The sequence below is a fragment of the Coregonus lavaretus genome, assembly GCF_964263955.1.
Source record: "Coregonus lavaretus genome assembly, contig: HAP1_SCAFFOLD_217, whole genome shotgun sequence".
Classification (NCBI taxonomy): Eukaryota; Metazoa; Chordata; class Actinopteri; order Salmoniformes; family Salmonidae; genus Coregonus; species Coregonus lavaretus.
In genome coordinates this window covers 143,925-216,013 of record NW_028165332.1, presented here as the reverse complement: position 1 = coordinate 216,013, position 72,089 = coordinate 143,925, and the positions used below count along the sequence as shown (strand labels likewise).

The following is a 72,089-nucleotide window of genomic DNA, read 5'->3' as shown; positions in this document are numbered from 1 at the left end:
CAGATAATATCACTGGGGTTATAGATGCATTGAAGAATATAAGGGATGCATTTGGTAGATCTGAAGGAGCGGAAGTCAGCGAAGACTTGGTTGCAAGATCAGGTAGGCCCAGTAGGGGCAGTGATGGTTCAGATTTTAGTTGCAGCTTTGATAGCACTGTGTGTGAGGTTTGTAATTTGTTACTGACCCTTGAGAAAGCTATGATATTGAGATAGGTTGGAGAGTGATGCCTGGAGACAACACTCAGATGCCGGTGTTGACTGTTCCTGATCTGGATGAAGATGGACAAGTGGAACTGAATGGATAAATATCATTTTTGATAATTTGATCATTTTTCAATTATTTTTTTTTCAAAATTAGGGTGATTTTAGTATGATTTTATGAATCAAAGGGGGGAAATGGTTAATGTGATTCATACATCATTTATATATCATTTTTATATTCTTAGTTGATATTGAAGTTTAATTTGAAAGTGTTGTTTTGCAAAAGATACTGTTTGGTCTTTTCTTTTCTTTCAGAAGCATTTGGGGGAACATGTAGAGATTGAAATACTCAAACAAGGACAATATGAAGGGACAATGTGAAAGGACAATGACTGGAGGAGAAGGTGTGGAAAGAGGCCGATTCCATCATCAACAATGCATTAGAAGAGGAGACTACGGAGGAGATGAAGTGTAGTGGACTACATTCCAGTGTCTGCAATGAAATATAGACATATTTGCATGTGTAAATACATAATTTGTGTCATATTCTTAGGTATTACTTTTTGTAGAATGATATTTGATGTTATTGAATACATGTGAGGATCTTAGATGTTTTTGTTTATTTCGTGAATGCTTAGGGACAGGGAGTCTAGGCAGGGAGAGGTCCACTATAGGGTCCAATGGGTTGACCAGCCTTAGAGTGGATATTTTTTGGATAGGATTTTGTTTGCAGGGGCTTACATGGGTATTTAATTGCATCATAGTTTCAAATGCATTTACATTGTTTATGAGTTTATCTGGAGTACCGAGGTGGTTGCCTGGGGCAGAGGGACCGTGAGAGAATTTTACTGTCTTGATTGATGGATGGATTTGGAACGAAGGTTGCCGGACAGTTTTTCGATCTTACACTCCATAAAGATTTGTTCATATTTCATAGTAATGTATTCACACTTCATAAAGATTTGTTCATATTTCATAGAAAGGTATTTACACTCTAGAGAAGAATGTTTTTGGTTTAATGTTAAAGATACTCAATAAGATAAATTGTCACTTGTCATAATCCTATTCTGTTTGTTTTCGAGACTGTTTAGTCTCGAAGGGGGGATATGTCGTGTATGAAGATTATGACTAGTCTTGAGGGACAAAGAAGAACTGTTTATCTTGGTTTGAATGTAGCAGTTGGAGGGTGACGCCCCAGGGGAGACCGGTGATTGGACGAAAAAGGGAGCAACCCATTTACTGACATTGTTTATAAGTATGGGTTAGACAAAGGACAAGTCAGGAGCATTCAGATTATTTTGGGACGGTGCTCCTCCAGACACCGCGGGTCTGTAACTTATGCTGTAACCTTGTGATATTAATAAAAGCCTCTAATCATGGTGCAGCCTAAGCGGACTCTTTGTTGACAGCAATAATTGCCAGCATTCCCCCGATACGACAGGACATTTCTCCAAAAAGTACAATCTTTGTCCCCACGTGCAGTTGCAAACTGTAGCCTGGCTTTTTATGGCAGTTTTGGAGCAGTGGCTTCTTCCTTGCTGAGCGGCCTTTCAGGTTATATCGATATAGGACTAGTTTTACTGTGGATATAGATACTTTTGTACCTGTTTCCTCCAGCATCTTCACAAGGTCCTTTGCTGTTGTTCTGGGATTGATTTTCCCACCAAAGTACGTTAATCTCTAGGAGACAGAATGTGTCTCCTTCCTGAGCGGTATGACGGCTGCGTGGTCCCATGGTGTTTATACTTGCGTACTATTGTTTGTACAGATGAACGTGGTACCTTCAGGCATTTGGAAATTGCTCCCAAGAATGAACCAGACTTGTGGAGGTCTACCATCTTTTTCTGAGGTCTTGGCTTATTTCTTTTGATTTTCCTATGATGTCAAGCGAAGAGGCACTGAGCTTGAAGGTAGGCCTTGAAATACATCCACAGGTACACCTCCAATTGACTGAAATGATGTAAATTAGCCTATCGGAAGCTTCTAAAGCCATGATATCATTTTCTGGAATTTTCCAAGCTGTTTAAAGGCACAGTCAACTTAGTGTATGTAAACTTCTGACCCACTGGAATTGTGATACAGTGAATTACAAGTGAAATAATCTGTCTGTAAACAATTGGAAAAATTACTTGTGTCATGCACAAAGTAGATGTCCTAACCGACTTGCCAAAACTATAGTTTGTTAACAAGAAATGTGTGTAGTGGTTGAAAAACGAGTTTTAATGACTCCAACCTAAGTGTATGTAAACTTCCGACTTCAACTGTATATACATAATATGACATTTGAAATGTCTTTATTCTTTTGGAACTTCTGAATGTAATGTTGACTGTTAATATTTTGCAATGTTAACATACGTTTGCCATGCCAATAAGAGAGAGCGAGAGAGATAGGAGTGGAGATGTGGTGACGAGAGAGAGAGAGAGAGAGAGAGGAGTGGAGATGTGGCGAGGAGAGAGAGAGAGAGGGAGGAGTGGAGATGTGGCGAGGAGAGAGAGAGAGAGAGAGAGAGTAGTGGAGATGTGGCGAGGAGAGGAGAGAGAGCGAGAGAGATAGGAGTGGAGATGTGGTGACGAGAGAGAGAGAGAGAGAGAGAGAGAGAGAGGAGTGGAGACGTGGCGAGGAGAGAGAGAGAGAGAGAGAGAGAGAGAGAGAGAGAGAGAGAGAGAGAGAGAGAGAGGGAGGAGTGGAGATGAGAGAGAGAGAGAGAGAGAGAGAGAGAGAGAGAGAGAGAGAGAGAGAGAGAGAGAGCGAGCGAGAGAGAGAGAGGGAGGAGTGGAGATGTGGTGAGGAGAGAGAGAGAGAGAGAGAGAGAGAGAGAGAGAGAGAGAGAGAGAGAGAGATAGGAGTGGAGATGTGGCGAGGAGAGGAGAGAGAGAGAGAGCGAGGGAGAAGAGAGAGGGTGGCCCAATTTAACCTCTACGGGATCAGTGTCCCGTATACGGGACTGTTGAGCTAACGTGCGCTAATGTGATTAGCATGACTGTTTTGAAGTAACAGCAAACTTTCCAGGACATAGACATATCTTATATGGGCAGAAAGCTTAAATTCTTGTTAATGTAACTGCACTGCCCACTTTACAGTTGCTAGTACAGTGAAAAAATACCATTCCATTGTTTGAGGAGAGTTCTCAACAACAAAAAACGTATCACGGCAACTGATTTGATACATTCACCTCTGAAGGAAATAATGTACTTACATTCAGTAATCTTGCTCTGATTTGTCATCCTAAGGGTCCCAGAGATAAAATGTAGCATAGTTTTGTTTGATAAAATCCATTTTTATATTCAAATGTAGGAACTGGGTTCTACAGTTTGAACCCCTGCTGTCTCTGGCTCCACACCCACCCCGCACGGCCATCTAGATGTGTGAAAGTTAGTGTATAAGCTAATGATCCATCATGTATGACATTCCTGGGAGTGTGTAAATGTACATTTTGTATTACCATATCATTTTTGTATGTTCTCTATAGTTATGTACTTGAAAATGTATCAATTGACCAATTCGGCACATTTGGGCAGACTTGATACAAAATAGTCCAGTATTGCAACGCTTCACTGGATCAATCTGAAACTTTGCACACACACACTACTGCCATCTAAATTGCGCCTAAACTGCAATATTATATTGTGGCCTTTTTCTTGCATTTCAAAGATGATGGAACAAAGAAATAAGTAGAAAACGCATGTTTTTCTGTTTGTATTATCTTTTACCAGATCTAATTTGTTATATTCTCCTACATTAATTTCACATTTCCACAAACTTCAAAGTGTTTCCTTTCAAATGGTATCAAGAATATACATATCCTTGCTTCAGGTCCTGAGCTACAGGCAGTTAGATTTGAGTATGTCATTTTAGGCGAAAATGTAATCATAGTCCCTGAAGATATCCTTCTTTAAGATATCATACACATTATTATGGCTCTAACCATAATGTTGAGACAACCTTTGATGAAACTTTAACTTTTTACAAAAGGTCTTTTTTTTTTTATATTCAAATGATACTGTATCTAGGGAGAAGGACCTACACGTCTCTGTCTGTCTTTCTGTCGGTCTGTCTGACGACTGTCCTACGTGTGTGTGTGTTTGTGTCCATGTGCAAATGTATCCATGTCATTGTGAGTGTACGTGCGTGCATTTGTGTTTGAGTTTGTGCATTAGTTTGTGTATGCGTGTGTGTATGTGTGCGTGTGTGTGTGTGCGTGCATGTGTGTGTTTGTGTGTGTCACCCCTCTGAACATCTCTAGCCCCTAACCCAACATGCCAGTGTGTAATGGCTCTATGAATAATGAATGTATCAAGAGTAAGGGTTTGGCAATTTATGCAGCCCTGAATCCTCTCCCCTTTAAATTATTCATTCATTCAAATAAGTCCAGACTTTGGAGGACACATTTATTTCCTTTCTTCTTTTCCTTATATATTTATTTCTTCCCTTTCTCAAATGAAATGGTCACGGGGCCTACCAGAGGATCTGGGTTCAGATGGTCACGGGGCCTACCAGAGGATCTGGGTTCAGATGGTCACAGGGCCTACCAGAGGATCTGGGTTCAGATGGTCACGGGGCCTACCAGAGGATCTGGGTTCAGATGGTCACGGGGCCTACCAGAGGATCTGGGTTCAGATGGTCACGGGGCCTACCAGAGGATCTGGGTTCAGATTGTCACGGGGCCTACCAGAGGATCTGGGTTCAGATGGTCACAGGGCCTACCAGAGGATCTGGGTTCAGATGGTCACGGGGCCTACCAGAGGATCTGGGTTCAGATGGTCACGGGGCCTACCAGAGGATCTGGGTTCAGATGGTCACGGGTTCAGATGGTCACGGGGCCTACCAGAGGATCTGGGTTCAGATGGTCACGAGGCCTACCAGAGGATCTGGGTTCAGATGGTCACGGGGCCTACCAGAGGATCTGGGTTCAGATGGTCACAGGGCCTACCAGAGGATCTGGGTTCAGATGGTCACAGGGCCTACCAGAGGATCTGGGTTCAGATGGTCACAGGGCCTACCAGAGGATCTGGGTTCAGATGGGATCAGAAATCACTGGGTTTGGAGGAGAGATTGGTGTAGTGTAGTGTGGTGTGGTGTAGTGTAGTTTAGTAGTACTGTAGTAGTGTACTGTAGTGTAGTAGTGTAGTAATGTAGTAATGTAGTGTAGTGTAGTGTAGTAGTTTAGTGTAGTGTAGTAGTGTAGTAGTGTAGTGTAGTGTAATCGTGCAGTGTAGTACTGTAGTGTAGTGTAGTAATTTAGTGTAGTACTGTAGTGTAGTAGTGTAGTGTAGTACTGTAGTGCAGAAGTAGTGTACTGTAGTAGTGTGGTGTAGTACTGTAGTAGTGTAGTGTAGTACTGTAGTGTAGTGGTGTAGTAGTGTAGTGTAGTACTGTAGTACTGTAGTAGTGTACTGTAGTAGTGTGGTGTAGTACTGCAGTAGTGTAGTGTAGTACTGTAGTGTAGTGTAGTACTGTAGTGTAGTGTAGTAATGTAGTGTAGTGTAGTGGTGTAGTGTAGTAGTGTGGTGTAGTACTGTAGTACTGTAGAAGTGTTGTGTAGTACTGTAGTGTAGTGTAGTACTGTAGTGTAGTGTAGTACTGTAGTACTGTAGAAGTGTGGTGTAGTACTGTAGTACTGTAGTAGTGTACTGTAGTAGTGTGGTGTAGTACTGTAGTACTGTAGTAGTGTGGTGTAGTACTGTAGTGTAGTAGTGTGGTGTGGTACTGTAGTGTAGTTGTCAGCTTCCTGCTTCTCCTGTTTGTCTCCTGGCCTCTAGAGGTCAGCGGTGTTCCCCTCTGCCTTTGTTCTTCCTCATGTGTCCTCATTAGTTTGATCCAGGTCACCTGTGCCTTGTTTTCCCTTTAGTATTTTAGCTGTGTGTTTTCCCCTTGTTTCTCACTTGGTTATTGCGTCCTGACTATGTGTCTCCTGCTTTGTCCCACCGTGTCAGTCCTAGTAAGTTGTTCGAAGTTATCTTTAGTTTGTTTTTCTCCCCTCGTGGAGTTGTTTTGTTTTGCCTCCTGTTTTGGAACATTAAATCTACTTGCCTGGAGTATTGCCTTGGGTGTTTCATTTGGGTCCTACAACATCTCCTCTGTGGCTAAGGGGTAGTACCCCCAGCTCTACACATCTGAGACCGGAGTTCTAGCCCGGCTTGTGACAGAATAACCAAGTCAATCATGGACCCAGAAACACTCAGTTCCCAGGACCTGTTGGCGGTGATCACTCGACATGAGGCTTCTTTCCAGCGCCATGAAGCCGTTCTCAGCCGACAAGAGGAGCTGATGGCTAGTCATTCTCAACTCTTGGCCGAAATGATGAGTGCCCTTCGCCAGCTCTTTGAACGCCTCCCTGGTCCTCTCCCTTCCCCCAGGTCACCCCCCAGTGACGACAGGCCTTCTCGGTTGGCGGAGCCCCGACTACCACCTCCCAAGCCCTTTTCTGGGGATCCAAGCTCTTGCCAGGGTTTCCTCACCCAATGCTCCCTCACCTTCGAGCTCCAACCCTCAAGTTTTCCCACAGACCGTTCCAAGATTGCCTACATCATTACCCTTCTTTCAGAAAGGGCGCTCGCCTGGGCTTCTGCGGTGTGGCAGTCCCAGGAGGCCTGTTGTGACTCCCACGCTGCATTTGTAGAAGAGTTCAAGCGGGTGTTCGATCATCCTGTCAGTGGGCGGGAGGCTTCCAAGCGCCTACTGTCTCTCCGTCAGGGCCCCCGAAGCACGGCAGATTTTGCCATTGATTTCCGGACCATAGCAGCAAGGAGCGGATGGAATGATGAAGCGCTGAGGGTCTGCTTTCAGGGAGGGTTATCTGAGCCCCTTCAAGATGAGTTAGCCACCCGAGAACCAGCTGGAGATCTCAAGTCCCTCATAGCCTTGGCCATCCGCCTGGACAATCGTCTAAGAGAGCGGAGAACGGCTCGCCGTCAGGTGTCTCAGTCCCAAGTTCCTCTGAGCAGCTCTGTTTCTCCTGTTTGGACTCCGTCATTCAGAGCTGCCCCGGCTCCTGAACTGCCCCAGGATTCCCCGGAGAGCATGCAGTTAGGCCGTTCCAGGCTTTCTCCCAACGAAAGGGAACGTCGCATGAGGGAGCGTCGGTGCCTCTACTGCGGGGTTGCCGGCCACTTCCGCTCCACTTGCCCCGAGCTTTCGGGAAACGCCTGTCCCCGCCCAGCTACAGGAGGGTTGTGATGGGGAAAATTAGAGCTCCTCCTACTAACGCGGTCCTAGCTATTCCAGCCACTCTGTCCTGGGAGGGCCACCAGCATCGGGTCCAGGCTATGATCGATTCCGGTGCCGCAGGTGATTTTATGGATGTAACCTTGGCTAAGGAACTTAAGATCCCTACCCAACTACTTCCTCAACCCCAGGCAGTTACTGCCTTAGATGGCAGACCTCTGGAACCAGGAAAGGTTACTGAGGCGACTCAGTCCCTGCGACTTACCATCTCTCAACACCAGCAGGAGGAGACCTTCTATCTCATTGACTCTCCCGAGTATCCTATTATCCTGGGTCACCCTTGGCTATGCAGACATAATCCCCAGATCGACTGGCCTACTGGCACCATTCTTAGCTGGGGTCCCACTTGCCAACTCACCTGCATGCTTCAGAGTCCCTCAGCCCCTAGTACCCAGTTTCAAGAGTCGGTTGACATCTCCCGAGTCCCCAGTGTTTACCATCGGTTCAAGGCAGTGTTCAGCAAGGCCCGGGCTACTGCCTTACCGCCTCATCGCACGTATGACTGTGCCATTGATCTACTCCCTGGGTGCTGCCCTCCTAGAGGTCGGATCTTTTCCTTGTCCTCCCCCGAGCACGCAGCTATGGACACCTACATTAAGGAGTCCTTGGCAGCCGGCCTCATCTATGCCTCTACTTCCCCGGCTGGGGCGGGCTTCTTTTTTGTTGAAAAGAAAGACGGGGGTCTTAGGCCTTGTATTGATTACCGGGGACTCAACAAGATCACGGTTCGGAATCGATACCCCCTTCCTCTCATGGCCACGGCTTTTGAGCTGCTTCAAGGGGCTTCCATTTTTACTAAGCTGGATCTCCGCAATGCTTACCATCTCGTGCGGATCCGGCCAGGAGACGAATGGAAGACGGCGTTCAACACGCCCACGGGGCACTATGAATATCGGGTGATGCCGTTCGGGCTCACCAATGCCCCCGCAGTATTCCAAGCCCTGATTAATGATGTTCTCCGGGATATGCTTAATCTGTTCGTCTTCGTGTACCTGGACGATATCCTCATCTTCTCGAGGTCACTGAAGGAGCATGAGGGGCATGTTAGCCGGGTTCTCCAGAGGCTCCTTGACAATCACCTCTACGTTAAGCCTGAGAAGTGTGAATTTCATGTTTCTCAGACTCAGTTTCTCGGGTTTATTGTCACTCCCGGGCACCTAGAGATGGATCCCAAGAAGGTCAAGGCGGTCCACGATTGGCCCACACCTGCCACGGTCAAGGAGGTTCAACGGTTCATTGGCTTTTCTAACTTCTATCGGAAGTTCATCAAGAATTTCAGCTCGGTGGTAGCCCCCTTGACGACGCTTACCAAGGGAGGAGGGACCAAGATTCACTGGGGTCCGGAAGCAGCAGGGGCCTTCGAGGATCTCAAGCGCCGCTTCACTTCTGCTCCGATTCTGGTGACCCCTGACCCAGAAAGACCTTTCGTGGTGGAGGTGGACGCCTCAGAAGTGGGGGTAGGAGCCGTCCTGTCACAGAGGGGTGCGGATGGGAGATTACACCCTTGTGCCTTCATGTCTCGCCGCCTGTCTGAGGCCGAGCGCAACTACCACGTGGGGGATCTAGAGTTGCTTGCGGTAAAACTGGCCTTGGAGGAGTGGCGCCATTGGCTTGAGGGGGCTCAGCACCCTTTCCAGGTTCTCACAGACCACAAGAACCTGGAATATCTCCAACAGGCTAAGCGGATGAACCCTCGGCAAGCACGATGGTCTCTTTTCTTTAATCGATTCCAGTTCCTCCTGACTTACCGACCTGGCACCAAGAACGTCAAGCCGGATGCTCTGTCTCGAGTCTACTCTCCCGAGGTACAAGAGAAGCCCTTGGCATCGATTATTCCGAGGTCTAGGATCGTCGCACCTCTTCAGTGGGAACTAGAAAGAGGGGTACGAGAAGCTCTTGTCCAGGAGCCCGATCCAGGCGGTGGTCCTGCCGGTCGCCTGTACGTTCCTCTCTCTGTTCGGGCCCGCGTCTTGCAGTGGGGTCATGAGTCGCCCTTGACATGCCATCCAGGCAGTGCTCGCACACTGGAGTTCCTCCGACGGCGGTTTTGGTGGCCGTCCATCAAGAAGGACGTGCAGGTCTATGTGGAGGCCTGCCCTGTGTGCAACCAGGGAAAGTCGACACGCCAGCGACCCCAGGGACTGCTCCATCCCTTACCTGTTCCTCGAAGGCCATGGTCACACCTTTCTCTGGACTTTGTTACGGGACTTCCTCTATCCCAGGGCAACACCGTCATCCTAGTGGTGGTAGACCGGTTCTCTAAGGCTGCCCGGTTTATCCCCCTGCCCAAGCTGCCCTCGGCTAAGGAGACTGCTGAGCTCCTCATGAACCATGTCTTCCGGATATTTGGTATTCCCCTGGACGTGGTCTCTGACCGAGGTCCCCAATTCTCGTCCCGGTTTTGGGGGGCCTTCTGCAGGCTTGTTGGGGCCACAGCCAGCCTATCGTCGGGGTTCCATCCAGAGTCTAATGGCCAAACGGAACGGATTAATCGGGATCTGGAGACCACCCTGCGGTGTATGGCGGCCAGTAATCCCACGTCTTGGGCCACCTATATCATTTGGGCTGAATATGCCCACAACACCCTCCAGTCCTCAGCCACCGGATTGTCCCCATTCGAATGCCAGTTCGGTTACAACCCTCCATTATTTCCAGAGGAGGAGGCGCAGGTTGGTGTTCCCTCGGCCCAGCGCTTTGTCCAACGCTGTTGGCGGACCTGGAAGAAGGCCAGGCGTGCCCTCCTTCGGACCTCCCAGAGATACCAAAGTCAGGCTAATCGCCACCGCCGGACGGCCCCTAGTTTCCGAGCTGGTCAGAGAGTTTGGTTGGCCACTAAGAACCTGCCCCTCCGGGTCGAATCCAAGAAGCTTTCCCAGAGATACATCGGCCCTTTCCGCATTGCTAGAAAGGTTAACCCTGTGTCTTATCGTTTGGTTCTCCCTCGCTCCCTTCGTATTAACCCCACTTTCCATGTTTCACTTATTAAACCTGTCTTGTCTTCTCCCTTTGCCCCCCCACGCAGACCCCCGCCACCTCCCAGGATTATTGACGGCCAGCCAGCCTACACAGTCCGCCGGATACTGGACTCCCGGAGGGTCCAGAACTCTCTGCAGTATCTGGTGGACTGGGAGGGCTACGGGCCAGAGGAGCGCTCCTGGGTTCCAGCCAGGGACATCCTGGATCCAGGGTTGGTCCGAGATTTTCGCACCCTGAGGCCAGGGTGTTCTGGAAGGAACGTCAGGAGTCGTTCCTAGAGGAGGGGGTCCTGTCAGCTTCCTGCTTCTCCTGTTTGTCTCCTGGCCTCTAGAGGTCAGCGGTGTTCCCCTCTGCCTTTGTTCTTCCTCATGTGTCCTCATTAGTTTGATCCAGGTCACCTGTGCCTTGTTTTCCCTTTAGTATTTTAGCTGTGTGTTTTCCCCTTGTTTCTCACTTGGTTATTGCGTCCTGACTATGTGTCTCCTGCTTTGTCCCACCGTGTCAGTCCTAGTAAGTTGTTCGAAGTTATCTTTAGTTTGTTTTTCTCCCCTCGTGGAGTTGTTTTGTTTTGCCTCCTGTTTTGGAACATTAAATCTACTTGCCTGGAGTATTGCCTTGGGTGTTTCATTTGGGTCCTACAACATCTCCTCTGTGGCTAAGGGGTAGTACCCCCAGCTCTACACATCTGAGACCGGAGTTCTAGCCCGGCTTGTGACAGTAGTAGTGTGGTGTAGTACTGTAGTGTAGTAATGTAGTGTGGTGAAGTGCGGTGTGGTTTTTAATTTATTCACATTTAGAACTAATAACAGACAATAATAATAATAATAATAATAATAATAGATAATTGAACTGATTGGGTTCAACCAAAGATTGTCCATTATATTGACAAGAGATTAGAGTGACCGCTCCATAGAGATCCTATTAAATTACTAGAGGGGTTGTGTTATAAACCCTCGAAGTTCCAGAATGGGGTGAAAATGGCAGTCATATTGTTCTGGGAGAAATCCAAACCAGTCTAATTGGAATGAATGGCAGTAGATGCAGGAAAATAAATGTGATGTATAAGAAATTGTGTAATAGAATTGTTGCCAACCTAAAATATTACAGTTTATAAATACAGTTTATGGGTTTTATGCTATTTTTCTGTATATATAGCCTCTAAAATATATGTAAACAGACCATAAATGTCTCAACAACAAAAAAAATATTGGAAAGCTGAGAGTGCTGTACAGTATGATACAATATCAGTACTTGTTGCATTTACAACTTCTTTAAGGCCTATCATCAACTGATTTCAGCCTGCATTGTTTGAATGGAATGTTGGCATATTGGCAGTTAATTTGAAAAATGTATGGAATCATTCCTCAAAAACTGTCTGGCTAGCTAGCTAACAAACATACAGTGCAGATAAATTCTTCAAATTCGTTATTTTACACAATATCTTATCGCAGCACTAGCAAACCATGGTTGACCAACTCCTTGACCAAAATGGCTGACCTTTATCCCATCACAAGAAGGTTAATGTCCATTCTATTATTCTAATTCCTAATTCTATGGACCACTCTAACAATGGAAATACATGTCCTCAAAGATGAAAGGCAGGCGGAAGGAGGCGAGATCAAGTGGGACCATTCTAGCCAATGAGAGGGCAGAGTTCTGTGTGAACAACGGGTCATAGAGATAGATAGAGGTGTCATCTTTGTATCTGTACCACTACAGCGTCTGTGACAGCATGGGCAGAGCCATTGAGGCTATCTCCATTTTAAAGTTGTCAATTTTCTTCTTCTTCTTCATTGGCTGATTGCTCCCAACTCATAGGATCCCACCCAGTTGACGCAAGCCCTCAATAGCAATGTCCATGCTAAAACGGGTTTATCTATGATGAATCCTCTATCTATCTCTATGACAACAGGCACAACGCTGATATAACATTAAAGTTGCCGAAATGCCACGTGCGTCCATTTATATCAGTGCATTCGTAACAACATAATCATTACAAAATGTATATTTGATCAAATAAGCCTCACGTAGCAAATGAGCAATTCCATTTTTTGTTGACCAAATTCAACACTCATTGACCTCCACACAAAAATTGCTCACTTCGTGAGCTTATTTTCATGGACAGATTTTGGGTGGAGTAAAACCTCTCGCTTCACCTCTTCCTCACTGGTTCAACGTAGTGGTGGTGTGTGTGTGTACGCTTGAGAGTATCTGTGATTCATATCTCATTGGAATTCTGGAAAGATATATCCTGCTAAACCGCTTCAGTGGCGCAGAGAGGCAGAGAGAGAGAGGCAGAGAGAGAAAGGCAGAGAGAGAGAGAGAGAGGCAGAGAGAGAGAGGCAGAGAGAGAGAGAGAGGCAGAGAGAGAGAGGCAGGCAGAGAGAGAGAGAGAGGCAGAGAGAGAGAGGCAGAGAGAGAGAGGCAGAGAGAGAGAGGCAGAGAGAGAGAGAGGCAGAGAGAGAGAGAGAGAGGCAGAGAGAGAGAGAGAAGGTGGATTAAGCCAGTGAGGGGACAAGGTAGAGGGACGAACTAGAAAAAGAGAAGATAGACGGTAGGTAGAAGCCAAGAGAGCAGACAGAGTAGAGAGAGAGGAGAATATCAAAGTATTAGAGGAGATGAGGTGTTTCTCCCCTGTGTGTGGTTATGTTTTTTATGTTCTTTCAATTAGCACGGCATTGCTCCCATAGTTGGCTTAGCCTTTGTTCTATTATGTATGAAATATGCATTGCCTCCTGTCTCGTATACCATACGTTAATGGATGTCCTACGGCAGCCTTTTTCCAACCTCTCCTTGTGGACCCCCAGCCGTTCCATGTGTTTGAACTATTCCAGAGCTAGCATACCTGATTCAACTTGTCAACTAATCACTAAAGAGCTTGACGTGTAGAATCAGGTGTGCTAGTTCACTAGCCTGACGACTCACACTAAATTCTTCCGCTGCTCTGTCGTTCGCTACACACTTTTGTCTTAGACTTCCATCTTGGAAGTTGTTTGTGGTGACGAGGGACACGAGGGGTGTTGTACAAAACAAAGTCATCAGCGATTGGATCGTCTCTAACCAATCAAGAGTATCGAAGCCAATGACAACATTTTCAAACCGCCGCTTTTCCCCACGTGTGATCTGGCTCTGAGCCAACCCATCGGTTCCTGGACCAGACGGCCCTGAATGTGTTCGCTGACGGGTCGGAGAGGTACTCAGATCCAGACTCATTGCGGAGAAGAAACTAACATCCGTGGGCGTGGCGTAGCATTTGGCAGGAGGAAGGAGTCTGGGTAGCCAGGCAACCAGTTCAGGGGCCACAGCTAAATGGTGAAACGTCCGAGGAGAGGTTTGAAAAAGGCTGTCCAAGGGCTCAGGTGAGCTTACACTGTTTTGCAAGTAACCTCTTTTCGGTCAGTGTACATTTGTCACCAGATGCATGTGTTCTTTCCCCTTCTTAACATGGACAGCATTGACTCATGTCTTCACAAAGGCACGACACACACACACACACACACACACACACACACACACACACACACAGACACACACACACACACACACACACACACACACACACACACACACACACACACACACACACACACACACACACACACACACACAGCCTGGAATTGGAGCAGACTGCGATATCAGGGAGCAACATGGAATCAGCATCTTCAACCACTTCCCTCGTCTTCCGGGATTAGCGACAACAGCCGGCCTGTGTGTGTGTGTGTGTGTGTGTGTGTGTGTGTGTGTGTGTGTGTACGTGCGTGCGTGCGTGCGTAGGGATTAGTGGCAAAAGCCGGCCGAGGCCAACGCTCTTATCTCCATGCTTCAGTCGTTCAGTCCTCGCATAGACGCACACACACACTCATCCAGTGGCCCACAGGACCAGCTTAGCCTCCAAAGGAATCATGGGAATTACCAAGCAGCCCCTAAGGATGGCATGCTCGGCTGTGATTGGTCAAACAGTGTTATGACATGTCCTCTCCCCAGACTCTTGCCTTTGGGTTCTTCCTGAGAGAGACAACCAATGACAGACCTCAACTATTCAACTCAACCTTCCCTGCCTAAGCAAATTGAGTCAGACTCTGGCATCATTACTGAGAAAAATGTGATAAGTGATGCTTTTAAATCAGCATTTTGTCACAGCAGGCTTTTTATTTGAAATAAATGGTGGTTTAATTGACCCTGGTCAGCCAGTCGAATGCTCTTCCCTCTCCCAGCCTCTAGTTGGCTCGATGGAACATCAGTCAATCTTTGTTTTCATTTAAACAATTTTGTACTTGTGATGTGCTAGATGCCTTGCTTAAGGCCTCTTTTCAATCTGTAATGCTGAAGGATTACAGATTCCGCAATAGAAATGTAAAGGTAATTTCCAATTTAGCCAACGTACGAGGTATGTAGCGTTTACTGTGAATGCAATCTCTGCTAAAGCGGGAACATTGCCTTTAAATTTCAATCACGCTATAAAGCTGAACTTCCGCGATACGAATTGAATAGAGCCCTAAGATTGATGTAAAAAATAATAATAATCCACTGGATTTACTTGATCCTTTCTTGCTACAGCTTGCTGTTCCCCTGACAGCAGAAACACATTTTTTTACCTGACGGTGGTTTCTGGTTCCATCCCCAGGGTCTGGAAGGCGGCCCATATACCCCCCCCCCCTTCACAAAGGTGGTGACCCGGGTGACCTAAATAAGTATCGCCCCATTTCCAAACTCTCTTGCTTTGTTAAAATCTTAGAATCCTTGGTAAATACTCAACTAAGATCCTTTTTAACTAGGAAATGTATTCTTAAATGATAATCAGTCAGGTTTCAGACCTGGTCATAGCACCATCTCTGCCACTTCTTTGGTTTTAAATGATGTTCTTAATAGTTTGGATAAGAAGAATCACTGTGCAGCCCTTTTTTTATTGACCTGTCTAAAGCCTTCAACACTGTGGATCATTCATTACTTATTCAGAGGCTTTCATCAATTGGTCTGGACCAGTCTGCTGTAGCTGGTTGGAACATTATTTAAAGGACACATCGTGTATTGACTGCTGGTGTTAAATCAGGTTTTCTGGACATAACAAAAGGTGTCCCACAGGGATCCATTCTTGGTCCGGTACTTTTTACTATTTACCTTAACAATATTGGTTTGTAAAAAATTGCAACTTTCAACTGTATGCAGATGACACTGTTGTGTATGCTCAAACAATCAATAAAATTGTATGTGTCACATGATTTGTAAACAACAGGTGAAGACTAACAGTCAAATGCTTACTTACGGGTCCTTTTCCAACAATGCAGAGTTAGAGATAAAGATTTGTTTTAAATGGAAATAGTGACACGAGGAAAAAATACACAGTGAATAACAATAACGAGTAAAAATAACATGGCTATATACAGGAAGTACCAGGTAATAACATGGCTATATACAGGAAGTACCAGGTAATAACATGGCTATATACAGGAAGTACCAGGTAATAACATGGCTATATACAGGAAGTACCAGGTAATAACATGGCTATATACAGGGAGTACCAGGTAATAACATGGCTATATACAGGAAGTACCAGGTAATAACATGGCTATATACAGGGAGTACCAGGTAATAACATGGCTAGATACAGGGAGTACCAGGTAATAACATGGCTATATACAGGAAGTACCAGGTAATAACATGGCTATATACAGGGAGTACCAAGTAATAACATGGCTATATACAGGAAGTACCAGGTAATAACATGGCTATATACAGGGAGTACCAGGTAATAACATGGCTATATACAGGAAGTACCAGGTAATAACATGGCTATATACAGGAAGTACCAGGTAATAACATGGCTATATACAGGAAGTACCAGGTAATAACATGGCTATATACAGGGAGTACCAAGTAATAACATGGCTATATACAGGAAGTACCAGGTAATAACATGGCTATATACAGGGAGTACCAGGTAATAACATGGCTAGATACAGGGAGTACCAGGTAATAACATGGCTATATACAGGAAGTACCAGGTAATAACATGGCTATATACAGGGAGTACCAGGTAATAACATGGCTATATACAGGGAGTACCAGGTAATAACATGGCTATATACAGGAAGTACCAGGTAATAACATGGCTATATACAGGAAGTACCAGGTAATAACATGGCTATATACAGGAAGTACCAGGTAATAACATGGCTATATACAGGGAGTACCAGGTAATAACATAGCTATATACAGGGAGTACCAGGTAATAACATGGCTATATACAGGAAGTACCAGGTAATAACATGGCTATATACAGGGAGAACCAGGTAATAACATGGCTATATACAGGGAGTACCAGGTAATAATATGGCTCTATATAGGAAGTACCAGGTAATAACATGGCTATATACAGGGAGTACCAGGTAATAACATGGCTATATACAGGGAGTACCAGGTAATAACATGGCTCTATACAGGAAGTGCCAGGTAATAACATGGCTATATACAGGAAGTACAAGGTAATAACATGGCTATATACAGGGAGTACCAGGTAATAACATGGCTCTATACAGGAAGTACCAGGTAATAACATGGCTATATACAGGGAGTACCAGGTATTAACATGGCTATATACAGGAAGTACCAGGTAATAACATGGCTATATACAGGGAGTACCAGGTAATAACATGGCTATATACAGGGAGTACCAGGTAATAACATGGCTATATACAGGGAGTACCAGGTAATAACATGGCTAGATACAGGGAGTACCAGGTAATAACATGGCTATATACAGGGAGTACCAGGTAATAACATGGCTAGATACAGGGAGTACCAGGTAATAACATGGCTAGATACAGGGAGTACCAGGTAATAACATGGCTATATACAGGGAGTACCAGGTAATAACATGGCTATATACAGGGAGTACCAGGTAATAACATGGCTAGATACAGGGAGTACCAGGTAATAACATGGCTATATACAGGGAGTACCAGGTAATAACATGGCTATATACAGGGAGTACCAGGTAATAACATGGCTATATACAGGGAGTACCAGGTAATAACATGGCTATATACAGGGAGTACCAGGTAATAACATGGCTAGATACAGGGAGTACCAGGTAATAACATGGCTATATACAGGAAGTACCAGTTAATAACATGGCTATATACAGGGAGTACCAGGTAATAACATGGCTATATACAGGGAGTACCAGGTAATAACATGGCTAGATACAGGGAGTACCAGGTAATAACATGGCTATATACAGGAAGTACCAGGTAATAACATGGCTATATACAGGAAGTACCAGGTAATAACATGGCTATATACAGGGAGTACCAGGTAATAACATGGCTCTATACAGGGAGTACCAGGTAATAACATGGCTAGATACAGGAAGTACCAGGTAATAACATGGCTATATACAGGAAGTACCAGGTAATAACATGGCTATATACAGGGAGTACCAGGTAATAACATGGCTATATACAGGGAGTACCAGGTAATAACATGGCTAGATACAGGGAGTACCAGGTAATAACATGGCTATATACAGGAAGTACCAGGTAATAACATGGCTATATACAGGAAGTACCAGGTAATAACGAGGTAATTGAGGTAGATACTGTATGTACATGTAGGTAGGGGTAAAGTGACTAGACAACAGGATAGATAATAGACAGTAGCAGCAGTATACTGTAGGTAGGGGTAAAGTGACTAGACAACAGGATAGATAATAGACAGTAGCAGCAGTATACTGTAGGTAGGGGTAAAGTGACTAGACAACAGGATAGATAATAGACATTAGCAGCAGTATACTGTAGGTAGGGGTAAAGTGACTAGTCAACAGGATAGATAATAGACAGTAGCAGCAGTATACTGTAGGTAGGGGTAAAGTGACTAGTCAACAGGATAGATAATAGACAGTAGCAGCAGTATACTGTAGGTAGGGGTAAAGTGACTAGTCAACAGGATAGATAATAGACAGTAGCAGCAGTATACTGTAGGTAGGGGTAAAGTGACTAGTCAACAGGATAGATAATAAACAGTAGCAGCAGTATACTGTAGGTAGGGGTAAAGTGACTAGACAACAGGATAGATAATAGACAGTAGCAGCAGTATACTGTAGGGAGGGGTAAAGTGACTAGTCAACAGGATAGATAATAGACAGTAGCAGCAGTATACTGTAGGTAGGGATAAAGTGACTAGACAACAGGATAGATAATAGACAGTAGCAGCAGTATACTGTAGGTAGGGGTAAAGTGACTAGACAACAGGATAGATAATAGACAGTAGCAGCAGTATACTGTAGGTAGGGGTAAAGTGACTAGTCAACAGGATAGATAATATACAGTAGCAGCAGTATACTGTAGGTAGGGGTAAAGTGACTAGACAACAGGATAGATAATAGACAGTAGCAGCAGTATACTGTAGGTAGGGGTAAAGTGACTAGACAACAGGATAGATAATAGACAGTAGCAGCAGTATACTGTAGGTAGGGGTAAAGTGACTAGTCAACAGGATAGATAATAGACAGTAGCAGCAGTATACTGTAGGTAGGGGTAAAGTGACTAGTCAACAGGATAGATAATAGACAGTAGCAGCAGTATACTGTAGGTAGGGGTAAAGTGACTAGTCAACAGGATAGATAATAGACAGTAGCAGCAGTATACTGTAGGTAGGGGTAAAGTGACTAGACAACAGGATAGATAATAGACAGTAGCAGCAGTATACTGTAGGTAGGGGTAAAGTGACTAGACAACAGGATAGATAATAGACAGTAGCAGCAGTATACTGTAGGTAGGGGTAAAGTGACTAGTCAACAGGATAGATAATAGACAGTAGCAGCAGTATACTGTAGGTAGGGGTAAAGTGACTAGTCAACAGGATAGATACTAGACAGTAGCAGCAGTATACTGTAGGTAGGGGTAAAGTGACTAGACATCAGGATAGATAATAGACAGTAGCAGCAGTATACTGTAGGTAGGGGTAAAGTGACTAGACAACAGGATAGATAATAGACAGTAGCAGCAGTATACTATAGGTAGGGGTAAAGTGACTAGTCAACATGATAGATAATAGACAGTAGCAGCAGTATACTGTAGGTAGGGGTAAAGTAACTAGACAACAGAATAGATAATAGACAGTAGCAGCAGTATACTGTAGGTATACTTATTTAGGGTGACCTAAATAAGTATCGCCCCATTTCCAAACTCTCTTGCTTTGTTAAAATCTTAGAATCCTTGGTAAATACTCAACTAAGATCCTTTTTAACTAGGAAATGTATTCTTAAATGATAATCAGTCAGGTTTCAGACCTGGTCATAGCACCATCTCTGCTACTTCTTTGGTTTTAAATGATGTTCTTAATAGTTTGGATAAGAAGAATCACTGTGCAGCCCTTTTTTTATTGACCTGTCTAAAGCCTTCAACACTGTGGATCATTCATTACTTATTCAGAGGCTTTCATCAATTGGTCTGGACCAGTCTGCTGTAGCTGGTTGGAACATTATTTAAAGGACACATCGTGTATTGACTGCTGGTGTTAAATCAGGTTTTCTGGACATAACAAAAGGTGTCCCACAGGGATCCATTCTTGGTCCGGTACTTTTTACTATTTACCTTAACAATATTGGTTTGTAAAAAATTGCAACTTTCAACTGTATGCAGATGACACTGTTGTGTATGCTCAAACAATCAATAAAATTGTATGTGTCACATGATTTGTAAACAACAGGTGAAGACTAACAGTCAAATGCTTACTTACGGGTCCTTTTCCAACAATGCAGAGTTAGAGATAAAGATTTGTTTTAAATGGAAATAGTGACACGAGGAAAAAATACACAGTGAATAACAATAACGAGTAAAAATAACATGGCTATATACAGGAAGTACCAGGTAATAACGTGGCTATATACAGGGAGTACCAGGTAATAACATGGCTATATCCAGGGAGTACCAGGTAATAACGTCGCTATATACAGGAAGTACCAGGTAATAACATGGCTATATACAGGAAGTACCAGGTAATAACGTCGCTATATACAGGAAGTACCAGGTAATAACATGGCTATATACAGGGAGTAACAGGTAATAACATGGCTATATACAGGGAGTACCAGGTAATAACATGGCTATATACAGGGAGTACCAGGTAATAACGTCGCTATATACAGGAAGTACCAGTTAATAACATGGCTATATACAGGGAGTACCAGGTAATAACATGGCTATATACAGGAAGTACCAGGTAATAACATGGCTATATACAGGAAGTACCAGGTAATAACGTCGCTATATACAGGGAGTACCAGGTAATAACATGGCTATATACAGGGAGTACCAGGTAATAACATGGCTATATACAGGGAGTACCAGGTAATAACATGGCTATTTACAGGAAGTACCAGGTAATAACATGGCTATATACAGGAAGTACCAGGTAATAACGTCGCTATATACAGGAAGTACCAGGTAATAACGTCGCTATATACAGGAAGTACCAGGTAATAACATGGCTATATACAGGAAGTATCAGGTAATAACGTCGCTATATACAGGGAGTACCAGGTAATAACATGGCTATATACAGGGAGTACCAGGTAATAACATGGCTATATACAGGAAGTACCAGGTAATAACATGGCTATATACAGGAAGTACCAGGTAATAACGTCGCTATATACAGGGAGTACCAGGTAATAACATGGCTATATACAGGAAGTACCAGGTAATAACATCGCTATATACAGGGAGTACCAGGTAATAACAAGGCTATATACAGGGAGTACCAGGTAATAACATGGCTATATACAGGAAGTATCAGGTAATAACGTCGCTATATACAGGGAGTACCAGGTAATAACATGGCTATATACAGGGAGTAACAGGTAATAACATGGCTATATACAGGAAGTACCGGGTAATAACATGGCTATATACAGGAAGTACCAGGTAATAATGTCGCTATATACAGGAAGTACCAGGTAATAACGTCGCTATATACAGGAAGTACCAGGTAATAACGTCGCTATATACAGGAAGTACCAGGTAATAACGTCGCTATATACAGGAAGTACCAGGTAATAACATGGCTATATACAGGAAGTACCAGGTAATAACGTCGCTATATACAGGAAGTACCAGGTAATAGCGTGGCTATATACAGGAAGTACCAGGTAATAACGTGGCTATAACGTGGTAATAACGTGACAGTAGCAGCAGTATACTGTAGGTAGGGGTAAAGTGACTAGACAACAGGATAGATAATAGACAGTAGCAGCAGTATACTGTAGATAGGGGTAAAGTGACTAGTCAACAGGATAGATAATAGACAGTAGCAGCAGTATACTGTAGGTAGGGGTAAAGTGACTAGACAACAGGATAGATAATAGACAGTAGCAGCAGTATACTGTAGGTAGGGGTAAAGTGACTAGGCAACAGGATAGATAATAGACAGTAGCAGCAGTATACTGTAGGTAGGGGTAAAGTGACTAGTCAACAGGATAGATAATAGACAGTAGCAGCAGTATACTGTAGGTAGGGGTAAAGTGACTAGACAACAGGATAGATAATAGACAGTAGCAGCAGTATACTGTAGGTAGGGGTAAAGTGACTAGACAACAGGATAGATAATAGACAGTAGCAGCAGTATACTGTAGGTAGGGGTAAAGTGACTAGACAACAGGATAGATAATAGACAGTAGCAGCAGTATACTGTAGGTAGGGGTAAAGCGACTAGACAACAGGATAGATAATAGACAGTAGCAGCAGTATACTGTAGGTAGGGGTAAAGTGACTAGACAACACGATAGATAATAGACAGTAGCAGCAGTATACTGTAGGTAGGGGTAAAGTGACTAGACAACAGGATAGATAATAGACAGTAGCAGCAGTATACTGTAGGTAGGGGTAAAGTGACTTGACAACAGGATAGATAATAGACAGTAGCAGCAGTATACTGTAGGTAGGGGTAAAGTGACTAGTCAACAGGATAGATAATAGACAGTAGCAGCAGTATACTGTAGGTAGGGGTAAAGTGACTAGACAACAGGATAGATAATAGACAGTAGCAGCAGTATACTGTAGGTAGGGGTAAATTAACTAGTCAACAGGATAGATAATAGACAGTAGCAGCAGTATACTGTAGGTAGGGGTAAAGTGACTTGACAACAGGATAGATAATAGACAGTAGCAGCAGTATACTGTAGGTAGGGGTAAAGTGACTAGTCAACAGGATAGATAATAGACAGTAGCAGCAGTATACTGTAGGTAGGGGTAAAGTGACTTGACAACAGGATAGATAATAGACAGTAGCAGCAGTATACTGTAGGTAGGGGTAAAGTGACTAGTCAACAGGATAGATAATAGACAGTAGCAGCAGTATACTGTAGGTAGGGGTAAAGTGACTAGACAACAGGATAGATAATAGACAGTAGCAGCAGTATACTGTAGGTAGGGGTAAAGTAACTAGTCAACAGGATAGATAATAGACAGTAGCAGCAGTATACTGTAGGTAGGGGTAAAGTGACTATTCAACAGGATAGATAATAGACAGTAGCAGCAGTATACTGTAGGTAGGGGTAAAGTGACTAGTCAACAGGATAGATAATAGACAGTAGCAGCAGTATACTGTAGGTAGGGGTAAAGTGACTAGACAACAGGATAGATAATAGACAGTAGCAGCAGTATACTGTAGGTAGGGGTAAAGTGACTAGTCAACAGGATATATAATAGACAGTAGCAGCAGTATACTGTAGGTAGGGGTAAAGTGACTAGTCAACAGTATAGATAATAGACAGTAGCAGCAGTATACTGTAGGTAGGGGTAAAGTGACTAGTCAACAGGATAGATAATAGACAGTAGCAGCAGTATACTGTAGGTAGGGGTAAAGTGACTAGTCAACAGGATAGATAATAGACAGTAGCAGCAGTATACTGTAGGTAGGGGTAAAGTGACTAGGCAACAGGATAGATAATAGACAGTAGCAGCAGTACACTGTAGGTAGGGGTAAAGTGACTAGTCAACAGGATAGATAATAGACAGTAGCAGCAGTATACTGTAGGTAGGGGTAAAGTGACTAGGCAACAGGATAGATAATAGACAGTAGCAGCAGTATACTGTAGGTAGGGGTAAAGTGACTAGTCAACAGTATAGATAATAGACAGTAGTTGCAGTATACTGTAGGTAGGGGTAAAGTGACTAGTCAACAGGATAGATAATAGACAGTAGCAGCAGTATACTGTAGGTAGGGGTAAAGTGACTAGTCAACAGTATAGATAATAGACAGTAGCAGCAGTATACTGTAGGTAGGGGTAAAGTGACTAGTCAACAGGATAGATAATAGACAGTAGCAGCAGTATACTGTAGGTAGGGGTAAAGTGACTAGTCAACAGGATAGATAATAGACAGTAGCAGCAGTATACTGTAGGTAGGGGTAAAGTGACTAGACATCAGGATAGATAATAGACAGTAGCAGCAGTATACTGTAGGTAGGGGTAAAGTGACTATTCAACAGGATAGATAATAGACAGTAGCAGCAGTATACTGTAGGTAGGGGTAAAGTGACTAGTCAACAGGATAGATAATAGACAGTAGCAGCAGTATACTGTAGGTAGGGGTAAAGTGACTAGACAACAGGATAGATAATAGACAGTAGCAGCAGTATACTGTAGGTAGGGGTAAAGTGACTAGTCAACAGGATATATAATAGACAGTAGCAGCAGTATACTGTAGGTAGGGGTAAAGTGACTAGTCAACAGTATAGATAATAGACAGTAGCAGCAGTATACTGTAGGTAGGGGTAAAGTGACTAGTCAACAGGATAGATAATAGACAGTAGCAGCAGTATACTGTAGGTAGGGGTAAAGTGACTAGTCAACAGGATAGATAATAGACAGTAGCAGCAGTATACTGTAGGTAGGGGTAAAGTGACTAGGCAACAGGATAGATAATAGACAGTAGCAGCAGTACACTGTAGGTAGGGGTAAAGTGACTAGTCAACAGGATAGATAATAGACAGTAGCAGCAGTATACTGTAGGTAGGGGTAAAGTGACTAGGCAACAGGATAGATAATAGACAGTAGCAGCAGTATACTGTAGGTAGGGGTAAAGTGACTAGTCAACAGTATAGATAATAGACAGTAGCAGCAGTATACTGTAGGTAGGGGTAAAGTGACTAGTCAACAGGATAGATAATAGACAGTAGCAGCAGTATACTGTAGGTAGGGGTAAAGTGACTAGTCAACAGTATAGATAATAGACAGTAGCAGCAGTATACTGTAGGTAGGGGTAAAGTGACTAGTCAACAGGATAGATAATAGACAGTAGCAGCAGTATACTGTAGGTAGGGGTAAAGTGACTAGTCAACAGGATAGATAATAGACAGTAGCAGCAGTATACTGTAGGTAGGGGTAAAGTGACTAGACATCAGGATAGATAATAGACAGTAGCAGCAGTATACTGTAGGTAGGGGTAAAGTGACTAGACAACAGGATAGATAATAGACAGTAGCAGCAGTATACTGTAGGTAGGGGTAAAGTGACTAGTCAACAGGATAGATAATAGACAGTAGCAGCAGTATACTGTAGGTAGGGGTAAAGTGACTAGACAACAGGATAGATAATAGACAGTAGCAGCAGTATACTGTAGGTAGGGGTAAAGTGACTAGTCAACAGGATATATAATAGACAGTAGCAGCAATATACTGTAGGTAGGGGTAAAGTGACTAGTCAACAGTATAGATAATAGACAGTAGCAGCAGTATACTGTAGGTAGGGGTAAAGTGACTAGTCAACAGGATAGATAATAGACAGTAGCAGCAGTATACTGTAGGTAGGGGTAAAGTGACTAGTCAACAGGATAGATAATAGACAGTAGCAGCAGTATACTGTAGGTAGGGGTAAAGTGACTAGGCAACAGGATAGATAATAGACAGTAGCAGCAGTATACTGTAGGTAGGGGTAAAGTGATTAGTCAACAGGATAGATAATAGACAGTAGCAGCAGCATATGTGGTGAGTGTGAAACGTGTGTGTGTGTGTGTGTGTTGGGGTGTCAGTGTAAGTATGTGTGAGTGTGTGGGTAAAGTCCAATGTGTGTGCATAGAGTCAGTGCAAGAAAGGGGTCAATGCAAAAAAGCAGCTAGTCTGGTTAGCCATTTGATGAGCTATTTAGCAGTCTTGTTTAGCAGTCTTATGGCTTGGGTGTAGAAGCCGTTCAGGTTCCTGTTTGTTTCAGACTTGGGGCACTAACAGTAACAGCAGCATATGTGGTGAGTCAAAAAAAAGCTGCAAAAAGGGTCAATGCAGATAGTCCAGGTAGCTATTTGGTTAACTATTTAACAAACTATTTAGCAGTTTTATGGCTTTGGGGTAGAAGCTGTTCAGGGTCCTGTTGGTGTCAGACTTGGTCCAGCGGTACCGCTTGCCTGAAGGTAGCAGAGAGGACAGTCTTGGCTGGCTGGAGTCTGACATCTTTTTATGGCCTTTCTCTGACACCACCTTGTATACAGGTCCTGGATGGCAGGGAGCTCCGCCCCAGTGATGCACTGAGCCATACTCACCACCCTTTGGAGCACCTTGCGGTCAGGTGCCTTGCAGCCAGTCAAGATGCTCTCAGTGGAAAAGCTGTAGAACTTTTTGAGGATCTGATGGCCCATGCCAAATCTTTTCAACCTCTTCACCTGTGCGGGCCATATTCATTCATGTTAATTCATTAGTGATGTGGACACTGAGGAACTTGAAGCTTTCAACCCACTCCGTCAGTTTCCTGTAGTCAACGATCAGCTCGTTTGTCTTGCTGACGTTGAGGAAGGAGTTGTTGTCCTGGCACCACACTGCCAGGTCTCTGACCTCCTCCCTATAGGCTGCCTCATCGTAGTCGGTGATCAGCAGTGTTGTAGTACTTGAGACCGGTCTCGAGACCACATGTTGAGAGTCTCGGTCTTGTCTTGATGTCAGATACATTTGTACTCGGTCTTGACTCGGTCTCGGACAGTGAGGACTCCTAATTTCTTCCCGAAACCAGCGGAGTAAAAACCTCAGTTATCAGCTTCCATTCAGTCAGCGTATAAAACCGCTTCTCCAGGCCAAATATATACACTCCTTTCTTGATACATTAATATCTTAACAGCCTTTATATCTGTTATGGACATGTTTGCGCAGTGGCGAACCTATAGGCCTTCAGTGTGTGACAGGTTCATGATTCTGAAAGGACAGCAACCGTAATACCAGCGCACTCATGTAGGAGAGTGCACTTTTTGTAAAACACAAAGGGCCAGTGGTGTAGTGGAGGCTATATGCAGGTATAAACCGTATAACCCGTTTTTTTTTTCAGTGGGCATTGTGTATACTCACTTCTGAATCCCTACTGATGCATATCAAAGTAGTGTAGTGGAGGTATACGACTTATCAAGTATGTAGTACAATAGAGAAATCATGCACAAAGTAGCGTACACAATCGCAAAGCAGGTGAAATATATTTCCTTTGAAACTAGGCCGCACACACAGCCTGGTTTCAAAGGAATCTGCAGGCAGCAAGAGTGTGCAGCTCTCAACTGGTTTTGGCATGGAGCAGCTCATAGAAGATTAACATTGGTAGCCGGTAGGGGTAGGAAAGACGTTTCAACTTACGATATCTACCAGTAAATGCTAACTAAGGCAACAATGGGTATGCAAACCAGGTATTGAAAAAGTTTTGTCCAAAGTGTTGGTTAGTAGGCTATTTCTGATGCGTAATTCTCATAATTTGCTGTTTCCATCAGGGGCATAGACATGGATGGGCCTGGGTGGACAGAGGCCCCAACCATGGCTCTCTCCCAGAAGCCTGGCTGGTGCGTAAAACCATGGCTCTCTCCCAGAAGCCTGGCTGGTGCGTAAAACCATGGCTCTCTCCCAGAAGCCTGGCTGGTGCGTAAAACCATGGCTCTCTCCCAGAAGCCTGGCTGGTGCGTAAAACCATGGCTCTCTCCCAGAAGCCTGGCTGGTGAGTAAAACCATGGCTCTCTCCCAGAAGCCTGGCTGGTGCGTAAAACCATGGCTCTCTCCCAGAAGCCTGGCTGGTGCGTAAAACCATGGCTCTCTCCCAGAAGCCTGGCTGGTGAGTAAAACCATGGCTCTCTCCCAGAAGCCTGGCTGGTGCGTAAAACCATGGCTCTCTCCCAGAAGCCTGGCTGGTGCGTAAAACCATGGCTCTCTCCCAGAAGCCTGGCTGGTGCGTAAAACCATGGCTCTCTCCCAGAAGCCTGGCTGGTGCGTAAAACCATGGCTCTCTCCCAGAAGCCTGGCTGGTGCGTAAAACCATGGCTCTCTCCCAGAAGCCTGGCTGGTGCGTAAAACCATGGCGCTCTCCCAGAAGCCTGGCTGGTGCGTAAAACCATGGCTCTCTCCCAGAAGCCTGGCTGGTGCGTAAAACCATGGCTCTCTCCCAGAAGCCTGGCTGGTGCGTAAAACCATGGCTCTCTCCCAGAAGCCTGGCTGGTGCGTAAAACCATGGCGCTCTCCCAGAAGCCTGGCTGGTGCGTAAAACCATGGCTCTCTCCCAGAAGCCTGGCTGGTGAGTAAAACCATGGCTCTCTCCCAGAAGCCTGGCTGGTGAGTAAAACCATGGCTCTCTCCCAGAAGCCTGGCTGGTGAGTAAAACCATGACGCTCTCCCAGAAGCCTGGCTGGTGAGTAAAACCATGACACTCTCCCAGAAGCCTGGCTGGTGAGTAAAACCATTGGCTCTCTCCCAGAAGCTTGGCTGGTGCGTAAAACCATGGCTCTCTCCCAGAAGCCTGGCTGGTGCATAAAACCGTGTGTCACGCCCTGGCTCTGGGACTCTGTTATGTTGAGCCAGGGTGTGTTATTTCAGTGGGTTTTTGTGTGCTAGGTTGAGTATCTAGTTCATTTGGTTCTATGTTGGCCGGTGTGGTTCTCAATCAGAGGCAACGTGAATCAGCTGTTGCTTGTTGTCTCTGATTGGGAACCATACTTAGGCAGCCTGTTTTCCACAGTGTTTTGTGGGATCTTGTTCCGTTTGGTTTGTGTAACCGTAGAACTTCACGTTTCGTATCGTTTGTTGTTTTGTTCGTGTGATCATTCAAATTAAAAGTATGTTCGCATTCCACGCTGCGCCTTGGTCCTCTGTGTATGACGATCGTGACAGAAGATCCCACCATAACAGGACCAAGCAGCGTGTCCAGGAGCCAACGCCAGAGGTGAATCTAGCGGATTTCCACCTCGACTGGGTCAAGCCGCGGGAGGAGGAGAGAGGCTGGACTTGGGAGCAGAGGAGCGAGAGTCTGGCGAGAGCCATGGAGGCCTGGCCCACGGGGAGGAGAGACGCCCAGAACATTTTTAGGGGGGGGGCTCACGCCGTGGACGACGGGGCAGCAGGAGGCCGCCAGGTTACGGGAGTCACTGGTCACCAGGGGGAAGGAGGATGTAAAGGCACGGCGAGAGGTACTGGGGTGTGTTGCCAGTCCGGTCCGGCCCGTTCCTGATCCCCGCGTAGGGCCAGTGGTGTGTGTCCCCAGTACGGTCCGGCTTGTTCCTGTCCCTCGCACCGAGCCTGTGGTGTGCGTCGCCAGCCCGGTCCGGCATGTTCCTGCCCCTCGCACCAAGCCTGTGGTGCGCGTCGCCAGCCCGGTCCGGCCTGTTCCTGCCCCTCTCACCAAGCCAGTGGTGCGCGTCGCCAGCCCGGTCCGGCCCGTTCCTGCCCCTCTCACCAAGCCAGTGGTGCGCTTCGTCAGCCCGGTCCGGCCTGTTCCTGCTCCCCGCACCAAGCCAGTGGTGCGCTTCGTCAGCCCGGTTCGGCCCGTCCCTGCTCCCCGCGTCGTCAGTCCGGCACAGCCCGTGCCTGTTCCACCGGTGCCGTCAGCTGCTCCACTCCGGAGCTAGAGCAATCCGCTCCACCAGTGTTCAGTCCAGCTCCGGCCAGCAGGGCCAGACCGGACCAGTGGCGCTTTGGGCGGTTAGAGAGGGAGTGGGGGTCATGCCCGGAGCCGGAACCGCCTCCGAGGAGGAATGCCCACCCGGCCCTCCCCTGTTCAGTTTATGTTTGGCGCGGTCGCAGTCCGCGCTTTTGGGGGGGGGGGGGGGGGGGGTACTGTCACGCCCTGCCTCTGGGACTCTGTTATGTTGAGCCAGGGTGTGTTGTTTCAGTGGGTTTTTGTGTGCTAGGTTGAGTATCTAGTTCATTTGGTTCTATGTTGGCCGGTGTGGTTCTCAATCATAGGCAACGTGAATCAGCTGTTGCTTGTTGTCTCTGATTAGGACCATACTTAGGCAGCCTGTTTTCCACAGTGTTTTGTGGGATCTTGTTCCGTTTGGTTTGTGTAACCGTAGGACTTCACGTTTCGTATCGTTTGTTGTTTTGTTCGTGTGATCATTCAAATTAAAAGTATGTTCGCATTCCACGGTGCGCCTTGGTCCTCTGTGTATGACGATCATGACACCATGGCTCTCTCCCAGAAGCCTGGCTGGTGAGTAAAACCATGTCTCTCTCCCAGAAGCCTGGCTGGTGAGTAAAACCATGACGCTCTCCCTGAAGCCTGGCTGGTGAGTAAAACCTTTGGCTCTCTCCCAGAAGCCTGGCTGGTGAGTAAAACCATGGCTCTCTCCCAGAAGCCTGGCTGGTGCGTAAAACCATGGCTCTCTCCCAGAAGCCTGGCTGGTGCGTAAAACCATGGCTCTCTCCCAGAAGCCTGGCTGGTGCGTAAAACCATGGCTCTCTCCCAGAAGCCTGGCTGGTGCGTAAAACCATGACTCTCTCCCAGAAGCCTGGCTGGTGCGTAAAACCATGGCTCTCTCCCAGAAGCCTGGCTGGTGCGTGAAACCATGGCTCTCTCCCAGAAGCCTGGCTGGTGAGTAAAACCATGGCTCTCTCCCAGAAGCTTGGCTGGTGCGTGAAACCATGGCTCTCTCCCAGAAGCCTGGCTGGTGCGTAAAACCATGGCTCTCTCCCAGAAGCCTGGCTGGTGCGTGAAACCATGGCTCTCTCCCAGAAGCCTGGCTGGTGAGTAAAACCATGGCTCTCTCCCAGACGCCTGGCTGGTGCGTAAAACCATGGCTCTCTCCCAGAAGCCTGGCTGGTGAGTAAAACCATGGCTCTCTCCCAGAAGCCTGGCTGGTGCGTAAAATCATGGCTCTCTCCCAGAAGCCTGGCTGGTGCGTAAAACCATGGCTCTCTCCCTGAAGCCTGGCTGGTGCGTAAAACCATGGCTCTCTCCCAGAAGCCTGGCTGGTGCGTAAAACCATGGCTATCTCCCAGAAGCCTGGCTGGTGAGTAAAACCATGGCTCTCTCCCAGAAGCCTGGCTGGTGCGTAAAACCACGGCTCTCTCCCAGAAGCCTGGCTGGTGAGTAAAACCACGGCTCTCTCCCAGAAGCCTGGCTGGTGAGTAAAACCACGGCTCTCCCCCAGAAGCCTGGCTGGTGCGTAAAACCACGGCTCTCCCCCAGAAGCCTGGCTGGTGAGTAAAACCACGGGCTGTCTCCCAGAAGCCTGGCTGGTGAGTAAAACCACGGCTCTCTCCCAGAAGCCTGGCTGGTGCGTAAAACCACGGCTCTCTCCCAGAAGCCTGGCTGGTGAGTAAAACCACGGCTCTCTCCCAGAAGCCTGGCTGGTGAGTAAAACCACGGCTCTCTCCCAGAAGTCTGGCTGGTGAGTAAAACCACGGCTCTCTCCCAGAAGCCTGGCTGGTGCGTAAAACCACGGCTCTCCCCCAGAAGCCTGGCTGGTGAGTAAAACCACGGGCTCTCTCCCAGAAGCCTGGCTGGTGAGTAAAACCACGGCTCTCTCCCAGAAGCCTGGCTGGTGAGTAAAACCACGGCTCTCTCCCAGAAGCCTGGCTGGTGAGTAAAACCACGGCTCTCTCCCAGAAGCCTAGCTGGTGAGTAAAACCATGGCTCTCTCCCAGAAGCCTGGCTGGTGCGTAAAACCATGACGCTCTCCCAGAAGCCTGGCTGGTGCGTAAAACCATGGCTCTCTCCCAGAAGCCTGGCTGGTGCGTAAAACCATGGCGCTCTCCCAGAAGCCTGGCTGGTGCGTAAAACCATGGCTCTCTCCCAGAAGCCTGGCTGGTGCGTAAAACCATGGCTCTCTCCCAGAAGCCTGACTGGTGCGTAAAACCATGGCTCTCTCCCAGAAGCCTGGCTGGTGCGTAAAACCATGGCTCTCCCCCAGAAGCCTGGCTGGTGAGTAAAACCATGGCTCTCCCCCAGAAGCCTGGCTGGTGCATAAAACCATGGCTCTCTCCCAGAAGCCTGGCTGGTGAGTAAAACCATGGCTCTCTCCCAGAAGCCTGGCTGGTGAGTAAAACCATGGCTCTCTCCCAGAAGCCTGGCTGGTGAGTAAAACCATGGCTCTCTCCCAGAAGCCTGGCTGGTGCGTAAAACCATGGCTCTCTCCCAGAAGCCTGGCTGGTGCGTAAAACCATGGCTCTCCCCCAGAAGCCTGGCTGGTGAGTAAAACCATGGCTCTCCCCCAGAAGCCTGGCTGGTGCATAAAACCATGGCTCTCTCCCAGAAGCCTGGCTGGTGAGTAAAACCATGGCTCTCTCCCAGAAGCCTGGCTGGTGAGTAAAACCATGGCTCTCTCCCAGAAGCCTGGCTGGTGAGTAAAACCACGGCTCTCTCCCAGAAGCCTCAGGGATAGCGTACACAGACGTTTCGGCTTTACAGCCTACTTCAGTATGAAGGTACACTTTTCTTTAATTCAAAACAGCATTTGTAAAGAACAACAGAAGAGGTGGATGTCCTGAAAGAGACTTGCAGCAAGATGACAAGAAACTAAGTCCACGCGAGATGGCATCAGCACTATTGTGAATGATTATTACAGATGACTGGAAAAACTGTCTAGAGAGACAATCCAGGAGGAATAACATTGTTGTAGATGGCATACCAGAGTCCACATGAGACCTGGATGGAGTCTGAGGAGAAAGTGAGAAAAATGATCACAGAAAAGCTGCAGATGGATCATAGGAAGATTGAGGTGGAGCGCGCCCACAGGTCTGGAAAACCTTTAATGAGCCCAGGTGACAGACCCAGGGCGATAGGGGTCAAGTTCCTACGGTTCAAGGACAAGATGGCTGTTCCGGAGAGAGCCAAGAACTTGAGAGTAACCAACATATGCCTCAACAAGCTGTATGCCAGAGGTCGAAAGAACTTATCACGGATATGAAAGCTGCCAGAGAGCATGGGGACATCCGAATGACTCATTGTCTACCCTCCGTCCCAAAAGCCCGGGAGGAGTGAGATAGCCAAGCTTCCAGGTCAGTAGCTTCAGCCCAACATCACACACACACACACACACACACAGGCCTGTTTGACTGACTCTATTAGTGAAACAACGTTTTTCTCATCAATCTCCTCACAATGCGAAAACAACCCTTTCCACAGTGGGTTCTACATGGAACCCAAAATGGTTCTACCTGGAACCATAAAGGGTTCTACCTAGAACCAAAAAGGGTTATCCTATGAGGATGGCAAAAGAACCCTTCGGGAACCATTTTTTCTACAAGTGTATAGTTGGCTAGGTATTTGTATTTATGATGAATTCATTATGGATCCCCATTAGTTCCTGCAAAGGCAGCAGCTACTCTTCCTGGGGTTTATTATGGATCCCCATTAGTTCCTGCCAAGGCAGCAGCTACTCTTCCTGGGGTTTATTATGGATCCCCATTAGTTCCTACCAAAGCAGCAGCTACTCTTCCTGGAGTTTATTATGGATCCCCATTAGTTCCTACCAAAGCAGCAGCTACTCTTCCTGGGGTCAGCAACATAAGACAGTTACATACAGTTTAAAATACTACCTGACATTACATTTCATAACACCTTACCCAACACATTCAGTGTGTTCCCTCAGGCCACCACTATACCACCACATATTTACAATACACACACGTACACAATAAAAAACACATCAAAATACATGTGTACGTGTGTGTAGAGTGCGTGTCTTAACATGTGTATGTGTGTCTGTGCCTGTGTGTGTCTCTTCACAGTCCCCGCTGTTCCATAAGATGTATTTTTATGTGTTTTTTAAATCTGATTCTACTGCTTGCATCAGTTACCTGATGTGGAATAGAGTTCCATGTAGCCATGGCTCTATGTAGTACTGTGCGCCTCCCATAGTCTGTTCTTGACTTGGGGACTGTGAAGAGACCTCTGGTGGCATGTCTTGTGGGGTATGCATGGGTGTCCGAGCTGTGTGCTAGTAGTTTAAACAGACACCTCGGTGCATTCAGCACGTCAACATTCTTACAAAAACAAGTAATGATGAAGTCAATCTCTCCTTCACTTTGAGCCATGAGAGATGTACATGCATATTATTAATGTTAGCTCTCTGTGTACATTTAAGGGCCAGCGGTTCTGCCCTGTTCTGAGCCAATTGTAATTTTCCGAGGTCCCTCTTTGTGGCACCTGACCACACGACTGAACAGAAGTCCAGGTGCGACAAAACTAGAGCCTGTCGGACCTGCCTTGTTGATAGTGTTGTTAAAAAGGCAGAGCTGCTCTTTATTATAGACATACTTCTCCCCGTCTTAGCTACTGTTGTATCAATATGTTTTGACCATGAGTTTACGATCCAGGGTTACTCCAAGCAGTTTAGTCACCTTAACTTGCTCAGTTTATTTTGTTCCAAATACAATGCTTTTAGTTTTTGAAATATTTAGGACAGAATTAGTCCTTGCCACCCACTCTGAAACTAACTGCAGCTCTTTGTTAAGTGTTGCAGTGATTTCACTCGCTGTAGTAGCTGAAGTGTTGAGTCATCTGTATACATAGCCAAACTGGCTTTACTCAAGGCCAGTGGCATATCATTAGTAAACATTGACTCGGTATCGCTACCCCCTGTATAATAGCCTCAGTATTGTTATTTTATTGTGTTACTTTTTATTTTATTTTTTACTTTAGTTTATTTAGTAAATATTTTCTTCAATATATTTCTTGAACTGCATTGTTGGTTGAGGGCTTGTAAGTAAGGATTTCACGGTAAGGTCTACACCTGTTGTATTCGGCACGTGACAAATAAAACGTGATTTGATTTTGATTTGATTTAAAAAAGTAAGGAGCCTAGACATTGCCCTGTGGAATTCCTGATTATACCTGGATTTTGTTGGAGAAGCTTCCATTAAATAACACTCTCTGTGTTCTGTTAGACAGGTAACTCTTTATCCACAATATATAGTGGGGGAAAAAAGTATTTAGTCAGCCACCAATTGTGCAAGTTCTCCCACTTAAAAAGATGAGAGAGGCCTGTAATTTTCATCATAGGTACACGTCAACTATGACAGACAAATTGAGAGAAAAAAATCCAGAAAATCACATTGTAGGATTTTTAATGAATTTATTTGCAAATTATGGTGGAAAATAAGTATTTGGTCACCTACAAACAAGCAAGATTTCTGGCTTTCACAGACCTGTAACTTCTTCTTTAAGAGACTCCTCTGTCCTCCACTCGTTACCTGTATTAATGGCACCTGTTTGAACTTGTTATCAGTATAAAAGACACCTGTCCACAACCTCAAACAGTCACACTCCAAACTCCACTATGGCCAAGACCAAAGAGCTGTCAAAGGACACCAGAAACAAAATTGCAGACCTGCACCAGGCTGGGAAGACTGAATCTGCAATAGGTAAGCAGCTTGGTTTGAAGAAATCAACTCTGGGAGCAATTATTAGGAAATGGAAGACATACAAGACCACTGATAATCTCCCTCGATCTGGGGCTCCACGCAAGATCTCACCACGTGGGATCAAAATGATCACAAGAACGGTGAGCAAAAATCCCAGAACCACACGGGGGGACCTAGTGAATGACCTGCAGAGAGCTGGGACCAAAGTAACAAAGCCTACCATCAGTAACACACTACGCCGCCAGGGACTCAAATCCTGCAGTGCCAGACGTGTCCCCCTGCTTAAGCCAGTACATGTCCAGGCCCGTCTGAAGTTTGCTAGAGTGCATTTGGATGATCCAGAAGAGGATTGGGAGAATGTCATATGGTCAGATGAAACCAAAATAGAACTTCTTGGTAAAAACTCAACTCGTCGTGTTTGGAGGACAAAGAATGCTGAGTTGCATCCAAAGAACACCATACCTACTGTGAAGCATGGGGGTGGAAACATCATGCTTTGGGGCTGTTTTTCTGCAAAGGGACCAGGACGACTGATCCGTGTAAAGGAAAGAATGAATGGGGCCATGTATCGTGAGATTTTGAGTGAAAACCTCCTTCCATCAGCAAGGGCATTGAAGATGAAACGTGGCTGGGTCTTTCAGCAAGACAATGATCCCAAACACACCGCCCGGGCAACGAAGGAGTGGCTTCGTAAGAAGCATTTCAAGGTCCTGGAGTGGCCTAGCCAGTCTCCAGATCTCAACCCCATAGAAAATCTTTGGAGGGAGTTGAAAGTCCGTGTTGCCCAGCGACAGCCCCAAAACATCACTGCTCTAGAGGAGATCTGCATGGAGGAATGGGCCAAAATACCATCATCAGTGTGTGAAAACCATGTGAAGACTTACAGAAAACGTTTGACCTGTGTCATTGACAACAATGGGTATATAACAAAGTATTGAGAAACGTTTGTTATTGACCAAATACTTATTTTCCACCATAATTTGCAAATAAATTCATTAAAAATCCTACAATGTGATTTTCTGGATTTCTTTTCTCATTTTGTCTGTCATAGTTGACGTGTACCTATGATGAAAATTACAGGCCTCTCTCATCTTTTTAAGTGGGAGAACTTGCACAAATGGTGGCTGACTAAATACTTTTTTCCCCCACTGTAGCAGGTGGAGTAAAGCCATAACACATACGTTTTTCCAGCAGCAGACGATGATCGTTAATGTCAAAAGCTCTACTGAATTCTAACAAAACAGCCCCCACAATCTTTTTATCATCAATTTCTCTCAGCCAATCATCAGTCATTTGTGTAAGTGCTGTGCTTGTTGAATGTCCTTCCCTATAAGTGTGCTGAAAGTCTGTTGTCAATTTGTTTACTGTAAAATAGCATTGTATCTGGTCAAACACTATTTTTTCCAAAGGTTTCCTAAGGGTTGGTAACAGGCTGATTGGTCGGCTATTGGAGCCAGTAAAGGGGGCTTTACTATTCTTGGGTAGTGGAATTGCTGTTTATTCTCTCCAGGCCTGAGGGCACACACTTTCTAGTAGGCTTAGATTGAAAATATGGCAAATAGGAAAGGCAATGTCATCCGCTATTATCCTCAGTAATTTTCCATCCAAGTTGTCAGACCCCGGTGGCTTGTCATTGTGGAAAGACAAAAAAAAATTCACTTCTTCCACACTCTCTTTACGGAAGAAAAATTACAATGCTTCTCTTTCATAATTTGATGTGGGCCTACCTACCTACAGTTTATGCAAAACTTGCTCTTTTAGTATTTCTCCAGTAATACTAAAAAGGCAAATGAGAAGGCCTCCAATTCTATGTCAAAGATAATAAAACAAAAACACGTTAGTAAATACTACAATAATGTCTGCTAAAACACTATAGTAAATGTTACAGTATACTACAATCTGCAAAAACACTACATTAATTACTATAGTATATACTACAGTTTTATTTTATTACAGTATTTATACTATAGTTAACTGTAAATACTACAGTAAATACTACAGTACTCACTGTAGTGTTTTTGCAAATGTTTCATGTGGGGTGTGATAGCCCGTGCTGGTTAGCCTGTGCTCGGCTGGTGTGGGCTTTTTGTGGGCTAACATGTGTTGGGCTGATGTGGGTTTGGTGTGGGCTAAGCCTGTGTTGGGCTGGTCTCGGCTGGCCCGTGTAAGGCTAATGTGGGCTTGGTGATAGCTAGCCTGTGTTGGGCTGGTGTGGGCTAGCCTGTGTTGGGCTAGTGTAGACTTGATGTGGGCTAGCCTGTGTTGAGCTGGTGTGGGCTTGGTGTTGTCTTGGTGTGGGATAATCTGTGTTGGGCTGGTGTGGGTTTGGTGTGGGCTAGCCTGTGTTGGGCTGGTGTGGGCTTGGTGTGGGCTAGCCTGTGTTGGGCTGGTGTGGGCTAGCATGTGGGCTTGGTGTGGGCTAGCATGTGGGCTTGGTGTGGGCTAGCCTGTGGGCTTGGTGTGGGCTAGCCTGTGTTGGGCTAGTTTGGGTTGATGTGGGATGGCCAGTGCCAACCTTGCCCACCGAATACCCACATGGGGCCAATGGGGTCATATTTGCTGGCTTTCCTGGCTTCTATGGCAACAGACCAACAAATACAGACAGCTTACAGTAGCTATATACAATAGGTGAGGATTCAGGGCAAAGGGTTTCAAAATGCCTTCTATCCCATTCACCAGGAAATAACTTTGTAAGTGTATGCTTTTACAGTATATGTATGGTATTTAGTTTATAAGATGCGTAATTCAGCAGTGTTCCTCTGTAGCTCAGCTGGTAGAGCATGGCACTTGTAACGCCAAGGTAGTGGGTTCGATCCCCGGGACCACCCATACACAAAAATTTATGCACGCATGACTGTAAGTCGCTTTGGATAAAAGCGTCTGCTAAATGGCATATTATTATTATTTTAACTGTATCAGATCGAAATTCTCCCCATTGATAAAAACAACATATACTTGTTTTCATCAGAGAAATACGTATTTTAATTACTTCAGAGTATTTTGTCAATTGAATTGCACTGGGCTGAACTACACTCCAATGTATTTGATATTTGGTCTTTTCAAAATACTGTAATTTGTATTTTCAAAATGCGAAATATGTTTATTTACCTTTTTTTTTAAATAGTGGTTTACATTTAGGGCGGCAGGTAGCTTAGTGGTTAAGAGCGTTGTGCCAGTAACCGAAAGGTCGCTGGTTCTAATCCCCGAGCCGACTAGGTGAAAAATCTGTCGATGTGCCCTTGAGCAAGGCACTTAACCCTAATTGCTCCTGTAAGTCGCTCTGGATAAGAGCGTCTGCTAAATGACCAATTATTATTATTATTATTACATTTTGTGGCCCTCCTTTCACCCTGCATTGGTATCAGAATTCTAATAGCACTATGGTGTAATAAGAACTTCTGCTACATGACAAATATAAATGTATATGTAAAAGTGAACAATTGCAATGCATGCTGAGTATGATTCTAATGAGCTCCGCCCCCGAAACGATGCCCAAAATAATACCCAGTGTGCTTTGCAGTTCATTTTGGTGTGTTCATTTTCACTTATACATTTAGATTTTGGTCATTTAGCAGACACTCTTATCCAGAGTGACTTGCTCAACTAAGTTAGATAAACAACAACATATCAAAGTCATAGCAAGTAAAACGTTTTTGTAACCGTTACTGAGAATGTTGTTGCTGTTCGGGTCAGCTACTTGCAAATGTCTTTTTGTATTTTAAAATACAAAACATATGTATTTTTAATAAATACTGTACATTACAAAATACCAGTATGGTAATACCAGTATGTAAAATGCCTAATTCAGCAGTGTTTTAACTGTCTTAGATCAAGCTGAAATTGTCCCTTGATCTTTATGTTTTTTTGTATTTTGTAATTGTATTTCGTCATTTTTACCAATCCCTGGTTCTCATTCATCACACTTAATCTTCTTTTGACTGAAATGTTGTTTGTTTCCTGAACATTCTCCCTGTAGATTGGACATGACAAAACATGGTGAAAATAACCAAGGCCAACTGGAACAAACGACAGCGCCACTTATAAATAACATTGTCTTTGTTTAACAAAGCTACATTCAAACTTGGTCTTCGTTAAACACAATAGAAACCAAGGAACAAAGTTCTGACCCACAACCATTGGCTTTCTCTCTAATCAATCAACTCTTTCTGAACCGCCCTCTGAACACAGCCTCCAAACACACTATACGTCTCTGATTCCTGGCCATGCCTCGCGGTCATGTGATTTGCTAAGATAAAATATTGGCAATACAATAGTTAGAGTCGTTGATATTCCAGGCTTATCTTCGCTGTGCTTAATAATAGTCTAGGGCAGGGGTGTCAAACGTACGGCCCGCGGGCCGGGTCAGGCCCGCAAACGGGTTTAATCCGGCCCGCGAGATGATTGTGAAAAAAAAAAAAAAAAACTCCTGTTTCAATTGCGTCCACTGGATGGCGCAATAGGAATTGTGTTAAGCAAGCAAACTGTTTATACCGGGGCAGAGCAAGTAGGTCAAGCACGTGCAGCCAATGAGCTACTTTGTTTTGCCCGCGATATTTATTACAGCTTCTACTTTTAACATTATGTGCTTTGGCACCCTCATTGCCCCAATATGTCTCTGTCAAAAAAGAGAAAAGTGGACGCAGAGTGCAGAGTGTTCCAAGAAAAACAAAAAGTAAAGTCATTTATTGCGTTTTCGGTTGCAATTGATGAAAGCACGGACATTACAGATGTTGCACAACTGGCCATTTTTTCATCCGCGGAGTTGATGACACATTGACCGTCACCGAGGAGTTCGTGGAGTTGGTGCCGATGACAGACACAACGACAGCAGCTGATATTTTTACCGCACTCGTTGGCGCGCTGGACAGGGTCGGAGTGGACTGGTCCCGCGCTGTCAGCCTGGCTACAGATGGTGCGCCCTCAATGATCGGGAAAAAAGCAGGCGTTGTGACAAAGTTCAGAGAGAAAGTGCAATCTGCAAATGGAGGACGTGATTTTTGGACTTTTCACTGTATTTTGCACCAGGAGGCTTTGTGTTGCAAGTCATTAAAGATGGATAACGTCATGAAGGTGGTCATCCAAACTGTTAATTTCATCCGATCCAGAAGCCTGAATCACCGTAAGTTTGACAGCCTTCTCAGAGAGAAAGACCACATCAATGGCCTGCCATACCACACTGAGGTAAGATGGTTAAGCCGAGGTGCTGTGCTGAGGCGTTTCTTTGATTTACGAGAAGAAATTGAACAGTTCATGGAAGAAAAGGGCAAACCAGTGTTAGAATTTCATTCCGCAGAATGGATGCCGGACCTTGCATTTATGGTGGATGTTACAGAGCACCTGAATAACTTGAACAAACAGCTGCAAGGGCGCAACAAAGTTGTCACGCAGTATTATGACAGCATATGTTCTTTCAAGTTGAAGCTGTCATTGTGGGAGACGCAACTTGCCGGTGGTGATGCAGCTCACTTCCCCTGTCTGAAAAATGTGTGCGCGACCCAACATGTGGCAGACATGAAGCGGTTCAAAGATAAAATAACTGGACTGTTACGGGAGTTTGAGCAACGCTTTCAGATTTATGTTTATATGTTTTTATTGTTGATGTGCTATTGTTTTTAATTGATTTTATTTTATTTGTATATTTAACCTATTCTTGACTCTGTGGTTCTTGCACTTGTTTGGGGAACAGGATTTCATTATTTTTATCTACATTTCTGCCTGAGAAATGACACCCTGATATAGTTCTGTGATCTGTGAAACAGTTCTGTTAATCACTGAGGCATTGTGTGTTTGTGTGTTCTTTTTCTTTAGAATTTTCAAATAAACTTGACGTGTTTTATGATTAATAGTGATGTTGTGCTTGTACTATTTTGGACACACTGTCCTCAGGCTCCAGCTTTATGTTGTATGTTGATCGTATTAAAACAAAGAAAACAATCTGAAGTTGTTGTTTTTAAGTTATATATATACCATGATTTTTCCGGTCCGGCCCACTTGGGAATAGATTTTCCTCCATGTGGCCCCTGAGCTAAAATGAGTTTGACACCCCTGGTCTAGGGGAAAGGTTACCTCCTCCTTGCCACAGGAATTATCAGCCTTTGCAGGCAAATCAAGCGCCATGCTCTACCAGCTGAGCTACAGAGGTATTGGTTAATCATAACACTAACCCACTGGCAAGATTGCGAGGAAATCCAATTATGGGCAGGACACAGGAACATTGGGCAGTGTGATGGTATGACCTGTTTTACCTGTTCTCTGTGTCCTTCCCTTTACAGGAAATCAAAGCTAAATAAGGTGTGTGTAGTAGTTGGCCCGTAGTCACTGCTGTTTTGTAATCATGCCTGGACAAGTATCTCCGTTTGATACACGAAAAGAAGCTGTAGTTGGTGTGTTGGAATGAATAGTCAAGGTTTCTCCAAAGTCCAGTGTGTGTATGGATAGACCAGATTGAAGGTACGTTTATTATTGCCTCTAAAATAACATGTTTATAATTGTTACAACTCATAAATGTAAGATATTTTTTGACAGAGCTATATCGTTTGCACCCAATAGCCTCTCGATAGCCTCGGAGAAAAGCAAAACCTTCAATCTGCGGTGTTCCCAGAAAACATGCCCTCATTGGCTATGGAGGACTGTTAACGTTGGGTTCTGTCACACACACACACACACACACACACACACACACACACACACACACACACACACACACACACACACACACACACACACACACACACACACACACACACACACACACACACACACACACACACACACACACACACACACACACAGGGAGAGGGAGAGAAGCAAGAGGTTATAGTGTAATTTTCTAATAAAGAAGAATGAAAGACATTAATTGCAGTTATTGTATCTGTGGTTTTACATCACACCGTCACATGGTGTTGTGAGACTGGGGTTGTATAGTTCCATTACATGGTGTTGTGAGACTGGGGTTGTATAGTTCCATTACATGGTGTTGTGAGACTGGGGATGTATAGTTCCGTTACATGGTGTTGTGAGACTGGGGTTGTATAGTTCCATTACATGGTGTCAGTGAAAGGTTTGCATTCCCCATATTGAGGCGCAACAGGTCTAACACCCATCTGCTTAGACGCTAAATCACAGGTTTCTGTGTTTCGGAGAAAGCTATTTCGCACGTACTATTTTGAGTGAACTTCCCTGAGGAAGTAACACACCCAGTGGGTGTCCTAAATGACACCTTATTCCCTATATAGTGTACAACATTCGACCAGAGCCCAATGAAGTAGTACCCTATATAGGGAATAGGGTGCCATTTGGTACGAATCTCTAATGTAGAGTGTAGGATCCGCCTACTGCAATCCTGTATTTCTATAAGTAGGAGTGGTTCAAGTAAAGACTAAAGTAAATATGTCTCTGTTCAGCAGGATCCGTTTGGAGACGACAGAGCAGAAGATAATCTCTATTCCGGAGAGAGGAGATGGCAAAGTAAGTATCCAGAATTAAAATAGAGAAAGGACAGAGCAGATAGAGTGATTATCTAGAGTAAAGAGTGTTAAAGAGAAGTTCATTGAAATATGGTTGAACTAAGTCACTGGCACTGGCAAGGTGTAGAGAGGAAGTGCATGTTAACACGGTGGTGGAGTTTAGACCAGTTTTAATAAAAGGTTTTTTTAGTGGCGAATGGAATACTGAATACATTCTGACAACCACATACACACATACAATGGCAATTACATGAATAATCAGTTCCCTGTGAGTTTTAATGACTGAGAATGGCACTGAGTTTTATCACTGTGAACCTGCCCTCTTTGAACAGAGTTGATGGAAATGAACACACAGTGTAGAGTGTGGGATTCACCTCCTGCATACTGGTCCATGGGAGTAGGAGTCCCAGCAAACATCTCCACACTGGGCACAATGTGGGCCCCAATGCGGGTTAAAATATTGTCCCCATGTAGGCTGCCCACATTGAACCGATGCGACTGTACTGTAGAATAATACACTACACACCGTAGTATCCCTCATGTGTAGTACTTACTATAGAATGTTGTAGTATACTGTAGAATACTATAGTAAATACTACAGTAATGTCTGCAAAAACACTACAGTCTGCAAAACCACTACACTTTTTTTTTTTAACTATAGTAAATACTACAGTATTTAATTAGCATATACCCTGCCCATTCCACTCCCCATATCCCAATTTGGTCCAATCAGGTCATAGAAAAGAGCAGAAGCGCTGAACAATCTGTTCAGACCAAAGTCCTACCTACCTACAGGTTATGGAAAACTTGCTCTTTTAGTATTTCTCCAGTAATACTAAAAGAGCAAATGAGAACGCCTCCAATTCTATCTCAAAGACAATAAAACAAAAACACATTAGTAAATACTACATTATATTACAGTCCGCAGAAGCACTACAGTAAATACTACAATAATGTCTGCTAAAACACTATAGTAAATACTACAGTATACTACAGTCCTCAAAAACACTACAATAAATACTACAATCTGCAAAAACACTACATTCATTACTATAGTATATACTACAGTTTTATTTTATTACAGTATTTATACTATAGTTAACTGTAAATACTACAGTAAATACTACAGTATTCACTGTAGTGTTTTTGCAAATGTTTCATGTGGGGTGTGATAGCCCGTGCTGGTTAGCCTGTGCTCGGCTGGTGTGGGCTTTTTGTGGGCTAGCCTGTGTTGGGCTGATGTGGGTTTGTTGTGGGCTAAGCCTGTGTTGGGCTGGTCTCGGCTGGCCCGTGTAAGGCTAATGTGGGCTTGGTGATAGCTAGCCTGTGTTGGGCTGGTGTGGGCTTGGTGTTGTCTTGGTGTGGGATCACCTGTGTTGAGCTGGTGTGGGCTTGGTGTTGTCTTGGTGTGGGCTTGGTGTTGTCTTGGTGTGGGCTAGCCTGTGTTGGGCTGGTGTGGGCTAGCCTGTGTTGAGCTGGTGTGGGCTTGGTGTTGTCTTGGTGTGGGATAACCTGTGTTGGGCTGGTGTGGGCTTGGTGTTGTCTTGGTGTGGGATAACCTGTGTTGGGCTAGTGTGGGCTTGGTGTTGTCTTGGTGTGGGATAACCTGTGTTGGGCTGGTGTGGGCTTGGTGTTGTCTTGGTGTGGGATAACCTGTGTTGAGCTGGTGTGGGCTTGGTGTGGGCTAGCCTGTGTTGGGCTTGGTGTGGGCTAGCCTGTGTTGGGCTGGTGTGGGCTTGGTGTGGGCTAGCCTGTGTTGGGCTGGTGTGGGCTTGGTGTGGGCTAGCCTGTGTTGGGCTTGGTGTTGTCTTGGTGTGGGATAACCTGTGTTGAGCTGGTGTGGGCTTGGTGTGGGCTCGCCTGTGTTGGGCTGGTGTGGGCTTGGTGTGGGCTAGCCTGTGTTGGGCTTGGTGTTGTCTTGGTGTGGGATAACCTGTGTTGAGCTGGTGTGGGCTTGGTGTGGGCTAGCCTGTGTTGGGCTGGTGTGGGCTTGGTGTGGGCTAGCCTGTGTTGGGCTTGGTGTTGTCTTGGTGTGGGATAACCTGTGTTGAGCTGGTGTGGGCTTGGTGTGGGCTAGCCTGTGTTGGGCTGGTGTGGGCTAGCCTGTGTTGGGCTGGTGTGGGCTAGCATGTGGGCTTGGTGTGGGCTAGCATGTGGGCTTGGTGTGGGCTAGCCTGTGGGCTTGGTGTGGGCTAGCCTGTGTTGGGCTAGTTTGGGTTGATGTGGGATGGCCAGTGCCCACCTTGCCCACCGAATACCCACATGGGGCCAATGGGGTCATATTTGCTGGCTTTCCTGGCTTCTATGGCAACAGACCAACAAATACAGACAGCTTACAGTAGCTATATACAATAGGTGAGGATTCAGGGCAAAGGGTTTCAAAATGCCTTCTATCCCATTCACCAGGAAATAACTTTGTAAGTGTATGCTTTTACAGTATATGTATGGTATTTAGTTTGTAAGATGCGTAATTCAGCAGTGTTTTAACTGTATCAGATCGAGCTGAAATTGTCCCCATTGATAAAAACAACATATACTTGTTTTCATCAGAGAAATACGTATTTTAATTACTTCAGAGTATTTTGTCATTTGAATTACACTGGGCTGAACTACACTCCAATGTATTTGATATTTGGTATTTTCAAAATACTGTAATTTGTATTTTCAAAATGCGAAATATGTTTATATACCATTTTTTTTATAGTGGTTTACATTTTGTGGCCCTCCTTTCACCCTGCATTGGTATCAGAATTCTAATAGCACTATGGTGTAATAAGAACTTCTGCTACATGACAAATATAAATGTACTGTATATGTAAAAGTGAACAATTGCAATGCATGCTGAGTATTATTCTAATGAGCTCCGCCCCCGAAACAATGCCCAAAATAATACCCAGTGTGCTTTGCAGTTCATTTTGGTGTGTTCATTTTCACTTATACATTTCGATTTTGGTCATTTAGCAGACACTCTTATCCAGAGTGACTTGCTCAACTAAGGTAGATAAACAACAACATATTACAGTTATAGCAAGTAAAACGTTTTTGTAACCGTTACTGAGAATGTTGTTGCTGTTCAGGCCAGCTACTTGCAAATGTCTTTTTGTACTTTAAAATACAAAAAACAGTATGGTATTTTGTTTGTAAAATGCGTAATTCAGCAGTGTTTTAACTGTCTCAGATCAAGCTGAAATTGTCCCTTGATCTTTATGTTTTTTTGTATTTTGTAATTGTATTTCGTAATTTTTGCCAATCCCTGGTTCTCATTCATCACACTTAATCTTCTTTTGACTGAAATGTTTTTTGTTTCCTGAACATTCTCCCTGTAGATTGGACATGACAAAACATGGTGAAAATAACCAAGGCCAACTGGAACAAACGACAGCGGCACATAAAAATAACATTGTCTTTGTTTAACAAAGCTAAATTCAAACTTGGTCTTCGTTAAACCCAATAGAAACCAAGGAACAAAGTCCTGACCCACAACCATTGGCTTTATCTCTAATCAATCAACTCTTTCTGAACCGCCCTCTGAACACAGCCTCCAAGCACACTGTACGTCTCTGATTCCTGGCCATGCCTCGCGGTCATGTGATTTGCTAAGATAAAATATTGGCAATAAAATAGTTAGAGTCGTTGATATTCCAGGCTTATCTGCGCTGTGCTTAATAATAGTCTAGCGGAAAGGTTACCTCCTCCTTGCCACAGGAATTCTCAGCCTTTGCAGGCATCATCAGATAACCTAGATGCAAATCTGTTTTTCCGTCCGCTGTGAGAGTGTACCAACATAGCTACCTGTCATGGCAGGCAAAGTAATACCAACCCTGCCCAATGCTGGAGGGGGGGGAATTCTCATGGACAGTGAACTCATGGACTCACTCTCATTTCTAGATGTCTTGAGCGCAAATGAGTTTGAAGGAGAGCAAATCGACCCAGCAGTTGCTTTGGAGACTGAGTCAGATTTTTACAAGGGAACCCCACCTAAATGGATGAACTTTTACCTGGCTGATGAGAGGGCCTCTGATAGCAGTGCCACGCCTACAGGAGAAGAACATGACATTGGATTGATCAGAAGAGATGGTTATGAAAAGCTGAGGGAACTCATCAAGGTTCAGAGACAGGGCAGCTGGAGTGTAAACAGTATTAAGCTGTCGCACCAGCCAGGCAGTGGAGGAACCACCCTGGCCATGCAGATACTCTGGGACCTGAGGAAAGAGCTCAGGTGTGCTGTTCTGGTCGACCCTTCTTCTGACAAGAAAGATATAGGCAAACAAGTCCAGAAAGACCCGCTGTCTGACACTAGGACTATTGCCAAACAGGTGGTCAAACTTTTTGCAACCGGTGATCCAGAAAACCAGAATACAGTGCTTCTTTTGCAGGACAATGAACACCTGAGGGACCCCTTACAGGACTTTCTCATCAGAGAAATAACAGAGCAAAAAATCAGTGCTAAATGCCCTGTGGTCATCATTCTACAATGCATACGCTCTGCCTATATCATAGACGATGAGGAGGATGAGAGTAGAACTGAGGCAGATTTACTCCTGAAATCAAGTCTTTCTGACAAAGAGAAAACAAGCCTTGTTAGCATAGAAAAACAAATACAGAGGCACCACAGAGACGAGATGGGAAAGTTTCACAGCTTTAACATAATGCAACATGATTTCAATGAAGAATACATGAGAAAAACATTTTGTTCAGACGAGGCAAAAGAAATCACCAAATATCTTCAGCAAAACAAAGCATCCCGCAACACCAAACTCTTTGCATTTTTAGCTCTGGTGAACTCCTATGTTCCTGGCTCCTACCTCTTACAGTCACAGTGTGAGGCATTCCTCAGCCATCAAGACCCCTATGGTGACCCCTACCTGTCATTTCAGAAACGCATGCAACCTTTCAGTGATCTCATAGTCACATTCTCAAGACATGGAGGAGAAGACAAGAGAGTCCGCATAGCACACCCAGTTCTTGCACATCAATGTGTTCAGTTGCTGGCAGATGCTGGTATAGCTAGGAGCTCAGCAACACTGGACTTTCTGCAGTACTTAACCAGACAACAAATTCAGCCATCCTTGTTACTGTTCTTCAAAGACATGTTAACTAAGAGAGAAACAACCTCAAATGGCCAGGAGATGTTTTCCAGGTTAATTCTAGATATTGAGAAACATGAAGGCATTCCTGAATGTGTAAATGTGTTGAAAACCGCTTCAGAAACATTCAAGCATGACCCGTTCTACCCTCAATCTCTTGCACGTTTTTACTACATCAAAATATCTGATTTTACAAGAGCTGAGATTTGGGCTGAAAGAGCTAAAGAGAGAGTGCCCACCAACTCATTCATTGCTGATACACTGGGACAAGTTCACAAGAACCATTTGAATAAACAAGTCAATGGAAAATCAGGTGAAAAATCAGGGGCCAGAGACATTTTGTTTTGGGCAGAGAAAGCCATCAAGGCTTTCAAACAAGAGGAGGAGTTAGCTGAAAAGGAAACAGTGGAGGATGACAGTCCAACAAAAATGTATCACACCTTCAACAACAGGGGAATCTTTGGTTATCTACAGGTTGCTAACATTGTTTATAATTCCCTCACAAATCTCAACCCAAAATGGAGGAAAATCCTTACCCAGGAAATATCAGCTGAAGATCTCTCGGTACTGTTTGAGGACAGAAAGCTCATGAAGTACAAGACTTTCATCACCAGCCTCAGAGTTGCGGTTGAAAATAAATTTTACAATTTTTTTGAGAGTTACCTCACTTACTCTGAGCCCAGGAACTGGAAGGATCAGCCAACATACTTTCAGCGAGACATTATTGATTGTTTTTGCAAGTATACAAGTGCCCCCAGTCCAAAAGAGGACCTACCATTAAAGACACTCAAAGAGAAAATGGCCTCTACCTTTCCTGGCCTCTCCTCTCTCAATCAAAATGCCAGTGAGTCCAACTTGAGTAAAATCACAGAGCTGTGGAAAATAATCAATAAAGAAAACCCTGATGATGTTAACACTGCCTGTAATTACATCCTGGCCAACTTCATCCAGATCAATGGGCCAGTGGCATCTGCAGAACCCGCAACTCTACCACAACTTAGAACCATTCTTCAGAAGTTCATGGAGGAAGAAAAGACAAAACTTTGGACCCCAGAGTTTTACCTCCTTGTCCTCCTACTGTTTTGGCCCGAGGAGGCAAGAGAGGGGGATGTCACCAATGACATTGATCTTAACAAGTATGTTGAGCGCATGAAGCAGGCCTTTGACAACAAATACAAGAAGTACCTACAATCTAGGGAACTTGTGCCCTTGTTTTACCTGGGTAAAGGTGCTGGGTTAAAAAGACTTGTTCACAAATCAAGCATAGACAACATCTGTGAGCGTCTGAAAAGGAAATCAAGGACAGCCAATAAAACAAGAGGCAGTGCAGAGATCAGGGACACCTGGATTCAGGATCACCTTCTTCGTGTCAAAGGAGTGGTCAGAGTGTATAAGGCATTTGCCCGTATGGCAGACAAAGAGATTGAGATTCGTCCTCAGAAACAGGCCAGTGTGTGGAAGGATGGTTACATCTCATTTTACCTTGGCTTCGATATCAGTGGCCCTGTGGCTTTTGACATAAAGTACACAATATACAGAGTGGGAAATGTTCAGCAAAAAATGAAATATGCCATTGGATCAGAGGGAACCATAATGGAAGAATCAAAAACATTACTTCGAGGTAAGTCATACCTTGACTTGTATTACAGTGGCTTGCGAAAGTACATTTTACATTTTTACATTTTAGTAATTTAGCAGACGCTCTTATCCATATTTTTTTTTTTTAAAGTATTCACCCCCGTTGGCATTTTTCCTATTTTGTTGCCTTACAACCTGGAATTAAAATGGATTTGGGGGGGGGGGGGGGTGGGGGGGGGGGGGTGGGGGGGGGGGGGTTATAATTTGATTTACACAACATGTCTACCACTTTGAAGATGCAAAATATTTTTTCTTGTGAAACAAACAAGAAATAATACAAAAACACAGAAAACTTGAGCGTGCATAACTATTCATCCCCCTAAAGTCAATACTTTGTAGAGCCACCTTTTGCAGCAATTACAGCTGCAAGTCTCTTGGGGTATGTCTCTATAAGCTTGGCACATCTAGCCACTGGGATTTTTGCCCATTCTTCAAGGCAAAACTGCTCCAGCTCCTTCAAGTTGGATGGGTTCCGCTGGTGTACAGCAATCTTTAAGTCATACCACAGATTCTCAATTGGATTGAGGTCTGGGCTTTTATTAGGCCATTCCAAAACATTTAAATGTTTCCCCATAAACCACTCAAGTGTTGCTTTAGCAGTATGCTTAGGGTCATTGTCCTGCTGGAAGGTAAATCTCCGTCCCAGTCTCAAATCTCTGGAAGACTGAAACAGTTTTCCCTCAAGAAATTCCCTGTTTTTAGCGCCATCCATCATTCCTTCAATTTTGACCAGTTTCCCAGACCCTGCCAATGAAAAACATCCCCACAGCATGATGCTGCCACCACCATGGATGGTGTTCTCGGGGTGATGAGAGGTGTTGGGTTTGCGCCAGACATAGCATTTTCCTTGATGGCCAAAAAGCTCAATTTTAGTCTCATCTGACCAGAGTACCTTCTTCCATATGTTTGGGGAGTCTCCCACATGCCTTTTGGTGAACACCAAATGTGTTTGCATATTTTATTCTTTAAGCAATGGCTTTTTTCTGCCCACTCTTCCGTAAAGCCCAGCTCTGTGGAGTGTACGGCTTAAAGTGGTCCTATGGACAGATACTCCAATCTCCGTTGTGGAGCTTTGCAGCTCCTTCAGGGTTAACTTTGGTCTCTTTGTTGCCTCTCTGATTAATGCCCTCCTTGTCTGGTCCGTGAGTTTTGTTGGGCGGCCTTCTCTTGGCAGGTTTGTTGTGGTGCCATATTCTTTCAATTTTTTAATAATGGATTTAATGGTGCTCCGTGGGATGTTCAAAGTTTCGGATATTTTTTTATAACTCAACCCTGATCTGTACTTTTCCACAACTTTGTCCCTGACCTGTTTGGAGAGATCCTTGGTCTTCATGGTACCGCTTGCTTAGTGGTGCCCCTTGCTTAGTGGTGTTGCAGACTCTGGGGCCTTTCAGCACAGGTGTATATATACTGAGATCATGTGACACTTAGATTGCACACAGGTGGACTTCTGAAGATAATTGGTTGCACCAGATCTTATTTAGGGGCTTCCGTTATTTCTTTTTTAGAATATTTAGAAACAAGTTGTTTTTTTCATTTCAGTACACCAATTTGGACTATTTTGTGTATGTCCATTACATGAAATCCAAATAAAAATCCATATAAATTGCAGGTTGAAACACAACAATATTGGAAAAACACCAAGGGGGATGAATACTTTTGCAAGGCACATCTATTCCACATGATGGGGTCCCGTTTAAATGTTAGTAATGACTGTAAAACTTGATGAAGTAAATGTTTACCTGGTAATGCGTGACTCCAACTTGTTCATGTTGAATTACCTAGACATTGGGGGAAAAATAAGTGACTTACTAAAAAATTAACATACAGATGGATGTTAATCTTATTATGTGGAGTGAATATCTCAATTTATATTTATGCTAGACAGTTATTCATTTGGTTTAATTCAAATATACAATGGTGTGTATACTATATCCATGGGTTTGTTTTCTGAGATACAGTACCAGATGGCTCCAAATCCAAAACAAGTGAGATAATGTTGACCATTGATTCTTATTTCAGGTATTCCAATGGGCTTTAAGACTTCTAGCCACATTCATGTAAGTAAGATCATCTAAACTTTGGTATACTGACTGCACTGCAGGGTTGGGTTCAATTCCCTTTTAATTCAGTTAATTCAGGAGGTAAACTGAAATTCCAACTCCAATACTCTCAATACACATTCCACGCCTGAACACTCCACGCCCTCTTCTTGTCGGCAAAACAGTTTCGGATACGTCGTCAGGCATTGCCATCAGGAAGGTGATGTCGTTAAACATGGATCAAATTTGTTAAAATTACTAAATGACATTAACAGTATTTGAAAAGCGACAACAATGAGACAAATGGAGGAACATTTTATTGACGCTAAGAACGGAATGTATATGTTTTTAAATAACATCCGTAGAAAATTCTCTGTAACGTAGACGCAGGGCAGGAAGCAGATGGTGAGTTTAATAATAATGAACATGGCGAGTTACAAAACAAGAGACGCTTCTAGACATGAAAACTGAACCAACACTGCCTGAAGAGTGATGCCATGGAGTGCTAGATAAAGGGGAAGTAATCAGGATAGTGATGAAGTCCAGGTGTGCCTCATGAGGCGCAGGTGTGCGTAATGAGGGTTGCCAGGTGTGCGTCATGATGGGTTGCCAGGACCGGTGGTTAGTAAACCGGCGAAGTCGAGCACCGGAGCGGGGGAGCGGGAGTAGGCGTGGCAGTTACTAAAGCTTTCTTGTGGTTTTTATGGAAAGTTTTCTTAATGTTCTGAGAACGGAATTTAGAGCTTATTGATGTTAATGTGTACAATTCAATTATTTTCAACATTCCCAGAATATTGCCAAGAACTGACATAAAAGAGATCCATACATTATCTGAACGTTCTGAGAACATCCCTCAAGTCATACCATTTTTTTTTTACTTTCCCAGAATGTAGTAAAAATATGACATTAAAAATAACCACAAGTACTGAAATTCCCACAGAAGCACGTTGTTTCTTAACGTTTGTATTTGTATTTGTTTTTATTATGGATCCCCATTAGCTGCTGCCTTGGTCCAGCAAAATTATGGCAGTTCATACAATTTTCAAAACATTACAATACATTCACCGATTTCACAACACACTGTGTGCCCTCAGGCCCCTACTCCACCACTACCACATATCTACAGTACAAAAATCCATGTGTACATGTGTGTATAGTGTGTATGTTATCGTGTGTGTGTGTGTGTGTATGCATGTGTCTGCGCCTATGTTTGCGTTGCTTCACAGTCCCCGCTGTTCCATAAGGTGTTTTTTCATCTGTTTTTTTAAATCTAATTTTACTACTTGCATCAGTTACTTGATTTGGAATAGAGTTCCATGTAGTCATGGCTCTATGTAGTACTGTGCGCCTTCCATAGTCTGTTCTGGACTTGGGGACTGTGAAGAGACCTCTGGTGGTATGTCTTGTGGGGTATGCATGGGTGACCGAGCTGTGCGCCAGTAGCTCAAACAGATAGCTTGGCGCACCCAACATGTCAATACCTCTCATAAACACAAGTAGTGATGAAGTCAATCTCTCCTTCACTTTGAGCTAGGAGAGATCGACATGCATATTATTAATATTAGCTCTCTGTGTTCATCCAAGGGCCAGCCTTGCTGCCCTGTTCTGAGCAAATTGCAATTTTCCTAAGTCCTTTTTTGTGGCACCTGACCACACGACTGAACAGTAGTCCAGGTGTGACAAAACTAGGGCCTGTAGGACCTGCCTTGTTGATAGTGCTGTTAAGAAGGTAGAGCAGCGCTTTGTTATGGACATACTTCTCCCCATCTTAGCTGCTGTTGTATCAATATGTTTTGACCACGACAGTTTACAATCCAGGGTTACTCCATGCAGTTTAGTCACCTCAACTTGCTCAATTTCCACATTATTTATTACAAGATTTAGTTGAGATTTAGGGTTTAGTGAGTGATTTGTCCCAAACACAATGCTTTTAGTTTTAGAAATATTTAGGACTAACTTATTCCTTGCCACCCACTCTGAAACTAACTGCAACTCTTTGTTAAGTGTTGCAGTCATTTTAGTCGCTGTAGTAGCTGACGTATAGTGTTGAGTCATCCGCATACATAGACACACAGGCTTCACTCAAAGCCAGTGGCATGTCGTTAGTAAAGATTGAAAAAAGTAATGGGCCTAGACAGCTGCCCTGGGGAATTCCTGAATCTACCTGGATTATGTTGGAGAGGCTTCCATTAAAGAACACCCTCTGTGTTCTGTTAGACAGGTAACTCTTTATCCACGATATAGCAGGTGGAGTAAAGCCATAACACATACGTTTTTTCCAGCAGCAGACTATGATCGTTAATGTCAAAAGCCGCACTGAAGTCTAACAAAAAATCCCCCATAATCTTTTTATCATCAATTTCTCTCAGCCAATCATCAGTAATTTGTGTAAGTGCTGTGCTTGTTGAATGTCCTTCTCTATAAGCATGCTGAAAGTTTGTTGTCAATTTGTTTACTGTAAAATAGCTTGTATCTGGTCAAACACAATTTTTTCCAATAGTTTACTAAGGGTTGGTAACAGGCTAATTGGTCGGCTATTGTCACGGTTTCGGCCGAGGCTGCTCCTTCTCCTTGTTCGGGCAGGCTTCGGCGGTCGTCGTCTCCGGAGTACTAGCTGCCACCGTTATATGTTTCTATGTTTGATTAGTTTTGTCTGATTGTTACACCTGTTCATTGTTAAGTGTTCATTATGCGCCCTATTTAGTTCTCTTGTGTTTGGTCAGGTGTTGTGTGTAATTGTTCTATGTCACGTGTAGTAGTTGGTTCGCTGTTCTGTGCTCTCTGTATTTCGTTTTGTTTGAGAGAGTCCTGCACGTTGTGCGCACTTACTTTGGTTCTTCCGGTGTGCGTATGTTTCGCCTGTGGCCTGTTGCCGTGTTTGGCTTGTATTTTTCGGACTTCACTAAAGACATCTGTTTCGAATCTCTGTGTGTCCTGCGTGTGATTCCACGTTACCTCTACACTCAACCCTGACAGAATTACACACCATCTCTATGGAATCAGCAGGAGCACCCGCACCCACAGAGATCATCGAGGAGCGCCTTCGTGGACAGGAGGACAGGATCAACCAAATCGGGCACGCCCTGGACCGAGTGATGAACACCCTCCATCGATGGGAGACCAGCGGGGTACCCACACCCCCACCTACCGCACCATCACCATCGGTCAGCCCGCCTGTCCAACTTCCGGAACCCAGTGGGATTCGGCTCTCGCTCCCGAGGGCGTACGGCGGCACCGCTGCCGGGTGTCAGGGGTTCCTGTTGCAAGTTGAACTCTACCTCGCCACCGTACACCCGGCGCCCTCTGGACACGAGAGCGTTTCCGCCCTCATCTCCTGTCTCACCGGCAAGGCGTTGGAGTGGGCCAACGCCGAATGGAGGAGAATAGACGCCGCTACCATCACCTATGCGGAGTTCTCCCGCCGCTTCCGTGCTGTGTTTGACCATCCACCGGAAGGGAAGGCGGCGGGGGAGCGTCTATTCTACCTCCGGCAGGGGATGAGGAGCGCTCAGGAGTTTGCACTGGAGTTCCGGACTCTAGCGGCAGATGCGGGGTGGAATGAGCGGGCACTCATAGACCACTTCCGCTGCAGCCTCCGGGAGGACGTCCGCAGAGAGTTGGCGTGCAGGGATACCACGCTTTCATTTGACCAATTGGTTGACATGGCCATTCGGCTGGACACCCTGCTCGCTACCCGCGGGCGTCCCAGGTGGGGGTCGCCCATTCCACCCTCCAGCACCTCCGAGCCGAGCCCCATGGAGCTCGGAGGTGCTGGCGCTAGAGGAAGGAGAAGAAGGAGCCCGAGGGGGGCCGTCCCCTGCACCAACTGTGGCCGTGGAGGGCACACCGCGGCTAGGTGCTGGGGAGGGTCTCCTGGTGGAGGAGAAGGCAGGCCACACATTGGGGAGTCCTCCCAGGTGAGTAGGCGCCCCACTTACCCAGAGCTTTCTGTCGTACACATAACCATACCTGTTTGTTTTCCACAGGTTGCACCTCGTTCCCAGCATAAGGCGCTAGTAGATTCAGGCGCAGCTGGGAATTTTGTAGATCGCAAATTCTGTGTAGAGTTAGGGATTCCCCTCCTTCCGGTAAATAATCCTTTCCCTGTACATGCCCTAGATAGTCGTCCGTTAGGATCCGGGTTGATTAGGGAGGTCACAGTGCCACTTAGGATGGAGACGCAGGGGGGTCATGAGGAGACGATTCAGCTCTATCTGATCGACTCTCCTGCGTATCCGGTGGTGCTGGGGCTTCCCTGGTTGATTACCCATGATCCTACTATTTTGTGGCGAGAGAGGGCTCTTAAGGGGTGGTCTGCTCAGTGTGAGGGGCTATGTCTGGGTGTTTCCGTAGGGGCGACCTCGGTGGAGAGTCCGAACCAAATGCCCGCATTGCACATTCCCCCCGAGTATGAGGATTTGGCACTCGTGTTTAGCAAGACGAGAGCGGCGCGGTTGCCACCTCATAGACAGGGGGATTGTGCGATAGACCTCCAGGCAGGAGCTGCGCTCCCGCGGAGCCATGTGTATCCTTTGTCACAGGAGGAGAAGAGGGCAATGGAGACATACATTGCCGAGTCTCTGAGACAGGGATACATACGGCCCTCCACTTCACCCGCGTCCTCAAGCTTCTTTTTTGTGAGGAAAAAGGATGGAGGTTTGCGCCCGTGTATTGATTACCGCGGTCTCAATCAGATTACTGTGAAATATAGTTATCCACTCCCGCTGATTGCGACTATGACGGAGTCATTACACGGGGCACGGTTCTTCACAAAATTGGACCTCAGGAGCGCATATAACTTGGTGCGCATTAGAGAGGGCGATGAATGGAAGACAGCATTTAGTACTACCTCCGGTCATTACGAGTATCTCGTCATGCCATACGGGTTAATGAATGCTCCATCAGTCTTCCAATCCTTTGTAGATTAGATTTTCCAGGACATGCAGGGGCAGGGAGTAGTCGTGTACATAGACGATATTCTGGTGTACAGTTCTACCCGGGCCGAACATGTAGCCCTGGTGCGCCGAGTATTGAGGAGGCTGTTGGAGCATGACCTGTATGTCAAAGCCGAGAAATGTCTGTTCTTCCAGGAGTCGGTCTCCTTTTTGGGTTATCAGTTGTCTGCGTCAGGGGTGAGGATGGAGGTTGACCGTGTGTCAGTCGTGCGTAATTGGCAAACCCCAACCACGGTTAAAGAGGTGCAGCAGTTCTTGGGTTTTGCGAATTACTACCAGAGGTTTATCCGGGGTTTTGGACAGGTGGCAGCTCCCATAACGTCCCTTCTGAAAGGGGGTCCGGTGCGCTTGCGGTGGTCAGCTGAGGCGGACAGGGCTTTTGGGAGACTGAAGGACCTGTTTACCTCGGCTCCAGTGCTGGCGCATCCGGATCCCGCTTTACCATTCCAAGTGGAAGTGGACGCGTCCGTCTGAAGCCGGTATCGGGGCTGTTCTCTCACAACGGTCCGGCACACCACCTAAACTCCGCCCCTGTGCTTTTTATTCGAAAAAGCTCAGTCCGGCGGAGCGTAATTATGACGTAGGGGACAGGGAGCTGTTAGCCGTGGTACAAGCCCTAAAGGTGTGGAGGCATTGGCTTGAGGGGGCTCAACACCCTTTTCTCATTCTGACTGACCACCGTAACCTGGAATACATTCGGGCAGCTAGGAGACTGAATCCTCGCCAGGCTCGTTGGACTATGTTTCTAGCCCGGTTCGTGTTTAAGATCACTTACATCCCTGGGTCCCAGAACGGGAAGGCAGATGCCCTGTCTCGGCGGTATGACACGGAGGAGAGGTCCGTTGAGCCCACTCCCATACTACCTAAGTCTTGTCTGGTTGCACCGGTGGTATGGGAGGTCGATACGGACATCGAGCGGGCATTACGCACCGACCCTAGCCCTCCACAGTGTCCGGTGGGTCGGACGTACGTCCCGCTCGAGGTCCGGGATCGGCTCATTTATTGGGCTCACACGTCACCCTCCTCTGGGCATCCAGGTATTGGCCGGACAGTGCACTGCCTTAGCACAAAGTACTGGTGGCCATCGGTGTGTGCCCAGTGTAAGGCGTCCAGACACTTGCCCAGGGGTAAGTTACAACCCCTGCCCGTTCCACAACGACCCTGGTCTCACCTCTCGGTGGATTTTGTTACAGACCTTCCCTCCTCACAGGGGAATACCACCATCCTGGTCGTTGTGGATCGGTTCTCGAAGGCCTGTCGTCTCCTTCCCATGCCGGGTCTTCCTACTGCCCTACAGACCGCTGAGGCTCTATTTACCCACGTCTTCCGGCATTACGGGGTACCCGAGGATATAGTGTCTGATCGAGGCCCCCAGTTTACCTCCAGAGTCTGGAGAGCGTTTATGGAACGGTTGGGGGTTTCGGTGAGCCTTACCTCGGGTTACCACCTGGAGAGTAATGGGCAGGTCGAACGTGTCAACCAGGATGTGGATAGGTTTCTGAGGTCATATTGCCAGGGCCGGCCGGAGGAGTGGGCGAGATATGTTCCCTGGGCCGAGATGGCACAGAACTCTCTCCGCCACTCCTCCACTAAACTAACCCCTTTCCAGTGTGTGTTGGGGTACCAGCCGGTTCTGGCACCTTGGCATGAGAGCCAGATCGAGGCCCCTGCGGTGGATGAGTGGGTGCGGCGCTCGGAGGAGACGTGGAACGCTGCACACATCCATCTGCAGCGAGCCATCCATCGACAGAAGACGAGCGCCGATCTCCACCGCAGTGAGGGGCCAGTGTACGCACCTGGAGATCGAGTCTGGCTCTCAACCAGAAACCTGCCCCTCCGCCTGCCCTGCCGGAAGCTGGGTCGGCGGTTTGTGGGGCCTTTTAAAGTCCTGAGGAGATTGAACGAGGTGTGTTACAGGTTACAACTGCCCATTGATTACAAGAATATTAACCCCTCGTTCCATGTGTCTCTCCTCAGGCCGGTGGTAGCTGGTCCACTCCAGGACTATGAGATAGAAGAGACTCCTCCGCCCCCGTTGGACATCGAGGGGGCTCCGGCGTACACTGTTCGGTCCATCCTAGATTCGAGACGCCGGATGGGGGGTCTCCAATATCTCGTGGAGTGGGAGGGGTACGGCCCGGAGGAGCGGTGCTGGGTGCCGAGGAGGGACATCCTAGACCCGTCTCTTCTGACCGAGTTCCATCGTGGTCATCCTACGCGCCCTGCTCCGCGTCCTCCTGGTCGTCCCCGAGGCCGGGGTCGGCGCATGGCTGGAGCCGCGCGTCAAGGGGGGGGGTACTGTCACGGTTTCGGCCGAGGCTGCTCCTTCTCCTTGTTCGGGCAGGCTTCGGCGGTCGTCGTCTCCGGAGTACTAGCTGCCACCGTTCTATGTTTCTATGTTTGATTAGTTTTGTCTGATTGTTACACCTGTTCATTGTTAAGTGTTCATTATGCGCCCTATTTAGTTCTCTTGTGTTTGGTCAGGTGTTGTGTGTAATTGTTCTATGTCACGTGTAGTAGTTGGTTCGCTGTTCTGTGCTCTCTGTATTTCGTTTTGTTTGAGAGAGTCCTGCACGTTGTGCGCACCTACTTTGGTTCTTCCAGTGTGCGTATGTTTCGCCTGTGGCCTGTTGCCGTGTTTGACTTGTATTTTTCGGACTTCACTAAAGACATCTGTTTCGAATCTCTGTGTGTTCTGCGTGTGATTCCACGTTACCTCTACACTCAACCCTGACAGCTATTTGAGCCAGTAAAGGGGGCTTTTCTATTTTTAGGTAGCGGAATGACTTTTGCTTCCCTCCAAGCCTGCGGACACACACATTCTAATAGGCTTAAATTGAAAATATGGCAAAAAGGGGTGGCAATATCGTCCGCTATTATCCTCAGTAATTTTCCATCCAAGTTGTCAGATCCCGGTGGCTTGTCATTGTTGATAGACAACAATAATTTTTTCACCTCTTCCACACTCACTTTATGGAATTTAAAATTACAATGCTTGTCTTTCATAATTTGGTCAGATATACTTGGATGTGTAGTGTCAGCAATTTTTGCTGGCATGTCATGCCTAAGTTTACTAATCTTGCCAATTAAAAAATCATTAAAGTAGTTGGCAATATCAGTTGGTTTTGTGATGAATGAGCCAGCTGATTCAATGAAGGATGGAGCTGAGTTTTTTTTTTTTCCCAGAATTTCTTTTAAGGTGCTCCAAAGCTTTTTACTATCATTCTTTATGTCATTTTTCTTTGTTTCATAGTGTAGTTTCTTCTTATTTTTATTCAGTTTAGTCACATGATATCTCAATTTGCAATACGTTTGCCAATTGGTTGTGCAGCCAGACTTATTTGCCATTCCTTTTGCCTCATCCCTCTCAATCATACAATTTTTCAATTCCTCATCAATCCACATGGATTTAACAGTTTTTACAGTCATTTTCTTAAGGGGTGCATGCTTATTAGTAACTGGAATAAGCAATTTCATAAATGTGTCAAGTGCAGTGTCTGTTTGCTCCTCATTACACACCACGGACCAACATATATTCTTTACATCAACAACATAGGAATCACTACAAAACTTATTGTATGACCTCTTACACACAATATTAGGCCCAGCCTTTGGAACTTTGGTTCCAAAGGCTGAGAACATGACTTTAAATAGAACCATGAGGAAAACGTTATGCTGAAGTACTGAAATCCCCATAGAATAATGTTGTTTCTTAATGTTCTCGGAACTATTTGAGAACATTCCCAATGTCAGACCAGTTGGAGAACGTTCGTTGAACATGACCAAAATGTAAATTAAATGTAACCATGTTTGAACTTTTAGGAAATGTAAAGTCTAAGGGCCCAGGGCTGGATTTCTACTAAGCTAAGCTAACAGTTTTGCTTCCGTCCCTCTCCTCGCCCCTACCATGGGCTTGAACCAGGGATCCTCTGCACACATCGACAACAGTCACCCTTGAAGCACCGTTACCCGTCGCTCCACAAAAGCCACAGCCCTTGCAGAGCAAGGGAAACAACTACTTCAAGGTCTCAGAGCGAGTGACGGCACTGATTGAAACGCTACTAGCGCGCACCGCTAACTAGCTAGCCATTTCACACCGGTTACACTAACATATGGAATTGTTTTAAGATGGTCATAAGGATCATTTAGCTATTTTATTTTGAATTTTAGGACCCCTGTAGGTATCAAAATAAAATATGATAAAAATTATTTTATGAAACATTGGTTTTGCTATTCGCCCATAGAAACACTTTGAATAACACAATCATTTATGGAAAAACAAAAGGAATTATGTTTTGAAGTGTCTGTCCTATATCTGATGGGACCCATCTTGGACAAGATGAGTTCCACTATGTCTGGTGAAAACCAAACACTACATTCCACAGTAAGAACCTCATACCAACGGTCAAGCATGGTGGAGGTAGTGGGATACTTTGGGGATGCTTTGCTGCCTCAGGACCTGAATGACTTGCCTTAATAGAAGGAACCATGAATTCTGCTCTGTATCAGAGAATTCTAAAGTAGAATGTCAGGCCATCTGTCTATGAGCTGCAACTCTAATCTAGCGCACCTGATTCTAATAATTTGCATGTTGATAAGCTGAATCAGGTCAGTTACAACCAGGGTTGGAGCGAAAACCTACAGGATGGTAGCTCTCCAGGAACAGGGTTGGAGTGAAAACCTACAGGAGGGTAGCTCTCCAGGAACAGGGTTGGAGTGAAAACCTACAGGAGGGTAGCTCTCCAGGAACAGGGTTGGAGAGCCCTGCAGAGTAACCAGACCCAAGTAGGGACCAATAATACAGCATGAACACCATGGCCAGATAGTTGGTCTTAAAGACAATCAAACTGCTCTGTTTCCAATGGCTGACTCTGCGTCGTTGTGTTTTGTATAAATTGTATAAGAGTTTGATTAATAAAAGTTGTATTGCATCCAACCATGGATACAATGACAGTCTAAAACACAGGTGTGGAAAGTCTCTTATTCCAAACAGAGGTAAGTATTGTAGGTAGTGCAGCCTGTTGTTGACAACATCATCACTGCTTAGTAGAGAGAATTTAGGCCTTAAAGTGTTGGCTGATATGTGTCCTTTTTCTATTCCAGACCCCAACTCTTTTGACAGAACCTGAATGGAAAACAATCCATCCACAATGGACCAAAACCCATTACAGGTTACCATTTATTATCCATGAATACATTTTTCACATACTTAAAGGGGAAGGTTAGAATTTTACAACCTGCCGTTAGACGGTTCCTCACCCTGACAGAAGTCTATAAGGCAGGAGAAACTGTAATCCATGGTTCAGTTTTGTCTAAACAGCCACTCAATTGGAGTGATATGGCATGTGCGCAAATGTTCAAAACGTCATGGCCAAATCAACTCAAATCAACTCCATATTTGGTTTGATGTTAATGAAGGTGGTTTGACCATTAAAAAAACATCCACACCGCTACTTGTTACTTCCATTGATTGTTAGCTGGTGGTTGAACTTAGCTGATGTCTGTAGTAGCTATTTTATTTACATTTTTTACATTTTAGTCATTTTAGCAGACGATCTTATCCAGAGCGACTTACAGTTAGTGAGTGCATTCTTTTTTTTCATTTTTTTTCATACTTTATTTAACCTTTTCCCATTGAGACCATGTCTCTTTTGCAAGGGAGCCCTGCTTCACACAAAAAAATGCAGCAGGGAACACATAACAAGGAATTAATTATACAACTACAACAATAAAGGCAGTATCATAAAAAAATACAACAAAAAAACAGCGAGCTCCAAAAGTATTGGGACAGTGAATTTTGTTGTTGTTGTTTTGGCTCTGTACTCCAGCGCTTTGGATTTGAAATGATACAATGACTATGAGGTTCAAGTGCAGACTGTCAGAAATTACAGCACTTTTTGTATTAGTATTAGTATTAGGACAAATTCACTTATATGTGTATTAAAGTACACTGGACAAAAATATAAACGCAAAATGCAACAATTTCAAATATTTTACTGAGTTACAGTTCATATAAGGAAATCAGTCAATTTAAATGTATTTGGCCCTAGTCTATGGATTCCACAACTGGGAATACAGATATGCATCTGTTGGTCACACCAGAGCATCCCAAACATGCTCAATGGGTGACATGTCTGGTGAGTATGCAGGCCATGGAAGAACTGGGACATTTTCAGTTTCCAGGAATTGTGTACAGATCCTTGCGACATGGATTATCATGTTGAAACATGAGGTAATGGCGGCGGATGAATGGCAAGACAATGGGCCTCAGGATCTCGTCACAGTGTATCTCTGTGCCTTCAAATTAACAGCGTTCATATATATTATGTCACCAGAGTCAAAGCGACATAATTTAATTTAAAGAGAAAGAAAACCGAACAATGGATTACAGTTTCCCCTGGCCCATAGACTACTTTCTGGGTGAGCAACCATCTAACATGTTTATTTAAATGAGTGCCACTACTGTTCTGTGGCCCCCAGGCTCCAGTGCCCCCATGCAGGCCTGTTCCAGTGCAGGTTGACAGGGCTGATGTTTCTGATGGAGGGGGAGGGGGAGGGGGAGGTGCTTTACAGGACTGTCCAATGGGACGACAGTCTCCTGCACTCCACGGGCCGGACTCCTGCCGGACCCCTGTTCAGCATTGAGTGTCTTCAGGGAGCTGTCCGTCAGTTACACCTCCCACACTGTGAGATCACCTCTGGTGGGTTTTACGCTACTTCTTCATCAAAGTTCTAATGCCAACATCCGTCCAAATAGACAATTGTAACACCCACATATTCTTGGGATAGGGCAGAGTCATTAAAGACTTCAACTGGGTACATGGTAAGGAAACAGGTCACGCTAGACAGAATTACAAAAATATTGTAAATTACTAAGTAATTAAGGTGTTACAGTTGCGTCAAGAAAGGGGTAAATATGAAAGCTCTAATTGAAACAAACGACTTGACTACTACAGAAGTCCATCAAACAGCATTCTTAAAGTTGTTTAAGTTGTAGGGTTTAAGTACACACGGATTAAATAGGAACGTCGCAGCACACAATTTAGGGCCCTGTTCAAACAGATCCGCTTAGATCAGATCCGCTTAGATCAGATCCGCTCCACATAGCTGATGTTTTAACGGTGTCGGAGGTGGAGCTGCTTTACAGCTGTCAAATCCACAAGTGGCTCCCGGCATTATACAGTACCTAAAGCGGGCATTGCCATTGGCTGCACGGAGTCGCATTAAGAGAAATCCCACGCAGCCTTGTTTACAAGTTCTAACACTGGAATGTGCGATGAAATCTACACCTTGATTAAGCTGATAGAAATCCTAATTATTTTGTTCTGAACTTCTAACCCAAGTGCTCACCGATTTGTCAGCTCCAATGCAGTTCCACCTCCCGGCACCTCCAAAACATCCGCTATCGCCCGGTTAACGCTTGATCTGATTGGATCTAGGACTTAGTTCAGTAGGTAGCAGTCAAGGTACAGCAAGCAGCACAGCACACAGTGAGAAGCCACACAAGCTACAAAGTGGGGCTACAAATTGACTGAGGATTCAGGCAATTCTGTGTTTAAACCTACCACTTAAAACACAGAATAAAATACAAACAGTTCAATAAATAGGGTTGCACTTTACCTCGTTGGGATCCAAGATGCTACAACCAGAAACAAACAACACTTTACTTTAATAAGCTTTACACAAACAATACTCTAAAACACCTTTGACAGCGTGGCAGCTTGGAGTCCAGCAGTCTACCTCTCCTCTCCCTGATCTGGCTGGGATTCAAGCACCCAGAGACGCTTCATCTTCTTCATTGGTGGGGTTTTAGGGCTACATTCTGAAAAGTTGTACCTGTATTTCTGTACTCAGAAAACAAAAAGGGGGAAATTCAAAACAGAAATGGGAAAAACTCAAACTTTTAACGTCCTCTAACGCCCGAAAAAACTACATACAAAACAAAAACATTATCCTCAATCAATCAACTTTACTCGGAGCCCTACACAGATCTGTGGACCTGAGAGGATCCGATTGCTCCTGCCAGTACTTCATGCAGCCCTTCACTTGTTACATCCCTCACTCCCAAGAATGGTTCAGCTGCAGCTAGGATGATAGCGATCCTTCCCGAGGTCTTATCCACTCCTGTAGTGCTGTTTATCAACCGTTGCAATAAATGCCAAAAAGGTTCACCTTTTTCATGTTAAGGATATCTGATAAGGGTTATCACTCATGTCCATCCCTCTGAAAACATTTGACACGTCATCAAATGCTTAAAGGGAGGGGCACAGGTGTGCTTAATCACCTCATTAGCCTTGAAGTAATTGGAAACACACAAATCCCAGCGCACAATGGTGACACTCAAAATGGCTACCTAGTAGGGCAATCTTCACCCTGTTACACAATCAGCACAGTACACCAATGAAGGTTTTCTCTATTGCAGGGAAAGGCTTTGATTCCTTATCTGTGGCCCATGTTACTGGTGACAGTGTGGAAGTTTTGCAGCCAGTGAGGGTGACTTACTCACATGCGGTGGTGGACATCACAGACCTCTCCTTATGGGGCCTGGTCTCCTCCTACTTTTCATCCTCGGTGGAAGGGCAAGTGCTGCTGTTCCACAAACCACAACTCCGGAAGCCAACTCTGAACGTACATTTACTTCCAGTGAATGTGCCCGTCACTGAGGTGCAAAAAACCTTACATTCAGTATAAGGACACTTTTGTTGCTAAAATGAATCTGAAAATCACTTTAGGCGGTAAAATTTGTCAGTTGGCTCTCCTCTGATAATCGAAGGAGCCTTATTGATGATCAGCTCTTATTCTGTTGCAGGTGGAGAGGGAACAGCGGGACTGCAAATACATTCAGATCCCCTCCAACTGCCCGCTCACATGTGGGGAAACATACAAACTCTGCTGTGATTCTGCTGAGAAAAATAAGATACAACCATTGGTAAAATAAATCATATTTTTCCACGTTTTTTTTAGCAGACGTGTTCTGGATCATGTGAATGTGACATTGTCACACCAAGTTGCCAAATAAAAATGGTGTGTGATTTTTGAAACGTGAGCTGTGCTGATGCGTGTACTGAATGCCAGCTGGTGGAGAAATGAGGTTGACTTTACATGTGTTTCAGGTGGAAAAGTTTCGCCGTGAGTACGGCCCCAACTACCACCCCACCTTCCAGGTGTTCCTGGAGGCAGGCACAGAGGATGTGGAGCTTAGACTTCTGAAAAGAGGGGATGAGGAGGTATGGATACGTCAAGTGCCACTAACAGGTAAGTTGCTATTTAAATCCCATCCAGTCACCTTATTACGTAACTTACTCTGTGGCTGTAATACGTGTATCTATAGTGTGGATCATCTACGCGTAAATGTAGAACGTATCTTCCATCACAAATACATGTTTGGCAAATGTATCTCTTACTTTACCCTGTCTCCCAGATACTGTGTTGGTCGGTGGGCTGGATATCCGTGATGTGGAGCAGCTGCGTTTCGTGCGGTGTAAGTTTGTGGAAAAAGTGTCAGAGCCTACTATTAAAGGTCTCCTGGACGGGCTCCTGCATAAGAAAGTGGTCAATGATTACGAAAAAGACTCAGTAAAGGTGATAGCTGAGAGGGCAGACAAGGCACGTGCCATCATCGACATGGTGCTGCATAAAGGAACTTATGCATGTTTGACTATGAAAACACTTCTGTGTGAACTAGACCAATACTTATGCTCAGAACTGGGTTTGAGATAGAACATTGTTGGAGTATGAGACACCCTGTTGAGAAGACCAATGGCCCGGCATGAGTCTAGGCAAACAGCTACAGATGTAAGATCTTAATCTGATCACCCTGTTGAGTATACCCATGCCCCGGCATGAGTCTAGGCAAACAGCTATAGATGTAAGATCTTAATTTGATCACCCTGTTGCAGAACTTTCTTGAAGTGTACATTGTTCTATTCCAGCCAACCTAAATGAACCACATTTTAAAGGAAAAATTGTTTTATTGTTATTTTATTAATATTGATATTGTATTAATTTTTGTGTGAATTGGAGGCCTGCATGAAAATGTTGTTTTATCTTCTTACAATAGATCCTAGTTTTTAGTGTTTGATATAGTACGTTTATGAATGTTCTCTCACATGCTGTGAATAAAAATTAAAGATATTGTCTTAGTATCATGTGGGCTGGACATGACTGAGTGCAAGACACTGGACAAATAAATCAATCAAATCATACTGCATACTGTATGTTTATGATGTTTGCTATGTTACCCACCCTTATGATCCGTAATGTACAAGGTATTGGTTAAATGATGTGTCTCTGAATATACTGGTTTATTGTACCAGTAGATTATGTGTTTCTTTGACATCGTAACACAGTAACAACAAAGACCCTGTGTTGACCAGTGCTTCTTGAGAGCAACAAGTAATGTTCCCTCTAAACTGTGCGTGGACGAGCAGCTCCCCCGGGACTGAAGAAATATCAGCCTGTGCAGAAGAAATATCAGCGCGAAGAGAGGGAACCAGCCAGGGTACCAGCCAGGGGACCAGCCAGGGGACCAGCCAGGGGACCAGCCAGGGGACCAGTGAGGGAACCAGCCAGGGGACCAGTGAGGGAACCAGCCAGGAGACCAGTGAGGGAACCAGCCAGGGGACCAGTGAGGGAACCAGCCAGGGGCCCCAGCCAGGGGACCAGTGAGGGAACCAGCCAGGGGACCAGCCAGGGTACCAGTGAGGGAACCAGCCAGGGGACCAGTGAGGGAACCAGCCAGGGGACCAGTGAGGGAACCAGCCAGGGGACCAGCCAGGGAACCAGCCAGGGGACCAGTGAGGGAACCAGCCAGGGGACCAGTGAGGGAACCAGCCAGGGGACCAGCCAGGGGACCAGCCAGGGGACCAGCCAGGGTAGAGCAGGGCCAAGAAAGAGGCAGAGCAGCAATTGGCTATTTGATTATTTTAAGGCAGGGAGGGAGGAGAAGAGATATAAGGAGACAGTGAAGAGGAAAACAGGGACAGAGCAGCTGATGGGCAAATTGAGAGATTTATTTCTTTTTATATTTTTGAGAGATGAGAACAAGTGATATCAACACACAAGAAAATAAGACTTACTTATCAAGTATTGCACAAACGATTGGTGATAAACACCCAGGTGATAAAATGACAAGGAACTGATTGGTGATAAACACTCAGGTGATAAAATGACAAGGAACTGATTGGTGATAAACACTCAGGTGATAAAATGACAAGGAACTGATTGGTGATAAACACTCAGGTGATAAAATGACAAGGAACTGATTGGTGGTAATAAAATAAATAACAACGAACTGATCATCTAAATAGGTAGAAGAGATTACACATAAAAACGGATACTTTTTTAAAGACAGCTATTTATGAAGAGGGAGGGAGAGGGAGGGAGAGAAAGGAGAGAGGGAGAGAACTGCTTGTAATTAAAGTAGTCCTGCTTGTCCAGTGCTGGTGGCTTGATGCGTATGTGGCAACCATCGATGGCCCCGACTGTCTTTCTGAACACATCGCTCCTCGCCAACCTTCCAAATCCCAGCCCGATGTCCTCCACATCTTCTGGAGCAGGGAAGTCGATGACCTTCTTCAGACTGTTCCTGATCTTTGTCACGCCCTGGCTCTGGGGACACTGTTATGTTGAGCCAGGGTGTATAGATTTGTGTTGTAGTTCTAGTTGGTTCATTTCTATGTTGGCCAGTGTGGTTCTCAATCAGAGGCAACGAGTGTCAGCTGTGGTTGGTTGTCTCTGATTGGGAACCACATTTAAACAGGCTGTTTTCCCACAGTAGTTGTGGGATCTTGTTTCTAGTCGGTTTGTGTTAGACCGTGAACTGTCACGTTATCGTTTTGTTTATTTTGTCAATATATCGCTAAATAAAGAGTATGTTTGCCTGCAACGCTGCGCCTTGGTCCTCCTCTGTTCCCGACGAGCCTGACAGAAGATCCCACCAAGACTGGACCAAGCAGCAAGTCCAGGAGCCACCGCCTGAGAGATCTCTAGCGGATCTCCTTCGCGTCTTCCTTGACGTGGAAGCAGAAGGGCGAAAGGCTGGCAAAGAGTATGGAGACCTGGTCCACGGGTAGGAGTGAAGCCCATAAAATTTTTAGGGGGGGGCTAACGCCGTGGACGACGGGGCAGCAGGAGACCGCGACAGAGCAGCCCAGCGGGTTGGCAGAGGAGGCCGCCAGGTTACGGGGGCCACTGGTCGAAGAGGGGAAGGAAGGTGTAGAGGCACGGCGAGAGGTACTGGGGTGTGTTACCAGTCCGGTCCGGCCCGTTCCTGATCCCTGCATAGGGCCAGTGGTGTGTGTCCCCAGTACGGTCCAGCCTGTTCCTCCTCCCCGCACCGAGCCTATGGTGCGCGTCGCCAGCCCGGCCCGGCCTGTTCCTGCTCCCCGCACCGAGCCTATGGTGCGCGTCGCCAGCCCGGTCCGGCCCGCTCCTGCTCCCCACACCAAGCCAGTGGTGTGCGTCGTCAGTCCGGCACGGCCCGTGCCTGTTCCCCACACCAAGCCAGTGGTGTGCGTCGCCAGCCCGGTCCGGTCCGCTCCTGCTCCCCACACCAAGCCAGTGGTGTGCGTCGTCAGTCCGGCACGGCCCGTGCCTGTTCCCCACACCAAGCCAGTGGTGTGCGTCGCCAGCCCGGTCCGGCCCGCTCCTGCTCCCCACACCAAGCCAGTGGTGTGCGTCGTCAGTCCGGCACGGCCCGTGCCTGTTCCCCACACCAAGCCAGTGGTGTGCGTCGCCAGCCCGGTCCGGTCCGCTCCTGCTCCCCACACCAAGCCAGTGGTGTGCGTCGTCAGTCCGGCACGGCCCGTGCCTGTTCCCCACACCAAGCCAATGGTGCGTGTCGCCAGCCCGGTCCGGCCCGCTCCTGCTCCCCACACCAAGCCAGTGGTGTGCGTCGTCAGTCCGGCACGGCCCGTGCCTGTTCCCCACACCAGGCCAGTGGTGTGCGTTGTCAGTCCGGCACGTCCCGTGCCTGTTCCACCGGTGCCTGGTCCGGCACCGGTCAGATGCTTCATGCCGGAGCTAGAGCAATCCGCTCCACCAGTGTGCAGTCCAGCTCCGGCCAGCGGGGCCAGACCGGACCAGTGGTACTTTGGGGGGTTGGAGAGGGAGCGGGGATCAGGTCCAGAGCCGGATCCGCCGCCTAGGCGGAGTGCCCACCCGGTCCCTCCCCTGTGGTATTTGGTTGGCGCGGTCGGAGTCCGCGCCTTTAGGGGGGGGTACTGTCACGCCCTGGCTCTGGGGACACTGTTATGTTGAGCCAGGGTGTGTAGATTTGTGTTGTAGTTCTAGTTGGTTCATTTCTATGTTGGCCAGTGTGGTTCTCAATCAGAGGCAACGAGTGTCAGCTGTGGCTGGTTGTCTCTGATTGGGAACCACATTTAAACAGGCTGTTTTCCCACAGTAGTTGTGGGATCTTGTTTCTAGTCGGTTTGTGTTAGACCGTGAACTGTCACGTTATCGTTTTGTTTATTTTGTCAATATATCGCTAAATAAAGAGTATGTTTGCCTGCAACGCTGCGCCTTGGTCCTCCTCTGTTCCCGACGAGCCTGACAATCTTTCGCCCAATCTTGTGAACTGTTCTGCATACGGTTGGTTTTCGGGACGCTGAAGGTGCTGGCTACTACCCTATAGCCAGTATACAAAAGATCAAGACCTCAAGGTGCTGTCCCCACAGTCTTTTTCCTGTTAAAGCAGTCTCATGAGCCCCATCATGGACTGCCTCGTGAGGCGAAACTCAGGCCTGAGGTACAGTACCGCTCTGCGTCACCGTAGAGCCTCAGGATCGGAACGCTGACACACGAACTGCCTGAAATAAGAAAAAAAAAAAATAAAGAGGGGGGAAAAAACATTTCATTGACAGAATAGCTGACTTAATGCACACATACTCATTTTAATAGATTAATAATCTATAAAAAAAAATTGGAATTAATTACAATTATGAATTAGAAATAATAAATGTAGGCTATTTATATTTTGGGTAGTGAATTTAATAGACTCCTCACTCTACATTACAGACCAAAGTTGTGCTTTTATTAAAATTATTTTAAATTGAGACACTACAGTCCTTCTATTTTCTACTTATATGATGAAAGGTAAATACTACACAGGTGGCTAGCTCACCTAGATAGCAAATTATTAGCCAGCAGTTCTGGCAACAGCAACACCTAAATGTTTCTAATACCTGTTATATCACAGCTATATAACAAATGAGTTACTATTTCAACGAAATATTAGCTAACCGGTTTGTCGGTATAGCTGGACTAGCTACTTACATTCCTGTTCTTCAGAAGGGCAACAGCTTGAAGGGGAAAACCTCCGCAAAGATTTCTGTGATCCAGGTCAGGGATCATCCTGCGTTATGCTGGGATTGAAAAGAGTGAGGTGATTTGTTGCTCTCGAGAACAGAATGTTGTTGTTACGTGGACGGCTCGCGGAAGCTCACGAATGGATTTAGAATTTTGGAATATTGATAAGTGACAGTTTAGGATGTCAAGTATAGATAATCTCAATGCTCATTTTGGCCAAAACACCTGCACTCGAGTGATCACTATCGAACACATTAGCAAGTGGCCACTCGATAAAGGGCTTAGGGGTTGAGATTCAGCCAAGATGCTTTCGTTCTATCTTACTGTAGCAAACACGTAATTCAGCTCATTTCTCATCATAATGACCTTGATTAGTTGAATCAAGAGTAGATGATTGGAGTGAGAATAGAGGAGAGGAAAATAAAAGTGAAGTGTGGAGAGGAGAATAGAGGAGAGATAAGAAAAAATGGAGGGAGAGGAGAGGAGAGGAGAGGAGAGGAGAGGAGAGGAGAGGAGAGGAGAGGAGAGGAGAGGAGAGGAGAGGAGAGGAGAGGAGAGGAGAGGAGAGGTTAGGAGAGTCACAATAGGGGGTCCAGACTCTGACCATTACCTCCACCCCCTACTGCTCTGGACTGTCTAATCCCTACTGAGAGAGAGAGCAATAGCGAAACACAGAGGAGGAGAGAGAGAGAGAGAGAGAGGGAGAGAGAGAGAGAGAGAGAGAGAGAGAGAGAGAGAGAGAGACAGAGAGAGAGAGAGAGAGAGAGAGAGAGAGAGAGAGAGAGAGAGAGAGAGAGAGAGAGAGAGAGACCCAAATAATGGTGAATTACTCCTTCATTACTGTGAGACTTTAAAACTCTATAAACGTAGACTCAGAACCAATAAAGCACAGTACAACAGCAAGCAGCTGACACTGATTGAGGATCCATAAACACAAACAACTTCTGGGCAAAATTGGAAAAACCTAAAAATCAAACAAATTGACACAAACGGCAGAACAATGCCAAATTCATGAGAAGTTCAATGGATTAGAAAATCTATAAAGGACAATCGAAATCCATTGGACTCCCCAATTACTGACCAGGAGCTCTATAAGACACTTCAGCACTCAAATTTAAAAAAGCATGCGGACCTGATGGCATCCTAAATGAGATGCACAATTCACTAGTGCAAAATGTCAAATTGGGCTATATTAAAACGGTTTAATTTGATCCTGAGTGTAGGTTATTTCCCTGACATCTGGAATCAAGGACTCATAACCCCCAATCTTTAAGAACGGAGACAAATTTGACCCTAACAATTACAGAGGAATTTGTGTGAACAGTAACCTGGGGAAAGTTTTCTGTAGTATTATAAATGTAGAGTTCTAAACTTCCTTAATAAGCACAATGTCTTGAGTAAAAGCCAAATTGGATTTATACCAAAACATCGCACGACCGATCATATTTACACCCTACACAACCCTGATCGATAAACATGTCCACCAAAATAATACAAAAATGTATGCTTGCTTTATCGACTTCCAAAAAGCATTTGATTCCATTTGGCATACAGGACTGTTCTACAAAGATATTGAAAGTGGTGTAGGGGGTAAAA

At 45.4% G+C, this 72,089-nt stretch overlaps 2 protein-coding genes across 2 annotated transcripts in view; both read left to right on the top strand.

The window, feature by feature from the left end:
* Positions 1–12,082, top strand: part of LOC311115973 (spartin-like) — a gene marked incomplete at its 3' end in the record, with an annotated part of 39,451 nt that extends 27,369 nt beyond the window's left edge. Inside the window, exon 4 of the mRNA XM_084191089.1 lies at positions 11,996–12,082. Coding sequence (XP_084047215.1) covers positions 11,996–12,082 — 87 coding nt within the window. The remainder of the gene's footprint in view (positions 1–11,995) is intronic.
* A 29,175-nt stretch (positions 12,083–41,257) lies between these two features.
* LOC311115968 (sterile alpha motif domain-containing protein 9-like) lies at positions 41,258–66,385 on the top strand. Its single transcript, XM_084191085.1, has 10 exons — positions 41,258–41,445; positions 42,402–42,462; positions 45,788–49,169; positions 51,209–51,246; positions 61,287–61,354; positions 62,664–62,884; positions 64,606–64,847; positions 64,993–65,112; positions 65,297–65,438; positions 65,605–66,385. Exons 3-10 carry the CDS (start codon positions 46,259–46,261, stop codon positions 65,901–65,903), a joined length of 4,041 nt encoding a protein of 1,346 aa, XP_084047211.1. The 5' UTR covers positions 41,258–41,445; positions 42,402–42,462; positions 45,788–46,258; the 3' UTR covers positions 65,904–66,385.
* Positions 66,386–72,089: the final 5,704 nt, after the last annotated feature.

Bases quoted from the DNA above. Each gene is read 5' to 3' on its own strand.
- LOC311115968 (XM_084191085.1), top strand. From the start codon at position 46,259: ATGGCAGGCAAAGTAATACCAACCCTGCCCAATGCTGGAGGGGGGGGA. The intron at 64,848-64,992 runs GTGCAAAAAACC...ATTCTGTTGCAG, and splicing joins TGAATGTGCCCGTCACTGAG to GTGGAGAGGGAACAGCGGGA. The intron at 65,113-65,296 runs GTAAAATAAATC...CATGTGTTTCAG, and splicing joins AAAATAAGATACAACCATTG to GTGGAAAAGTTTCGCCGTGA.